The sequence below is a fragment of the Vicia villosa genome, linkage group LG7 (genome assembly GCF_029867415.1).
Source record: "Vicia villosa cultivar HV-30 ecotype Madison, WI linkage group LG7, Vvil1.0, whole genome shotgun sequence".
Classification (NCBI taxonomy): Eukaryota; Viridiplantae; Streptophyta; class Magnoliopsida; order Fabales; family Fabaceae; genus Vicia; species Vicia villosa.
This window is the reverse complement of record NC_081186.1, coordinates 9,481,962-9,554,050: the sequence shown is the minus strand read 5'-3', so window position 1 is coordinate 9,554,050 and position 72,089 is coordinate 9,481,962. Positions and strand designations below refer to the sequence as shown.

At 36.7% G+C, this 72,089-nt stretch overlaps 1 protein-coding gene across 1 annotated transcript; it reads left to right on the top strand.

Annotated features, from left to right (window-relative positions):
- Positions 1-56,489: 56,489 nt before the first annotated feature.
- LOC131620303 (probable glutathione S-transferase) lies at positions 56,490-70,889 on the top strand. Its single transcript, XM_058891336.1, has 4 exons — positions 56,490-56,928; positions 63,812-63,899; positions 69,966-70,305; positions 70,399-70,889. Exons 3-4 carry the CDS (start codon positions 69,991-69,993, stop codon positions 70,741-70,743), a joined length of 660 nt encoding a protein of 219 aa, XP_058747319.1. The 5' UTR covers positions 56,490-56,928; positions 63,812-63,899; positions 69,966-69,990; the 3' UTR covers positions 70,744-70,889.
- The last annotated feature ends 1,200 nt before the right edge of the window (positions 70,890-72,089 follow it).

Here is a 72,089-nt window from a genome sequence, read left to right as displayed (position 1 = left end):
AATTAACTTAAATTAAAGCGAAATGCAAACGAAACCTAAAGAACAACCAAACTTCAAAACACACGAAAACTTGATGAAAATAAATTCAAAGTGTTGCCGAATTGATTGATGTGAACCGGATTCATGACCAAAAGTATGTAAAAATGGTGATTGATCACAACCCAAACTTATCTCATTGCTTTCCCTCAAGTGATGTACTAGACCAAACAACGGGCACCCTAGAATTTCCTTTTATCCACAATGTCGCCGATGGTGTTACACTTTGCCTCCATCTTCCCGATAAAGTCTTTGGCTTACAGAACTGAGCTTTCCACCAAACTTTCACATTAGAGTACCTTTTTATCTGCAAGCTTCTCACATTTCTCACCAAATCTCTCGAGGTTAGAGTGTTTTGCGCTCACAAATCAAGGTATGCAATATCGATTCTTAATGTCAAATAAATTCTGCCTTCACTACACAAACAAGGTTCACACACTTTTTGAGGTCTTTTTGGGTTGTAACGGGGTTTTAGGTACGGTGGGATACACACACAAAAAATACACTACTGGTTTTTGGTTCGACAATCATGTTGTGTTTCTCATCTTCATTCTTGACTTGTAACATTGGGGGTTTAATCGACTTAGACTCTTTTGCTTCACTTAATTTTGTAAGAATACCAAATGTAACCGAGTCTTTCATTCGGATAAGTGTTTATCTTCTTCTTCTCTTTTTTTATGACATCCATTCGTATGTCTCAATGACTTTTTATTTGCATTTTTTTCTCTCTTTTTTTTCTTTTTACACTTTCCCTCTTTTTTGATAATTACTACCCCAAACTTAGATATTAGCACAACTTAAACAAAAAACACAACATTCATGCCCAATAGTGGCTGGAAGGTTTTGTTAGAACAAGATTTGTTCTGATCAATATTCTTAGTTTTGATGATAACAAGGATATGAATTTTGTATGAGATAATGTGGTACTCTAATACTATGCAATTTCCGTTTCAGGAATTATACAAAGAGTATGCACAAAATCAGCGCAAGAAGCACTGACTCAGAAGGTTCAGCATGCAACATCAAAACATGGTCTGGCAAGACATCAGAAGATGGTCAAGCAGAATCAGAACATGGGTCTATGGAAGCATCAGAAGAACTTGAGATCAGAAGCAGAAGCACTGAAGTTCTCATGGTATCACGCTCAGAAGCATTCAAGGTCAGAAGACAAGAAGATGCTCTGCACCAAGCTGTTTGACTCTGATGATATTCAAACGTTGTTTACAATAACATCAGATCAGAAGCAAGTATAAGATGGCAGGCTACGCTGACTGACAAAAGGAACGTTAGAAGCTATTAAAGGCAACATCAGTAGACACAGCGAAAACAAGGCTCGAGGTAGTTGACAAAAGAGTGAAACATTAAATGCAATGCTGTACGGATTACGCAAAACATTAAATGCTCCCAACGGTCATCTTCTCAAGTGCCTATATATATGAAGTTCTGATGAGAAGCAAGGTTACGAAGTTATGAACTCTGAACCAAACTTGCACAAACGTTGTTCAAATCAAAAGCTCTCAAACTTCATCATCAAGCTCACTACATTGCTGTTGTAATATCTTAGTGATATTTAAGCTTAAACTTAAGAGAAAATCACAGTTGTGATAATAGCTTTATAAGAAGCATTGTAACTCTTAAAAGAATTTTGTTTACATTAATTTATAAGTTCTAGAGTGATCAGGTTGTTGATCAGTATACTCTAGTAAGTCTTAGAAGTTGTCTAAGCAGTTTGTTCCTAGAGTGATCAGGTTGTGATCAGGATACTCTAGAAGACTTAGAGTGTTTCTAAGTGGAAAACCATTGTAATCAAGTGTGATTAGTGGATTAAATCCTCAGGTGAGGTAAATCACTCCAAAGGGGTGGACTGGAGTAGTTTATTTAACAATGAACCAGGATAAAAATCATTGTGCAAATTGTTTTTATCTTACAAGTTTTAAAGCTACACTTATTCAACCCCCCCCCCCCCTTTCTAAGTGGTTTTCTATCCTTCAATTGGCATCAGAGCGTCGGTTCTAAGGTGCAAGCACTTAACCGTGTTTAGGAAAGATTCAGGAAGAGAAAAACGCTTCAGTAAAAGATGGCTGGTGAAATTCCAATAAACACACCTACATCTACATCTGGCTCTGCTGAGCAATACAATGGTAACAATGGTTATACTAGACCACCAGTATTTGATGGTGAAAACTTTGAATACTGGAAAGATAAACTGGAAAGTTATTTCCTTGGTCTAGATGGTGAACTATGGGATCTTCTGATGGATGGTTACAAACATCCAGTAAAAGCTACAGGCGTAAGGCTTACCAGACAAGAAATGGATGGTGATCAAAAGAAACTTTTCAAGAATCATCATAAATGTAGGACTGTTTTGCTGAATGCTATCTCTCATGCTGAGTATGAAAAGATATCTAACAGGGAAACTGCCTATGATATATATGAGTCATTGAAAATGACCCATGAGGGAAATGCTCAAGTCAAGGAGACTAAAGCTCTTGCTCTAATCCATAAATATGAAGCCTTCAAGATGGAGGATGATGAAGATATTGAGAAGATGTTCTCAAGATTTCAAACGCTAACTGCTGGATTGAAAGTTCTGGATAAAGGCTACACCAAGGCTGATCATGTAAAGAAGATCATCAGAAGCTTTCCCAGGAGATGGGGTCCAATGGTGACTGCATTCAAGATTGCAAAGAATCTGAATGAGGTCTATTTGGAATAGCTAATCAGTGCCTTGAGAAGCCATGAGATAGAGCTGGATGCAAACGAGACTCAGAAGAAAGGTAAGTCTATTGCATTAAAATCTAATTTTAAAAAATGCACTAACGCTTTTCAGGCTGAAGAAGTAGATTCCGAGGAATCAGAATCAGAAGAAGAAGATGAACTGTCCATGATCTCCAAAAGGGTAAACCAACTCTGGAAGAGCAGGCAAAGGAAGTTCAAGAGCTTCAGAAGTTCAAAGAAATTTGAACGAGGAGAATCTTCTGGTGGCAGAAGATCTGACAAGAAGAAAGTTGTCTGCTATGAGTGTAATGAGCCTGGACACTTCAAGAGTGAATGTCCAAAACTTCAGAAGGAGAATCCCAAGAAGAAGTTTCATAAGAAGAAAGGTCTTATGGCAACATGGGATGATTCTGAATCAGAATCAGACTCTGAAGGAGAGCAAGCCAACTTTGCACTAATGGCCACAGTGGGTGATGGATCAGAATCTACATCAAAATCAGATTCTGAAGAGGTATTTCCTAAACTATCTAGAGATGAATTAGTTTCCAGCTTAACTGAACTTCTGGAACTCAAGGCTCACCTTAGTATCAAATACAAAAAGCTGAAAAAGCAATTTGAATTTGAAACTAAGAAATTGGAAGTGGAAAATTCTGAACTGAAGGAAAAAGTTTTAAAATTATCCAAAGATAGTGGATCTCTTTCTGAATCAGAAAAATCCATTCCTAGTCTAAATCATATTCTGAAAGAATATGACTCGAGTTTCAGAAAGTTCCTATCTAGAAGTATTGGCAGAAGTCATCCTGCTTCTATGATATATGGTGTTTCTGGAAACAGAAGGTTTGGCTTTGGCTATGAGGGTGATACCTCACATAAATTTGAACCTGTTGATGATCTGAAAATCACATACAAGCCATTGTATGATCAGTTCAAATATGGCCATGCACATTATATTAGGCTCACTTCACATGCACAGAGTTTTAACACTGTACACACCAAGAAGCATGTCACACAACCTAAGAAATATAATGCTGTCAAACCTAAAGAATATCATGCTATTCCTCCTGTTAACTATTATGCTAAATCCAAGTTCAATCAGAACTTGAGGAAAACTAACAAGAAAGGACCCAAGAAATTGTGGGTACCTAAGGAGAAGATAATTTCTGTTGCAGATATCCTTAGCTGCAAAGAGGACAAAGCACAAAATGTCATGGTACCTGGACTCTGGGTGCTCGCGACACATGACGGGAAGAAGGTCTACGTTCCAAGACCTGGTGCTTAAACCTGGTGGAGAAGTCAAGTTTGGAGGAGATCAGAAGGGCAAGATCATTGGCTCTGGAACCATAAGTTTTGGTAATTCTCATTCCATAACTAATGTACTTCTTGTAGAAGGATTAACGCATAACTTATTGTCCATAAGTCAATTAAGTGACAATGGTTATGATATAATCTTCAATCAAAAGTCTTGCAAGGCTGTAAGTCAGAAGGATGGCTCAATCCTATTTACAGGCAAGAGAAAGAGCAACATCTATAAGATTGATCTTTCAGATCTTGAGAAGCAGAAGGTGACTTGCCTTATGTCTGTTTCTGAAGAGCAATGGGTCTGGCACAGAAGATTAGGACATGCTAGTTTGAGAAAGATTTCTCAAATTAACAAACTAAATCTGGTCAGAGGACTCCCAAATCTGAAATATAAATCAGATGCTCTTTGTGAAGCATGTCAGAAGGGCAAGTTCTCCAAACCTACATTCAAATCTAAGAATGTTGTCTCTTCCTCAAGGCCGTTAGAACTTCTGCATATTGATATGTTTGGACCAGTCAAAACAGCATCTATCAGAGGGAAGAAATATGGATTAGTCATCGTAGATGATTATAGCCGCTAGACATGGGTAAAGTTCTTAAAACACAAGGATGAGTCTCATTCAGTGTTCTTTGAATTCTGCACTCATATCCAATCTGAGAAGGAGTGCAAAATCATAAAGGTCAGAAGTGATCATGGTGGCGAATTTGAGAACAGGTTCTTTGAGGAGTTCTTCAAAGAAAATGGTATTGCCCATGATTTCTCTTGCCCTAGAACTCCACAGCAAAATGGAGTTGTAGAGCGAAAGAAAAGGACTCTGCAAGAAATGGCCAGAACCATGATCAATGAGACCAATATGGCTAAGCACTTCTGGGCAGAAGCAATAAACACCGCATGTTATATTTTGAATAGAATCTCTATAAGACCTATTCTAAATAAGACTCCTTATGAATTGTAGAAGAACAGAAAGCCCAACATTTCATATTTTCATCCTTTTGGATGTGTGTGTTTTATTCTGAATACTAAAGATCATCTTGGTAAGTTTGATTCTAAGGCACAAAAATATTTTCTTCTTGGATATTCTAAACGCTCTAAAGGCTACAGAGTATACAATACTGAAACATTGGTTGTAGAAGAATCAATCAATATCAGGTTTGATGATAAGCTTAGTCTTGAAAAACCAAAGCAGTTTGAGAATTTTGCAGATATAGATATTGACATATCAGAAGCTGTAGAACCAAGAAGCAAAGCTCTAGAAGCTGAAAGTCTCAGAAGCAATGGATCAGAAGATCAAGTTGCTGCATCTTTAGAGAATCTCAGAATTTCTGAAGAGCCAACAGTCAGAAGATCTTCTAGACTTTCATCAGCTCATTCAGAAGATGTAATCCTTGGAAAGAAAGACGATCCCATCAGAACAAGAGCATTCCTTAAGAACAATGCAGACTGTCAATTAAGTCTTGTTTCTTTGATCGAGCCAACTTCTGTTGATCAAGCTCTAGAAGATCCAGACTAGATAATTGCCATGCAAGAAGAACTAAATCAGTTTACAAGGAATGATGTATGGGATTTGGTACCTAGACCAAAAGGATTCAACATCATTGGTACTAAGTGGGTGTTCAGAAACAAGCTTAGTGAGAAGGGAGAAGTGGTAAGAAACAAAGCCAGACTGGTGGCTCAGGGATATAGTCAGCAAGAAGGGATTGACTATACAGAAACCTTTGCACCAGTGGCCAGGTTAGAGTCTATTTGCTTATTAATCTCTTTTGCCACTCAACATAACATCACTCTGTATCAGATGGATGTTAAGAGTGCCTTCTTAAATGGTTATATAGATGAGGAAGTCTACGTCCACCAACCTCCTGGTTTTGAAGACTTTAAGTCTCCAGAACATGTTTTCAAACTTAATAAATCATTGTATGGATTGAAGCAAGCTCCCAGAGCTTGGTATGAAAGATTAAGTTCTTTCCTTCTGGACAATGGTTTCACTAGAGGACAAGTGGACACAACTCTCTTCTGTAAAACATCTAAGAAGGACATTTTAATTTGTCTAATTTATGTTGATGATATTATCTTTGGAACATCTAATGCTTCACTTGGAAAGGAGTTTGCTAAGTCTATGCAGGCTGAATTTGAAATGAGTATGATGGGTGAACTCAAGTATTTCCTTGGGATTCAAATCAACCAAACTTCTGATGGAACCTATGTTCATCAAACGAAGTATGTGAAAGAACTTCTGAAGAAGTTTAATCTTTCTGAAAGCAAAGAAGCCAAAACTCCTATGCCTCCAACATGTGTCCTAGGTAAGGATGAGGTAAGTAAGAAGGTAGATCAGAAGTTGTACAGAGGTATGATTGGATCTCTTCTATACTTAACTGCTTCTAGACCTGACATTCTATTCAGTGTTTGTTTGTGTGCTAGATTCTAATCAGATCCTAGAGAATCTCACTTAACTGCTGTTAAGAGAATTCTGAGGTATCTGAAAGGTACTACTAACGTTGGCTTAGTCTACAGAAGATCTAAAGAATACAACTTAGTAGGATTCTGTGATGCTGACTATGCTGGAGACAGAATTGAAAGGAAGAGTACTTCTGGAAGTTGTCAATTTCTTGGAAGTCATCTGATCTCCTGGTACATCAAGAAGCAAGCTACTATAGCTCTCTCAACAACAGAAGCAGAATATGTTGTTGCTGCTGGATGTAGCACACAAATGCTCTGGATGAAGAGTCAGCTAGAAGATTATCAGATATATGAGAGTAACATTCCTATTTTCTGTGATAATACTTCTGCTATATGTTTATCTAAGAATCCTATCTTACATTCCAAAGCTAAACATATTGAGATTAAACATCATTTTATGAGGGACTATGTTCAGAAGGGTGTTCTCTCTTTGAACTTTGTAGATACAGACCATCAATGGGCTGATATCTTTACAAAACCCCTTGCTGAAGATAGGTTTAAGTTCATTCTGAAGAATATCAGTATGGACTTATGCCCAGAATGAGAAGATGAGAAGATCTCTGTATGAATATCTTCTGAAATGTGTTAGGACTAGGCAGCTATAAGAAGTTCTGATACTAATCAATTAGAAGTTCTGATTCTGTTATTACTAATGTTTCATTATCTAAGTTGATTCAGAAGCTCTTTTAAAGCAAAACAGTTGTCACCAGTCTTTCCAGAAAATGAACACGTGTTCACTATTTTCTGACAAGCATGCGTGCAGTTGAGGAGACACCGCCCTAGGTAACTGTGCAAATCATTTCATTTTGTTACTTTATCTCTCCTAACGTCATTTCTCATTAAATGCATATTGATGTCATTTTTTTTGTAATCATTTCTTTTAAAACAGTTTTCTTTTTACTTTATTTTATTTTCTTTTTCAAACCGTTTAAATAACCCGCCTCATCTTTTTCACTCTCTCTCCATTTGTGTATCTCTCTCTTTGCATTCGTTTCCTTCAAACCCTAGTTTCTGATCTGAAATCAAGCATAATCATCATGTATTCATCTTCAAGTTCATCAAGCCCAGTAGAAAGACTCACTTCTACTCAAATTCTTCTACGCAAGTATGGGTATGCTCCTCTGAAAACATGCATGATTCCCACTGACGAACTGGAAGTTCTCTGTGAGTCCGCTGTGGACTTCAAAAACCTAAGAGCAAACGGTTTTCTGTGTGATGCTAGAATATTAGCACAAGGATGGTCAAACTATCTCGATAGATTGGTTGGACCAATTTATCCTGAACTGGTGAAGAATTTCTGGGTACATGCAACGGTTACCCCAACTGCCATCATTTCCTTCGTGCTAGGGCATGAAGTGGTTATTACTGAAAAGCTCATCAGAAAGCTATACAACCTGGATGATGAAGAAGGTTGCACCGGTCCTCAACCTGGAACGGTTAACTGGTATCAAGTTGAACAACAAATCTCTCTTGCTTTCGGAACTAAATCTCATAAAACCGGTACTTTAAGGCCGTTTTATCAAGTGTGGGCTGAGATTATTCTGGGTTCTCTTCACCACAGAAAGAAGCTATTCTCCTCCTCCGCCTCCATCAGTCCTGATCACAAGTATACTCTCTTCTGCATTGGCAGAAAGATAGAACTCAACATCTCTCACATTCTGTTTGAGAATCTGAAAACTTCTATTGTTGAGTCAAGAGAAGAAGAAAGGGCAAAGTATCCTCATATTCCAAGGAACACTATTCCTTTCGCCAGAATGATATCTGACATTCTGACTGAAAGCAATTTGCTGGATTCCATCAGGACCCTTGAAGCGTCCCAATTTCTTGGAGTTGTTCAAGGTCCCGTCTTCAACAGTGTGGATTTGTTCAGACTTGATCTCATCCAGACGGTATCTTCTGTTGGTACAAGCTTTCCAGATATTCTGTCTAGGAGAGTTCCTGTTGAAGGTTTTGCCACCTTGTTTCATCTAGAACTTCACAAGGCTGTCAAGCATCACTTGGAAGATTCTGTTAGGAAACAATCTGAAGTTGATCCTGCGTGGATCCGTGGTAGAGTACTTCTGTCACAAGCTGATCTTCAGAAGAAGGATCAGAAGAAACAACAGGCTAGGCTAAAAATAAAGGCTCAAGAAGATGAGGCCAAGCAAGCCAAGAAGTTGAGGGTCACCTATGATCCTGACAAGGTGAACACTCCAGAATATCGGCAGAAGAAGATCAGAGATTCTTTTCGTACTCCCAGATCTGCAAATGCTCCTTCTGCAATTGTCTCCAGGCATGTTTTTACTCCTCCTTCTGTACCTCAATCTTCTACCCAACCACCTCCTTATGAACCACAAAACACCTTCACTATACCAAATCCTCTTCCACCTTCTCTTTCTACTCCTGTCTTAAATCCTACACCACTAAATATCCATCCCCCAACTCCTTCTGATAAGCCATCCTCATCAACCCCCATTATAATAATTCCTTCTTCACCTACTCCAATCACAGATATCCCTTCATCCTCAATCATCCCCACTGATATCCCATCTTCCTCAAACACCGCACCTCCACCTTCTCTATCCCATCCCCTACCTACCAGAAAATCCAACCCTTACTGCCTTCTCTACCCTGACTACAAATTCACCTTCAACCCACCTGAACCTGAACCCCATATCTACCTGGAGCTGTTCAGACATGAGGTGATTAGCAGGCTGGACCTTCTGAAGGATGCTTTCTTCAATGGTCTTGATGATGTTTCTACGAGAAACCTCTGGAGAAGCTTTCGCCAGGATTTTCAAGTAGGAGCTATGGGAGTACAGAAGAGACTAGTGGCTGCTGCCCCTGGTTATGCTGGTTATCTTCTGGAGGGTGATAATGGTATCTACTATCATCCCCTCAGAAACAGGGTTGCTGTTGAGGAGAAGAGATTTGTGGATGAGCTGGAAGAAGCAAGAATTGCTGCTGCAATGGAAGCTAACCCTTGCAAGGAAATTATGGTCTGGAGACCTCAATATCCTGTTCTGCTCTGAGACTTCAGGACTCTCTTTGAATTTCTGAGGGAAAACCCTTCTGAGGAAGACCCAAGCTTGGTCATTCCAGAAGTTGTTGACCCACCAGAAGTTGAAGGTCCTTTTGCTCCTAGGAATCTTGCTGCCATTCTTCAGGCACTTGAGAATGGAGATTCTGAGGTTCCTGCTGCTGAGTATGGAGATGCTTCTATGCAAGAAGCAGGTGCTGAAGATCATGTTGCTAAAACAATTCCTGTTGAGGAAAATCCTGCAAATGATCTGACCATGGAAGCTGTGGATCAGAATGCCATCCCTCTGGAAAGAAGTTGTGAAGCTTCTTCTGATGAACCTTCCCGTCTTGCAAAGACTTTGGAAGTCATTCAGAAGAACCAGGATGAGCAGAGATCAATCAACGCTGAATTTCGTGCTTTCATGGAAAGGTAGAATGAGAGCAACAATGGGATTCATGATATGTTGGCCAAGATCATGTCAAAGCTAGGGTCATCTTAGATTGAGTCTTAGATTGTTTTCTTTTGCTTTGCTGCATCTGTCCTTCTTTGCATCTTCCCTTGCCCTTCCTCTTGTACTTCTATACCTTTTTCTCTGTGCTTAATGAAAATTATCCTTTTCTTCTATGTGTTTGTCTTGTTTTTCATCTGAATCTTTTATATTTTTGATGTTATGACAAAAAGGGGGGGAAATGTGATAAATGATCTGATTTACTTTATCAGTTGCTGGGAGAAAGGCTCCACATTTCTAACAGAACTTGCAAAGTTCTATGCTTTTGAGTGTTGTCTTGCAGGAATTGAAGATCCTCTTTAAAGCTCAACATGAAAAGCAAAAAGATGAGGAAAAGCAATTTTATAAAGAATCAAGCTCATGGAAATTGAAGCAAGCTGAGTGCTATAAAGCTTCAAGACCAGAAGCAAGAAGGAAGAATGTTCTGATATTCTGATGATAGAATATATTTTCATTCTTATTCTTTATATGTTCTGATGCATGTTTTTAGTTACAAAATATGCTCTGAAACATTTTGTGTGTGTGTTCTGATACATAGTATAAAATTCTGAAACACATTATATGATCTGATTCATTCATGCTGACTGTTACCGTTTAGTTTGTTCTGTAACATTTCAGGATGTAGAGATGCTCTGATGATGCTCTGGTACATTCAACAATGTTCTGATACAATCTAGCATGCAATGACTCAAGAAGAAATTCAAGCTATGAAGCTGTCTAATGGAAGCAAGAATCAGAAGCTGTGAATATTCTAAAGATCTAGGAAATTCAAGTTCTGAAGCTGTACTATGGAAGCAAGAATCAGAAAGTGTGAATGTTCTAAAGATTTAAGCATATGTGAACGTCTCAACTGAAATACTCAGGGAAGTCTTTTTATTGTAAAAATTCTTCTAGTATTTATTTCAGGGGGAGATTGTTAATCTCAGAGGGAGACATATTCACACATTGTCTATATGCTTATGCTATAGCTGTGTAATTGTCCTTAGCCGTCTGTCCTTTCTGATCGCAAATTCATATCATTTATGTATGCTTTTGTCATCATCAAAAAGGGGGAGATTGTTAGAATAAGATTTGTTCTGATCAATATTCTTAGTTTTGATGATAACAAGGATAAGAATTTTGTATGAGATAACGTGGTACTATAATACTATGCAATTTCCGTTTCAGGAATTATACAAAGAGTATGCACAAAATCAGCGCAAGAAGCACTGACTCTGAAGGTTCAGCATGCAACATCAGAACATGGTCTGGCAAGACATCAGAAGATGGTCAAGCAGAATCAGAACATGGGTCTACGGAAGCATCAGAAGAACTTGAGATCAGAAGTAGAAGCACTGAAGTTCTCATGGTATCACGCTCATAAGCACTTCAAGGTTAGAAGACAAGAAGATGCTCTGCACCAAGCTGTTTGACTCTGATGATATTCAAACGTTGTTTACACAAACATCAGATCAGAAGCAAGTATAAGATGGTAGGCTACGCTGACTGACAAAAGGAACGTTAGAAGCTATTAAAGGCAACGTCAGTAGACACAACGAAAACAAGGCTCGAGGTAGTTGACAAAAGAGTGAAACATTAAATGCAATGCTGTACGGATTACGCAAAACATTAAATGCTCCCAACGGTCATCTTCTCAAGTGCCTATATATATGAAGTTTTGATGAGAAGCAAGGTTACGAAGTTACGAACTCTGAACCAAACTTGCACAAACGCTGTTCAAATCAAAAGCTCTCAAACTTCATCATCAAGCTCACTACATTGCTGTTGTAATATCTTAGTGAGATTTAAGCTTAAACTTAAGAGAAAATCACAGTTATGATAATAGCTTTATAAGAAGCATTGTAACTCTTAAAAGAATTTTGTTTACATTAATTTGTAAGTTCTAGAGTGATCAGGTTGTTGATCAGTATACTCTAGTAAGTCTTAGAAGTTGTCTAAGCAGTTTGTTCCTAGAGTGATCAGGTTGTGATCAGGATACTCTAGAAGACTTAGAGTGTTTCTAAGTGGAAAACCATTGTAATCAAGTGTGATTAGTGGATTAAATCCTCAGATGAGGTAAATCACTCCAAGGGGGTGGACTGGAGTAGTTTATTTAACAATGAACCAGGATAAAAATCATTGTGCAAATTGTTTTTATCTTACAAGTTTTAAAGCTACACTTATTCAACCCCCCCCCCCCCTTTCTAAGTGTTTTTCTATCCTTCAGGTTTGACGACGGGTTAACGGACAAAGTTAAAACAATCAATAGGCTATGGCTCAACGGGGTTAACAAAGGATAATAAATCAAACAAGTGCCTCATTGTGTGTCCTCTTATCGTGCTATGTTAGTAGAACGTACGCAAAATCAGACTAATAAATTCATACCTCAATCAACTCTCATGATGATTATTTTTGTGTTTGGCTTTTTGTAATCTCACCATGTTGGATACGCTTACAAGTTCCAAAATACTCTGCGTGTCATCCAGTTTCATTTTCGGCTCGGGGCACCATACAACTCTCTCGGTCTAATATCATCAAAATGTGTCCACCAGTATATCTCTCTTCGGCTGCATCATCTTCTAGGGTACTATCACGAGAGTAAGTTTGAGTGTATTTTGCTTTTCATCCACTAACATACTTTCGTCATTTTATCCGGTATCCATCTGCCCATCTGTAACACCATGTCAACAAAACACACAAACAACTCAAATCAAACTTCAAAATAAACAAAAACACGAGAAAAATTTAAAATGAAAATTCACAGAAAATGAAAAGATAATAGAAAATGAAAAGAACCCCTCCAACGCCTAAACTCAACATTGACCTCAATGTTTTAGCTTAAAAGCAGAAAAGACTCACAGTGCCTATTAAGATGGAGGAGGTGGTGGCTGAGGGAAATGCAACATAAGCTGCTGCATCATGGTCTGCATGTCAGCTATGGCATCCCCTTGGTGGAGCTGCTCTGCCACCATCTTGTCAATTTCCGCACCTCGCCAAAACAGTTCTACTCCTTGGCGGGTTTGCTCGGTTCGGAACTGGTCCATCTCAGTGTTAATCTTCCCCCACCGATCTTGTCCAGCATAGGAGGATCACTCACCCTACTGGTGAGCAGACTGAGAGCGAGGGACACTCCGCGCCCTTGGTGGCGCGTGTTCCTCCCTGGTATCACCTGCAGTAATATCAGGATCTACCCCCTCTTCTAAGTCAATAGTAACCTAAAGCCAGTTTGCATTATTTTCAATATTAGTCCTGTCAGTGTTTGGAAGTAACAGTAATCTACGAGTTCTACTTTCCAATACATACCATTGACGACTGATTTCTAACATCCCCTGCATGCACAATGCATTGAGGTCAAGCTTTCTCAGTGGTGCTAATGGTGTTTCACTGTCTAGTACCGGCCGATAACCACACCATTCAGCAATTTGGGTGATTATGCCTCCCACCGAAATAGCATATATGCTCGCACGCCCCATGGTACCTAAATGGTCAGCCACAAATGGCGCCATATTAATTTTTTCTTCGCTTACCATGGCATGCAACATAAACAAATCTCTCTTAGTAGTAACCCCCGTACTATCATCTCTTTCGAATAACGTGAACGCCAAGCCCTTTTGCGCATACCGGAAGCATGGGTTTTGGATCCAAGTGGCTTTGGCGCATCGGGGGTCGTATGACGGTAACCCTGTAATTGAAGACCAAAAAGTACCTGCAGAAAATTCAGTAGGCACTACCTCGCGTTCCACTAATTGTAATCGGAGGCATTGCCCAAGTTGTACAACAAACATCGAATAGTCATCATTAAACATTTGGAAAGTCATTGTACCAAAATATTCAAATGCTCGACCGGTCCAATTTTTTTCCAATTTACACTGTATAGTGCTTAGGAATTCGAGAGTAATGCGCTCATAAGTGGGCGCATCTTGGTGCATAAATTCAAGGATTCCCAAATTGCTAAACATTTGGGAGACATCATCTAAAATTCCTAGAGCATTCATAGTGGTATCACACACATACCTTGTAGGTGTCACCTTATGCTTAAGTTGAGCTTTGTACTTTTTAACATGCTCCTCTTCTTCAAAATGATGTTGTGCGCATTTGGAGTTCGACGGGTTCTCTGTTTTGGCCGGGACGGTTCAACAACGGCCTTCCCTTTCTCTGTTCTTTTTGGACCCATTCTGGATACCTGAAAAATTAGGGGAAAAAAACTAGAGAGATAGAGAAAATAAATACCGTCAATGTGTAGAGGATGCAAAACGGCCCAACTTTCGTGAAGGAGTTTTGAAGGTTGGGGTTTGGATGATGGTGAAAGAAGAGGTTGAAGGTGGTGGTGGTGGTTATAGAGTTTATAAGGTTTTGAGAGAATAATAGGGTTGGAGAAGATAAAGATGGGAAAATATGAGTGGGGTAGGGTTATTTTTACTTAAAAAATGTGTGGGCCCCACTCATGGATGCAGAAAAATAAAATTCAAAAAAAATGGAAATATTCGTTCCCAGCAACACGCTCCGTTCTGGCCCACGCGGTCGGTCGTGTTGCTTCTCTGGTTTTTCTATGGGAGGAGTTTGCTCAGTAACACGGGCCATGTCAACCGCATGGTGGGCCGTGTTGTTTCTCTGGTTTTTCTATGGGCAAGGGTTCTCCCAGCAGCAGGGGCCGTGTCATGTTGCAGGGTTGGCCGTGTTTCCTTGAGTTTCTTTGAATTTTTCCGCTCACTCTTTTCATTCTCCAATCCGTTCCCTCCTATGAAAGATTCCTGCAACAAGAACACACATTCCAACAAACAAAAGAAACAATAACTAAAGACAAACACGTGGGTTTCCTCCCACGAAGCGCTTCGTTTAACGTCGCATGGCTCGATGGTTGTTCATCTATTCAAGCAAGACAAACATGATTCACAGTCCCTAGTTCTTGTCTAGTACAATAGGGTTTCAACCTTTGGCCATTGACTTTGAAAGTGTCTCCATTCGCCTCATTCCTCAACTCTATTGCCCCGTGAGGGAATACTTTGTTTATGACAAAAGGTCCAGACCATCTTGATTTCAATTTGCCGGGAAACAACTTCAACCTGGAATTAAAAAGTAGTACTAATTGCCCCTCCCAGAATTCCTTTTTTTGAATCTTTTGATCATGCCATTTCTTTGTTGTTTCTTTATAAATCTTGGCATTCTCATAAGCTTGATTCCTGAATTCTTCTAACTCATGGAGTTGAAGAACTCGGGACTCACCTCCTTTCATAAGATCATAGTTCAGGAATTTGGAGGCCCAAAATGCCTTGTGTTCGAGTTCGAGCGGCAAATGACATGCTTTCCCATAAACTAATTGATAGGGAGACATACCTATCAGAGTATTGAAAGTTGTTCAGTATGCCCAAAGTGCATCGTCTAGCTTCACTGACCAATCTTTCCTAGAAGCACTTACAATCTTTTCGAGAATCTGCTTTATTTGCCTGTTAGACACTTCCACTTGGCCGCTAGTCTGTGGATGATATGGTGTAGTAATTTTGTGCTTCACATTATACTTCTTTAATAAGTTCTCCATCAACTTGTTTAAGAAATGGGTCCCTTCATCGCTGATCAACGCCCTGGGAACCCCAAATCTTGAGAAGATATTATTTTTTTAGAAAATTAATAACTACTCTAGCATCATTTGTAGGGAGAGCTACTGCTTCAACCCACTTAGACACATAATCGACCCCCACAAGGATATAGTTTTTTCCGAATGATGAAGGGAATGGTCCCATGAAATCAATGCCCTAGACATTAAACAGTTCAACCTCAAGCATACCTTTCTAGGGCATTTGATTTCTCTTAGAGATATTGCCTATTCTCTGACAACTGTCACATTCTCTTACAATGCCTTGAGCATCTTTGAATAAGGTCGGCCAATATAACCCAGATTGGAGGACTTTTGCAGCAGTTCGATCTCCACTAAAATGTCCCCCATAATCGGAGTTATGGCATGCTATAAGTATGTCTCTCTGCTCTCCTTCTGGAACACATCTTCTTATCAATCCATCAATACCCTTCTTGTATAATCATGGATCATCCCATAGATAGAACCTGCAGTCATGCAAAAACCTTTTCTTTTTGTTATAATCATAATCATCAAGGATAATACTGAAGGATAGAAAAACACTTAGAAAGGGGGGGTTTGAATAAGTGTGACTTTAAAAACTCTTAAGATAAAAACAATTGCACAATGATTTTTATCCTAGTTCGTTGTTAACGAAACTACTCCAGTCCACCCCCTTAGAGTGATTTACCTCACCTGAGGATTTAATCCACTAATCAACCTTGATTACAATGGTTTTCCACTTAGATACCTTCTAAGTCTTCTAGAGTATTTTGATCACACCTTGATCACTCTAGGAACCTTTTACAAATTAATGTAAACAAATTCTTACAAGAGTATTACAATGCTTCTTAATAAACAAATTCTTAAGTTCTAAGCTTAAATCTCACTAAGATATTACAAAAGTAATGTGAGGTTGAAGATGAAGTTTTGATAGCTTTTGATTCAGCAGCATTTCAGCAAGATTGAAAGAGTTGTTCGTAAATTCGTAACCTTGCTTCTGATCAGAACTTCACTATTTATAGGCGTTTTGAGAAGATGACCGTTGGGAGCATTTAATGTGTTGCATGATCCGTACAGCATTGCATTTAATCTTTCACTCTTTTGTCAATTACCTCGAGCCTTGCTTTTCCTGCTTTAACTGACTTTGCCTTTAATAGCTTCTAACGTTCCTTTTGTCAGTCAGCGTAGCCTGCCATCTTGTACTTGCTTCTGATATGATCTTTGTAGATACAACTTTTGAATTAATCAGAATCAAATAGCTTGGTGCAGAGCATCTTCTCGTCTTCTGACTTTGAAGTGCTTCTAGCGTGATACCATAAGAACTCCAGTGCTTCTGCTTCTGAACTCAAGTTGTTCCGATGCTTCAATAGACCATGTTCTGATTCTGCTTTACCATCTTCTGATGTCTTGCGAGAGCATGTTCTTATGTTGCATACTTGAACCTTCTGAGTCAGTGCTTCTTGCGCTGAATTGTGCATACTCATCATATACTTCCTGAAATGGAAAATGCATAGGATTAGAGTACCACATTGTCTTATACAACATTTATATACATTGTTATCATCAAAACTAAGAATATTGATCAGAACAATTCTTGTTCTAACAACCTCCCCCTTTTTGATGATGACAAAAACATATATAATTGATATGAATTTGCAATCAGAATATCAGATGACTAAAGACAATTACACAGTTATAGCATAAGCATATAAACATATTGTGTGAATATGTCTCCCCCTGAGATTAACAATCTCCCCTGAAATAAATACTAGAAGAATTTATAAATAAAAGACTTCCCTGAGTATTTTCCATTTCAGTCGAGACGTTTACATTTGCCTAGAACTTCAGAACATTCAGAGCTTCTGCTTCTTGCTTCCATAGGACAGCTTCAGAGCTTTGAATTTCTTCTTGAATTATAGCATGCTTGATTGTATCAGAACATTCTTGAATGAACCAGAGCATCATCAGAGCATCTTTACATCCTGAAATGTTTCAGAATAAACTAGACGACAAAATTCAGAGCATGAATGAATCAGAACATTCTTTTAAGAAAGAACATGTATCAGAGCAATGCTAGAAAAACTATCAGAGCAAACTTTGATAAGTTCTTAAAAAAGAATATGTATCAGAACATATGAGGGATAGAATATGTTAGAGCATATTCTACCATGAGAATATCAGAACATTCTTCCTTCTTGCTTCTGATCTTGAAGCTTCACAGCACTAAGCTTGCTTCAAATTCCAAGAACATGTTTCTTTATAGAATTTCTTTTCCTCATGTATTTGCTTCTCATGTTGAGCTTTTTCAGGATATCTTCAATCCTGCAAAAAATCTCAAAGACATAGAACTTGCAAATATTGTTAGGAATGTTGAGACTTAATCCCAGCAACTGATATAGTAAACCAAATCAATTATCACGTTTCTCCCCCTTTTGTCATAACATCAAAAAGCATATAAAATATTCAGATGAAAAACAAACAATATGAGAGAAGAAGATAATATTTCATTGATTCAACAAAATATCAGAAGATACAAAGATAGAAGCAGATGCAAGAAACAAGAAAACAACTAAAACCAAAGGACTACGACTAGCCTAGCTTAGAAACTATTTTGGCCAGAAGGTTTTGAAATTCAGAAGTGCTTGCAAATTGCGTCTTCATGAATGAGCGAAACTCATTGTGAGTATCTTCATGCTTATCCAAACGAGAAGCAAGATCAGCTTGATTCTTTTGAAGAGCCTTCATGGTGTTCACTAGAACAGAAGGTTCATCAGAAGAAGCTTCACAGCTATCATCCAAAGGAATAACATGCTCAACAGCAGCATCAATCATGAGAACATCATCTTGATTTTCCTGAACAGGAAGTTTCTCAGCAGGATGATTCTCAGCACTTTGCTTCTCAGCACCAGCTTCTGATATAGAAGCATCTTCAGCATATTCTGGAGTAGGGATATCAGAATCTTCATTCTCAAGAGCTTGAAGAATCTCATCCAGATTCTTTGGAGGTGTAGGAGCAGCAACTTCTGAAGGATATTCAACAGCTGAATATACCATATCCGGTGCTTTCGCTGAGGGATTCTCCCTTAGCCAGTTGAATAAGGACTGAAAGTCTCCAGTCAGAATGCTATAGTGAGGCTTCCACACAACCATAGCAAGGCATGGTTCATTTTCCAGCTCATCTACAAACTTCTTCTCCTCAAGAGATCTCCAATTTCTGATTGGATGATAGTACTTACCATTATCAAGCTCCAAGCAGTAACCAGAAGAACCAGATGCCTCAGCTACGCATCTCTTCTGGATGTTCATAGCATCAAATTGAAAGTCCTTCTTAAATATTTTCCATAAGCTTCGAATAGCAACATGATCCAACTTGGAGTCATGAGCAGCTCTCAGAGTTTCCATCCTTGTTCTGAACTTGAGCTTGAAAAGGTCAAAGCAGAAATCAAGAGAGGGTTCAGGAGGATTAAAAGTGAATCGGTAATCAGGGTATAGAAGGCAATAGGGTTTGGAGTTTCTTGAAGGTAAAGAATGAGTTAAAGGAGATGGAGAATCTGTGGTGAAGGTGGATGAGGATGAATTTTCAAAAGGTGTTGGGGGAATGGCATTTAGTGGTTCAGGGTTCAGAATTTGTGTAGAAGGAGGTGGTTGGTAACTATTTGGGATAGAGAAGGAATTTTGGGGTTCAGAAGGAGGAGGCTTTTTCTGAGAGGAACAGGCAGCAGCATCTACACGAAAAGCTTTCTTGATGCGCTTATCAAGGTATTCATCAGATTGTACTTTGAGAGGATCAAAGGGTTGCTTCTGCTTCTTAGCTGGCTTAGCATTAGATCCTTCTTCTGAGGCCTTTCTTTTCAACTTCTTTTCTTTCTTCTTCTGCTCTTTCTTTCTCAACTCATCCAGAGATGGAAGAGTTTCTTTAAACAATTGAGAAAAGCTTTCAACAGGGATTCTTCTAGTCAGAATATCTAGAAATATTCTTGGAATAGAAGTTACCTTCTCAATCAGAAGCATCCTTTGTAAATCAAAAGAATTCAGAATGTGTCCTTGAATGACAGTTAAGAACTTGGGCAAACCAACAGGTCTCAGAAGATCCATCAAGTCACTTTCTATCAGAATATCTGAAATCATTCTGGCAAGAGGAATATAGTTCTTCTTGAAATTTGGATTCTTCTTACGTTCTTCATCCCTTGATTCTTCAATATTTGTCTTCAAATGTTGAAAGAGAATGTTAGAGAGATTAACTTGTATACCCTTTCCAATGCAGAAAAGTACATACTTCTGATCCTGATTTACATATGTTGCAGTAAGAGATCGCTTTTTATGATAGAGGAATCCCAGAATAATCTCAACCCAAACTCTATAGGAAGCCTTCAAAGAAGTAGTTTGAATGGATACAGATCTAGAAGAAGACAATTCTCTATCTAATTTCTCCCAATCAACTCTACCAGGAAGAGCACCTGTGATTCCGTCTGAGTCAGCAAGACCATACAGCTTCCTTATCATCTTCTCAGTCACAACAACTTCATGCCCTAATACGAAGGAGATGATAGCAGTTTGAGTAACTGTTGCATGAGTCTAGAAATCCATAACCAAAAGAGGATAAACTGGTCCAACCAATCTTTCAGAGTAGTTTGACCAACCTTGCACCAGCATTGCACCCTTGGTTTTGAAATCATGCTCCAACAGATTTTCAAAATCCACCATTGTTTCACATAGAACTTCCAGTTCTTCATGTGGAATAGAACAAGTCTTCAAGGGATGATATCCATATTTGTGTTGAACAAGATGCGCATAAGACATTTTGTTTTGAGTACTTGAGGATGAAAGCATGAATTCACTCTGAGATTCAGTTTAGAAACTAGAGTTTATGCAAGAACGAGAAGGAGAGAGATGAATGAAAGAGACAATGAATGAAGAGAGGGAATGTAAAGAGATGAATTGTTATGGAGATGAGTTTATATAGAGACGTATTTGAAAAGAAATGCAATATGCGTTTGAATGAACATGATTACAGAAAAACATAGAATCAAATTCATTTAATGAGAAATGACGTTAGGAGAGATAACGTAATATTTGAAATGGTTTGCACAGTTACCTAGGGCGGCGTTTCATCAACTGCACGCATGCTTGTCCCTTTAGAGTGAACACGTGTTCATCTTCTGGAATAGCTGGTGACAGCTATTTTGCTTTAAAAGAGATTCTGAATCAACTTAGACATATGAAACATTAGCAATAACAGAATCAGAATATCTAACTGATCAACAATCAGAACTTCTTATAAAAAGAATTAAAATGAGCATTTCAAATCTAATCCATATATCAGAACTTCTCATCCTTTCATTTTGGGCATAAATCCATACTGATATTCTTTAGAATGAAATTAGACCTATCTTCAGCAAGGGGTTTTGTAAAGATATCAGCCCATTGTTGGTCTGTATCAACAAATTTTAAAGATAGAACACCCTTCTGAACATAGTCCCTAATGAAATGATGTTTAATCTCAATATGTTTAGCTTTGGAATGCAAGATTGGATTCTTAGATAGACAAATAGCAGAAGTATTATCACAGAAGATAGGAATGTTACTCTCATATATCTGATAATCTTCTAGCTGACTCTTCATCCAGAGCATCTGTGTACTACATCCAGCACCAGCAACATATTCTGCTTATGTTGTAGAGAGGGCAATGGTATCTTGCTTCTTGCTGTACCAGAAGATCAGATGACTTCCAAGAAATTGACAACTTCCAGAAGCACTCTTTCTTTCAATTCTATCTCCAGCGTAATCAACATCACAGAATCCTAATAAGTTATATTCTTTAGATCTTCTGTAGACTAAACCAACATTAGTAGTACCTTTCAGATACCTCAAAATTCTCTTAACAGTTGTTAAGTGAGATTCTGTAGAATCTGATTGGAATCTTGCACACAGACAAACACTGAATAAAATATCAGGTCTAGAAGCAGTGAGATATAGAAAAGATCCAATCATACCTCTATACAACTTCTGATCTACCTTCTTACTTACCTCATCCTTACCTAAGACACATGTTGGATGCATAGGAGTCTTTTCTTCTTTGCTTTCAGAAAGATTAAACTTCTTCAGAAGTTCTTTCACATACTTGGTTTGATGAACATACGTTCCATCAAAAGTTTGGTTGATTTGAATCCCAAGAAAATACTTGAGTTCTCCCATCATGCTCATTTCAAACTCAGTCTGCATAGACTTAGCAAACTCCTTTCCAAGTGTAGCATTAGATGTTCCAAATATAATATCATCAACATAAATTTGGAAAATTAAAAGATCCTTTTTAAAGGTTTTACAAAAGAGAGTAGTATCCACTTTTCCTCTAGTGAAACCATTATCCAGAAGGAAAGAACTTAATCTTTCATACCAAGCTCTATGAGCTTGTTTCAATCCGTATAATGATTTCTTTAGTTTAAAAACATGATCTGGAGACTTAGAGTTTTCAAAACAAGGAGGTTGGTGGACATAAACTTCCTCATCTATATAACCATTTAAGAAGGCATTCTTAACATCCATCTGATATAGAGTGATGTTATGTTGAGTGGCAAAAGAAATCAATAAGCGAATAGATTCTAACCTGGCCACTGGTGCAAAGGTTTCTGTATAGTCAATACCTTCTTGCTGGATATATCCCTGAGCCACCAGTCTGGCTTTGTTTCTTACAACTTCTCCTTTTTCTCTTAGCTTGTTTCTGAAGACCCACTTTGTACCAATGATGTTAAATCCTTTTCGTCTAGGAACAAGATCCCACACATCATTCCTTGTAAACTGATTTAGTTCTTCTTGCATGGCAATTATCCTGTCTGCATCTTCTAGAGCTTGATCAACAGAAGTTGGCTCAATTAGAGAAACAAGACCTAATTGACATTCTGCATTGTTCTTAAGGAATGCTCTTGTTCTGATAGGATCATCCTTCTTTCCAAGAATGACATCTTCTGAGTGAGCAAAGATGAGTCTAAAATATCTTCTGACAGTTGGCTCTTCAGAAATTCTGAGATTCTCTAAAGAAGCAGCAACTTGATCTTCTGATCCTTTGCTTCTGGGTTCTTCAGCTTCTGATACTTTGCTTTTTGGTTCTTGAGCTTCTGAAATTAAGATATCTATATCTGCAAAATTCTCAAACTGCTTTGGCTTTTCAAGACCAAGCTTATCATTAAATCTGATATTGATTGATTCTTCAACAATCAATGTTTCAGTATTGTATATTCTGTAGCCTTTAGAGCGTTCAAAATATTCAAGAAGGAAACACTTATGTGCCTTAGAATCAAACTTACTTAGATGATCTTTAGTATTCCAAATAAAACAAACACATCCAAAAGGATGAAAATATGAAATGTTGGGCTTTCTGTTCTTCCACAATTCATAAGAAGTCTTATTAAGAATAGGTCTTATAGAGATTTTATTCTGAATATAACGTGTAGTGTTTATTGCTTCTGCCGAGAAATGCTTAGCCATATTGGTTTCGTTGATCATGGTTCTGGCCATTTCTTATAGAGTCCTATTCTTTCGCTCTATAACTCCATTTTGCTGTAGAGTTCTAGGGCAAGAGAAATTATGGGCAATACCATTTTCTTTGAAGTAAACCTCAAAGATTCTGTTCTCAAATTCGCTACCATGATCACTTCTGACCTTTATGATTTTACACTCTTTCTCATATTGGATCTGAGTGTAAAATTCAAAGAACAGTGAATGAGACTCATCCTTGTGTTTCAAGAACTTTACCCATGTCTAGCGACTATAATCATCTACGATGACTAATCTATATTTCTTCCCTCTGACAGATGATTTTTTGGCTGGGCCAAACAGATCAATGTGCAGAAGTTCTAGCGGCCTAGAGGAAGAAACAAAATTCTTAGACTTGAATGCAGGTTTGGAAAACTTCCCTTTCTGACATGCTTCGCAAAGAGCATCTGATTTGTATTTCAGATTAGGGAGTCCTATGACCAGATTTAGTTTGTTAATATGAGAAATCTTTCTCAAACTAGCATAACCTAATCTTCTATGGCAGACCCATTGCTCTTTGCTAACAGACATAAGACAAGTTACCTTTTGATTCTTAAGATCCTGAAGATCAATCTTGTAAATGTTGTTCTTTCTCTTGCCTGTAAATAGGATTGAGCCATCCTTCTAACTTACTGCCTTACAAGACTTTTGATCAAAGATTATGTCATAACCATTGTCACTTAATTGACTTATGGACAATAAATTATGAGCTAATCCATCTACCAGAAGAACATTAGTTATAGAAGGAGAGTTACCAGTACTTATGGTTCCTGAGCCAATTATCTTGCCCTTCTGATCTCCTCCAAACTCAACTTCTCCAGCAGATTTAAGCACCAGGTCTTGGAACATAGACCTTCTTCCCGTCATGTGTCGAGAGCACCCAGAGTCCATGTACCATGACGTGCTTTCCTTTGTCTTCTTTGCAGCCAAGGATATCTGCAACGGGAGTAATCTTTTCCTTAGGTACCCACATTTTCTTAGGTACTTTCTTTTTAGTTCTCCTCAAGTTCTGATTGAACTTGGTTTTAGCATTATAATTAACAGGAGGTACATCATGATATTCCTTAGGTTGAGCAACATGATATTTTCTAGGTTGTGTCACATGCTTCTTAGTGTGTGTAATGTGAAAGCTTTTAGCATGTGATGTGAGCCTAATATCATGGGAGTGGCCATACTTGAACTGATCATACAGTGGCTTGTATGTGATTTTCATATCATCTACAGGTTCAAGTTTGTATGGGGTATCACCCTCATAGCCTATGCCAACTCTCTTGTTTCCACTAACAGCATATATCATAGAGGCAAGTTGACTTCTTCCAATACCTCTAAATAAGAACTTCCTAAAGCTCAAGTCATATTCTTTAAGAATATTGTTCAGACTAGGAATAGATTTTTCAGAGTCAGAAGGAGATTCAACATTTTTGGATAATTTTAAAACTTTTTCCTTCAGTTCAGAATTTTCTACTTCCAGCTTCTTAGTTTCAGATTCAATTAGCTTTTTCAGCTTTTTGTATTTGATATTAAGATGAGCCTTGAGTTCTATAAGTTCTGTTAAACTGGAAACTAACTCTTCTCTAGATAGTTCGGGAAATACCTCTTCAGAATCTGATTCTAATGTAGGTTCTGATCCATCATCAACTGTGGCCATCAGCGTAATGTTTGTCTGCTCTCCTTCAGAGTCTGATTTTGATTCTGATGAATCTTAATCATCCCAAGTTGCCATCAGACCATTCTTCTTATGAAACTTCTTCTTGGGCTTCTCCTTCTGAAGCTTTGGACACTCACTCTTGTAATGTCCTGGCTCATTGCATTCAAAACATGTGACCTTCTTCTCCTTTTTCAAGCTTCTTAGAACTTTTGAAGTTCTTGAACTTCCTATGCCTGCTCTTCCAGAGTTGGTTTACCCTTTTGAAGATCATGGACAGTTCATTTTCTTCTTCTGATTCTGATTCTTCAGAATCATCTTTTTCAGCCTGAAAAGCGTTAGTGCATTTTTTATAATTAAATTTTAATGCAATAGTCTTACCTTTCTTCTGAGGTTCATTAGCATCCAGCTCTATTTCATGACTCCTCAGAGCACTGATCAACTTTCAAGAGAGACTTCATTCAGGTTCTTGGAAATTTTGAATGCAGTCACCATAGGACCCCATCTTCTTGGCAAGCTTCTGATGATCTTCTTGACGTGATCATCCTTTGTGTATCCCTTGTCAAGAACTCTTAATCCAGCAGTTAGAGTTTGAAATCTTGAGAACATTGTTTCAATGTTTTCATCATCCTCCATCTTGAAGGCTTCATATTTCTGGATTAAGGCAAGAGCTTTAGTCTCCTTGACTTGGGAATTTCCTTCATGAGTCATTTTCAATGATTCATATATGTCATGGGCAGTTTCCCTGTTAGGTATCTTCTCATATTCAGCGTGAGAGATAGCATTCAGCAAAACAGTCCTTGACTTGTGATGATTTTTGAATTGCTTCTTTTGATCATCACTCATTTCTTGTCTTGTCAGCTTTACTTCAGTAGCTTTCACTGGATGTTTGTAACCATCCACCAGAAGATCCCATAAGTCACCATCTAATCCAAGAAAGTAACTTTCGAGTTTATCTTTCCAATATTCAAAGTTTTCACCATCGAATACTGGTGGTCTAGTGTAGCCATTGTTACCATTTCCATTGTATTGCTCAGCAGAGCCAGATGTAGATGTAGGTGGTGGAGTTTCAACCATCTTGACTTAGTGTTTTTCTCTTCCTGAATCTTTTCTAAACACGGTTAAGTGCTTGCACCTTAGAATCAGGCTCTAATAACAATTGAAGGATAGAAAAACATTTAGAAAGGGGGGGTTTGAATAAGTGTGACTTTAAAAACTCTTAAGATAAAAACAATTGCACAATGATTTTTATCCTGGTTCGTTGTTAACGAAACTACTCTAGTCCACCCTCTTAGAGTGATTTACCTCACCTGAGGATTTAATCCACTAATCAACCTTGATTACAATGTTTTTCCACTTAGATACTGTTATACCCCAAAATTTGCCCGCATCTTTTTTCAAGAAAACTCCAATCTGAAAATTAAGAGTCTCATATAATCATGGATTTTTATTTCAACAAATATCCTGACATATGAAATACTTAGTTTTTAGAATTTTTCTTATACAGTAATTTGGCTTGCAGTTGAATTTATTCTTACGCAAACGCCAAATACTGTTTATTACTTCACACATGCTATTTATTTATTTACAGATAAATAGTACTGACACAATTGGTACAGAGTTAAATCTTTTTGCAGGCGCAGAATCAGGAAACTCAGACTGTACTGGTAGTAAGTATTATTATTATTATCTTTTGTTTCCCACTAATTTTTGTATTATATTCCATTATTTTCAAAAATCTTTTCAAATCTCTTTTCCAAAAAAATCAAATCCTAACTTTATTCTCTACATCTCTCTTTTTCCCAACACTATCATACAATTTCTTTCAAATCTTACTTCCACTCAAATTTTCCTTTTGTACGGAATCACATCATTCCCCAACGTCTCTATCCTTCTTTCCATTCTATAAATACCTCTCATTGTTTCATAAAAATCTCACATCAAATTCTAATTCATCTCTCAAATTTCTACTTCATAATCCATCCTTTCTTCTTCCCCGACAAAATGGCAAAGCGGTGGGAAACGTGTTTTCTTATGGTCATCACCATTGCTACGGTGATCATGTCTTTCTTCTGTCTGCATAGCCCGGAACACTGTGGACCTGGGATGCTTATGCTCCCAATCATCTACATGTTACTATTTGTAGCATGGGTTATCAATCGTCATTCTTAAAATTTGCCGTATTTCTTATTTCTTAAATGTACCGTTTATTCGTACTGTTCAATATAGTATGTAATATTTGTACTGTCAGTATTAAATGTTGTACTATTTGTCATAATATTGCTTAATTACTCAGATAATATTTTGTGTGTTTTCTGCCAGTCAAATATTCATTTTTCTGTGCATTAAATGATTTTCAGGGTTATTATCGGTAATTTTGCCCGCATACAGTAAATATTAGTTATTTATTATGTCTGTTTTTTTTACAAGTCATGTAAATAAACTTTCATTTTTCACATAAAACAAAAACAACAAAAGAAAATTAACTTTGACTGTTGATTTTTCATTCTAACTGCTACGTCAATACCTGAACAGTCAGTTGACAGCCAAACTGCTGGCAGTACAATTCTCAGTGTTTTGTACCATCAATCAAATCAATCTTTCACAATTCAAAATTCTAAGATTTTTGTTCCAGAAGTCTTCTGAATATCACGCGATTAGCAGAGACTCAACACTGCACAAAAATCAGGTACGCTTAACTGTCTCCTACACAAACAGTCCCTGACTAGGGTTTTCTTGTTTTTACAGGAGAAACAAGCTTTTGAGACCTCAAATGGATTTCATGCACATCCATATATCTCAAAGTACCATCATACAAATTTTCAAACTTCAATTCACTCAGACGCACCGTCAGCAGCTCAAACAGTCAACAGACGACCCGTTTGACCAAAAAAGTCAACAGACAGTCAAAAATGAAATTTTTTGTCAAAGTCCATATTTTGTCAAAGGATTCATCATTTGATCATTGGATGATCATAATTCATCAAGGGAAGATCAAAAATCAACAAAACCCTAAGATTCAAAATTAGGGTTTTTGCCTGAAAAGTCAACTCAACTTTGACTGGTCATAACTCTCTCATCCTTCATCCAAAAAATTCAAACCAAAGCTCATTTTGAAAGAAATTCAATTATCTTTCAAATGCAATTGATCCCATGGTCATTGCATTCACCATTTGAAAAATATGACCAAAGACATTACAGGTCATTTTCAAATTCAACAAAAAGACACTTTTTTCAAAAGGACACACAAGGAGCATCAAAAATCATTTTGACATGAGACCAAAGGAATTGGTTAGAGGACTCTTTGAGGTTTCCAAAAAGTGCAAGATCTCCTTCATATGACAAAAATTGAGGGATTTACACCTTGTTGAAGTTGGCTAAATTTTGGGAAAATGCATGAAATCAACATTGCTCAAAAATGTATTTTTTCCAAATGGGGCCAAGTTTTCATGGTTCAAACATCATTTCCATAATATTATGGGCCTCCCACGACCAAGACAAGGCCCACACCTTTTTTTATCCATTTTTTGCTTAATTTTATCTTATTTTAAGATTAAATTAAAAGGAAAATGAATGGATAATGGGTAGCTTACAATCCAAGCATGACTCACCCAAGGAATCTCTGATTTTCTGCAGAGAATTGAAGAGCAAGGCAAGAGCATTGAAGAGAAGAAGACTTGGTCAATAATTCAAAGGTTTTTAATATAAAAAAATCAAGAATTCCACAAAGGCAACTAGATGCTTCTTGGCTTCAATTCTAAGCACAACATAATCTATATAAAGGCTATAACACTTCACAATCAAGGAGACAGAAATCAGAACCTAAGCATAGTGTGTAACATACTTGTAATCACTTGTTTTCTTTCAAGGAAATTTAAAATTCGAATTTTAATTTCCAGCTTGTTTCGATTCAAACTAAACACTTAAACATCATCCTCAAGTATCATTGAACGTGTCTCAATCAATTGCAAGCTCTGAAACCTCACAAATCGAGCTACACAAGCCACGGTTTGTTCAAACTAAAATCAACTTGTATCTCATAACACACGCATATTTAGCAAGATGTAGACATATATTTGGATTTGGTTTGAGGTGTAGATCATTTCTGGAAACTTAATTGAAGTTTGGACACCTATACGAGGAACCACCATTTTAGGGTTCTTACTTTCAAATTTAGGGTTTTACGATCCATGCAAAATTATGAACTCTAAGTAGTACCTTCAAACTCGCATGAACGAGACGAATTAAACCATGGCATCGCGCCAAATTTATATTAATGTTTGCTTGCATTCGTTATTTTCAACAAGTGTAAAAGGTTGGAGTTTTTACACCACCTGCAATTGAAAGGTGTAAAAGACCCATCCTGAGGAAGAAGATGATGCGTGGCGTCCTCTGATTGGCTGGAGGGCGCGCGCGTGTTTTTTAAACTGATCTTGGATTCAGTGTTTTGCAGGTGTCCCACGTGCTATGGTCCCTCATGCTTTCCACCATCTGATCCATCCATCTCCTAATCCAACGCGCCAGATCATGCAGCTACATCATGTTCCCTCACATGCATACCACATCTGATTAGTATCCTTTTATTTTCTATTTTTATTTTAATTTCTTTGTTAAATTAATTAAAAATAGTTTCAAAAATCCAAAAAATACACAAAAAATATTTTTAGACTTCTAAAATAATATATTATTTTCTGAAATAAAAATATTTTATTTTTCTTCAAAATTTCAATATTTTGCATAATTAATTAGTATATATTTATATATTTGCTTTTTAATTATTCTAACCAATCAAAAATCACAAAAAAAATTGTTCTTTATATAAAATATTGTTTATATATTATAAACTAATTTTGTACATATTTTGAATAATTTTCTCTTTGAGTTTTAATTATTTGTATAATTATTTGTATAATTATGTATTAATTAGCTTAATCAATTTCAAATCAATTTCAAAAATTCCAAAAAAAATTAGTTTTGTTTTAAAATTAATTGACAAATATTTTAAACTTAATTTCTAGGTTTAAATATATTTTCATCTTTTTTTTCTTCATTTTAATTTAATTAATCATGCATTAATTATAATTAAAATCAATCATAAAAAATCCAAAAATATGCCTTTTATTTTTCCTGCAATTTAAAATTCCTAGATAAATGTATAGGATGTCAAATTCATGTAAATAGGCTAGTTTACATTTCCTGCACAATCGATGTAATAGCGTAGATTTACTTTCCGCACTTTACATTTCCGCATTTTAATTTCCAGCAAATATAAATTGCGTGTATGTCAAAGATAAAATTGAACCGTTAGATCACTAACTTCAAAGATAAAATATCTGAATACAAACACAATCACACTTGCACCTCTTAAGGTAATCCCTTCTCATTCTTTTCAAAATCAAAGTCAAAATTCTACTGTTTCGAGTACAAAAATCGAACCTTTTGTTTGTATCCGGTGAAAGGATAGATTTTTAAAGGAAATAAGGATAAAGACCTTACAACTCAGGGTAGACCTCCTAGTTTGCTTGCTCAAATCAAAACAAACAAAATTCTCATACACTGTTGTTTTTTCAAAACAAAACTTTCCAAAAAGACAATATTTTGTATACATCCAAACACGGATCATTACAAAGTTAACGTTCTTTTCAAAACATCTTTCGAAAGATAAACAAGCATTTTGTATACATCCGCACAAGGATCATTACAAAATTCAATTTACAAAGGTATTTGAAACCACATATGAGCATTCTAAAGCAATTGAAAAGTAATCGAAAAACAAGTGAGCTAAGCAAACTTAAGAGCCCATGGATAACCATGGATACAAAGGGTGCTAACACCTTCCCTTTGTATAACCTACCCCCTTACCCAGAATTTCTTAAAGGTCTTTTTTCTGTTTCTTTTATAAACCTTTCCTTAATTGGATAAAATAAAAGGTCGGTGGCGACTCTGTGAATTTTCAAAAAAAAAATGCGAAAGCATAAGCGATAAAAAAGAGTCAGTTCACGTATCTCTCACGCTCAGAGGTATGGCCCGAAAAAAACGGAGGTCCACAGATACCTTCTAAGTCTTCTAGAGTATTCTGATCACACCTTGATCACTCTAGGAACCTTTTCCAAATTAATATAAACAAATTCTTACAAGAGTATTACAATGCTTCTTAATAAGCTATAATCACAACTGTGATATTTCTCTTAATTCCTAAGCTTAAATCTCACTAAGATATTACAAAAGTGATGTGAGGTTGAAGATGAAGTTTTGATAGCTTTTGATTCAGCAGCATTTCAGCAAGATTGAAAGAGTTGTTCGTAAATTCGTAACCTTGCTTCTGATCAGAACTTCACTATTTATAGGCGTTTTGAGAAGATGACCGTTGGGAGCATTTAATGCCTTGCATGATCCGTACAACATTGCATTTAATGTTTCACTCTTTTGTCAACTACCTCGAGCCTTGCTTTTCCTTCTTTAACTGACTTTGCCTTTAATAGCTTCTAACGTTCCTTTTGTCAGTCAGCGTAGCCTGCCATCTTGTACTTGCTTCTGATTTGATCTTTGTAGATACAACGTTTGAATTAATCAGAGTCAAACAGCTTGGTGCAGAGCATCTTCTCGTCTTCTGACTTTGAAGTGCTTCTAGCGTGATACCATAAGAACTTCAGTGCTTCTGCTTCTGAACTGAAGTTCTTCTGATGCTTCAATAGACCATGTTCTGATTCTGCTTGACCATCTTCTGATGTCTTGCGAGAGCATATTCTGATGTTGCATACTTGAACCTTCTGAGTCAGTGCTTCTTGCGCTAAATTGTGCATACTCATCATATATTTCCTGAAATGGAAAATACATAGGATTAGAGTACCACATTGTCTTATACAAAATTCATATACATTGTTATCATCAAAACTAAGAATATTGATCAGAACAATTCTTGTTCTAACAAATACCACCTACCACATAATTTGCATAATCTGCAAACCACATAATATCTACCACAGCAAGGTTCGTTCATCAGCAAATTCATCTTTGATTGGGTGTATGTCCTCTGTTTCTTCAATTGGAGACATCCGGGATAAGTGATCTACCACGGTGTTCTCACACCCCTTTTTGTCCCGAATCTCCAAATCAAATTCTTGCAAGAGTAAGATCCATCTGTGTAGCCTTGGTTTTGATTCCTGTTTAGAGAAAAGATATTTTAAATCAGCATGGTCTATGTAAACAATTACCTTAGTCCCCAGTAGATAAGACCTGAATTTGTCGAATGCATACACAACCGCCAACAGCTCCTTTTTAGTGGTGGCGTAGTTCAACTGCGCCAGATTCAACACATGACTTGCATAGTAGATTATATGCAAGAGCGTTTCCTTTCTTTTACCAAGCACTACTCCTATTGCTATATCATTGGCATCACACATGATCTCAAATGGTAGAGACCAATCAGGGGAGATAACTATAGGAGCAGATACTAATCTGTTCTTCAGAGTTGTGAATGCTTCCCCGCACTTTTTGTCAAACATAAGCGGGGTATCCTTCACAAGTAAATTGGTAAGGGGTTTAGCAATCTTGGAAAAATATTTGATGAATGTTATACCCCCAAAATTTGCCCATAATATTTCCAGATATTTTGACTCACCTAACTTTCAACTGCTCAAGAATATGCAAGAATTGGGCACACCTATTTCTCTCCTAAGCAATCAATCCACAACTAGGGTTTTGCTCCTCTCAAAGTAAAATCAGGTTCTGATACCTCAAGTGGATTTCATGGCCTCTCATATGCTTCATAGAAGCCTCATGCCAAAAGTAACATTCATCATTTGATCAAGGGTTATTCATGATTCATTAAGGAAAGCTCAGAAATCATCAAAACTTGAAGTTGCTAAATTAGGATTTCTAGGAGAAAGTCAACCCAACATTGATTGGTCATATCTCTCTCATACTTTATCAGAAATTTCCCATAAAAGCTCATTCTCAAGGAAATTCAATTCTCTACAACTTTGATGTTGGACCCAACGTCAAGAAATGCTTCCGCCTAAGAGATATGAGTCAAAACATTACAGGGCCTTCTAGAAGTTCACAAAAAGCAGTTTTTTGTCAGGAGCCATATCATCAAGATAAAATCTCCAAATGCAAAATATGTTCCAAAGTGTCTTGTAGAGGACATCTTGGGCTTTCCAAAAAGTCCTAGAACACCTTCATATGGAAAACATTGAGAGAGTTATGATTGGTAGAAGTTGGCTTAAAATCAAGAAATGTATGAAGCTCTAATTGGACAATTTTGTATTTTTGAGCTAATGGGCCTAAGACTTTGACAACAAACATGCTTATGACCTAAAATATGACCTCTAAGTCCATCCTTATATTTTTATTAATTTTATTTATATTTATTTGAATTTTATTCAATTAAAAGGGCAAATAAATTAAGTAAAATATAAAAATAATTGGATCAACCCATATGGGTTCACTTTTAATCATCCAAGGGCCCAAGTTACAACACATAAGAGTCCAAATTCGTGAATGCTTGATTATGAAGGAATATTTGCAAACTTGGAAAGATTTCATAGAAATATTTTTCAATCTTTTCTCTCACCAATCACTTGGAGTCCAAGCCTACCTTTTAACCTAATTTGATCCTTTATAAATAGGAAACAACTTCAGACAATAAGTGGACGAAAATTGAGAGCAAGTGGCTAGGGTTTAAGGTTGCAAAAGTTTCATAAAACTAGGGCATGAGTCATAATTTTATCCATCAAGTTTCAGCAACTTATAAGCGTTCAATCTTGTCTCAGAGGCTTCCAGGAACATAATCCAACCATTGCTAAAGCTTGAGACATTCCAGATCACCCTAACTCAGCTTCACCGATTTGCATACTCTTTTCCTTATGTCAAACTATTCATACATGCCATATGAATGAATTCCACACACACACACACACACACATATATTTATGGTGTTTTGTAGGTTCCAAGATTGCAGGATCGACCATGGAGAATTGCAACAAAATCCCTCGAATTGCAACAAAATCCGACTTTTGACTTAGACGATTAGGGTTTAGTTAAATTAACTGAATTAGGATTAAATGATAGTTTGCCCACTAGCTTTTCTCCCTTAGGTAAATGTTGTCTGTTTTCATTTTTATGCTAATAATTATTTCTAGGCTAATTAATTAAATTTTAGGTTTATTAATTTTTAATTTCATTTTTACTTTTAGGTTATAATAATTTATTTAGCCTTGATCTAATTTTAGGTTATTCATTAAGATTTAGGGTTTATCACCTTGATTACCTCTTTATATTCGTGAATTTCTCTTCTCATTCCATACTCTATGAATGTCGCATGTGTGTTTATTTTCTGCCATTTCAATTCTAGAAATTATGTATAGGTCGCAATAAGTTTTTTTGTAATAGTAATTAGGGTTTTATCTTTCCGTCTTTATTTTTCTGCATTTACAGGTGTTTATTGTAATAGCGTAGGATCTTTAATTTCTGCCTTATATTTTTGGGTGGTTAGTAATCCTAGGGAGTGCAAGCCTTGTTAAAATTAACCTAGTATCACTCTAATTATAAGATTAAATATCTGAACTTAACCACCTGGTTGTGCCACACACACACCTTTAGGGTAACCTCTTTTGTTGCCTGTCTCCTGTTGCCTTTCAATATTAAAATAGTCAAGTCCCTCGAATTCGGGGATACCTAAAGTAAATGTTACTCTCAATCCATCATCGTAAGATCATATTTCCTTCGAAGTTGCCTACGATAAAAAATGATCTTGTCCCTAGATGTTGCCTTGGTAAATGATTATTGTCCCAATTGCTAAGGTATCCTCGCTGGTTACCTAAAGAATAATGACTATTATATCCTTCCCTATAGACTACCTACCTCTATATGATAGGGACAGTTTTATGGTGAACGATATTTCCTCGATGACCCTTAACATCCAATGAAAGGACTTCCTACCCTCTTTATGGTATGGATAGCCCTTTCAAACTGAAAAGCTTAAAGAACATAAATCTTAAAATTATGGTAGTTGCTACTAATTGCTTGCTCAAATTCAAATTCAAATCTTTTTTCACAATCTCTTTTACAAAATACTTTCAAAACAAGGCTACGCTTATTTACAAGCTAAAGTCCTTAATAAAGTTTCTTTACTATTTACATACTATACTTCAAACAAACAAACAAAGTGAGCTAAGCAATTAAGAGCCCATGGATAACCATGGATACAAAGGGTGCTTAAACCTTCCCTTTTATAACTTACCCCCCGAACTCAATCTCTTCTAAAAGGTCTTTTTCTATTCTTTTAGCCCTTCCAAAATTGGATAAAATAAAAGTCGGTGGCGACTCTTGCTATCCACAACATTTCAAAAAAAGTCAGTTCTCCCACCGTATTACAGAACTGGCGACTCTGTTGGGGATATACTTAAAAAAGAGGGGTTACCTTAAAGTTTAGGACTCACTTAAATGTTTTCACTTGTTTGATTTGATTGCTTTATTTTTAAAGGCTGTTTTGGGTATATTGCTTGTGTGAAAGATTCTAACCCGAATCTCGAGATACCTTAGGTATATGGCATGAGACCAAGGAGACTGTACGGCGTATACTGCTACGGTTGATATGGTAGCCATCATTAGTGTGACACTTTGGTTTGTCCTGATGTTCCTTGGTATCTGAATTGAGGAAACATTTGGCTGCCGCATGGTGTCATTAAGCACTAATTTTCCCTTAGAACCCTAGTTGAGCTTGACTTTAGCCAATAGGATGTACCGAGATGGCTGGATTTGGTTCCGACTGAAGTTGGTTGATACTCGATGCTACACTCATATGGACTGGACTTTCAGGACGTTTTCGATCAGTGATTCGATTGCTAAACTGAAATAGTGCCTTCGAGAAAGGTCAATGATATGAGCTCCCTAGAACCCGATCTTTATCTAGGACAGGTTGAACCAACTAAACTCAGTGGGGAGGGTATGTACCTTTGAACTTCACGCAAGCCTTTAAACCCAAGGACACTTGTGTGACTTGCTTGTGCTACTAACCTTTTGATTTCTTTGCAAGTTTTGTTGTAGGACTTGTTTTGTCCTTACTATCTTACGCTTTGCCTGATGCATTGCATTCGCATAACATCATGACATCATGACATCATAACATAGCATGTTAACTAACCCTTTCAAGGATCTTAGGGATTTAGGGCGCACAATATCAGGTGTTCTTATCAAGGAATGAATCCCTATCAAGGGGCAAGAGGATGTATTTTCCTCTGTCCATTTGTCTTCCAATTCAGAGACTCAGTACCTATCAAGGGGAAAGAGGATTTATTTTCCTCTAGCCATATGCTTTCAAACTCAGAAACAAGTATCCCGAATCAGAGGCGATGACCCACTTGATATGGTGAGCTTGATTCCCAAAGAAGAACATCCAAGAATCAGAGTTCTTCAAGAAAAGACGCGACTAGATCATTTTCTAACGTTGCTAACTGATCAGTGCATTTTGATGCACATTCCTCTACGGTTGTACTTATACATTTTCATGGTTTGCTTGTATTATTTTTGTATTTTATAATGTTTTTATATTTTAAATTATTTTTATTGTTATTTGATTTCCGTATTTATTTTTCAGCTTTAGTAGTCTGCACGGAAACGATCATAACTGGAGTTCCGGGAGTCCGATTGAGGCGTTCTAATAATCGCCGGAAAGCTAAGAAAAAGAGCTACAACTTTTATGTTGGAGTCAAAGTCAGAATCGGAACCTATATTTCCCAGAATTGTGTTTAAAGCTGCAGCACTATTTAATTTTCAGTTTTTGGGTCGTTTAGTAGTGGGCCTGGTTTTGTCATTCGACCCAGTTGGGTCATAAACGTTTTTTGGATGATTCCTAATAGGTCTAGCAGCCGTGTTACTGTTTATCACGTTTTACTATTCACAATTTTGTTTCCACTCTTTTGCTCTGTACGGTAATGGAGAACTAAACCTCGAGGATCAATTCACTGTAATCAGATGCCGCTTTGAGGTTCTTTTATAATTTTCCATTAATCTGTTCCTTTGAATTCAATCTATAATTACAATTGCTTGCTTAATTTAATTGTTTTTATATGATAGAATTCTTTAATTTGATTGTTGTCTGTTCTTGAATCAATTTCGTGATTAGTGTAGCTTTTGCATTGTCGCGTTCGATCATATTGTGTTTGCTTAATTCACAAAAGCTTATAATCCGTTTGCTTTATCCGGAATTCAGGGACAGACTTCGTATAATTGTTATTGCGCTTGTCAGTAGTTTTTGTAGTCGAATAGGATCAGACCCGTTTAGGGAATTGGAATTTTATAGGGATCAATGATAAGTCGGAAGTTGATACAGTGGGTTGATTCGTTTCAGCTTATTCAGATAATCACTTTTTTATAATAACTTATTTTCTGCATTTTTATAATTGAACACGAAACAACCCCCCCCCCCCCCTTAATTCGAATTCCATTCGGTTAGTAACAACTAAGAATCCTTGTGAGACGATATTCGAGTCACTTGTCGCTATCTACAGTTTTATTCAAAATAACTCGAATTTGATCCGCGTGCGACAGCGGAACAAATTGGCGCCGTTGCCGGGGATTCTTGTTATTATTAACTGATTTTAGAGTCTTAGATTTAGTGTTCATGCGTTTAGGCAGTAGTTTTCTCACGGTTTTGGCCAATCCGCGTTTAGAGTCGAAAAATTCAGTTTTTGCAAAAATTGTATTCGTTTGTAAAACGTTTTTGCCTACTGGAAGTAGAAAAATCGTGCGATCAATACTCCCTTACTCTACAAGAGTAAGGGAATTCGACCCAAAATCGCCAAATTCATCGTTTTTCTATTTTTAATGAATTTTTTACTGTTTTCATAGAGTCAAAAAAATCCAAAAAAAATCCCAAAATTCTTATTTGTCTTAATTAGATTAAATTTTGTGTTTTTTATATTTTTCTGAATTTAGTTTAATCGTTTTTCTTCTTTCCATTTGTTTCTGCCTGTTTGGGACATAGTTAGTATTTCTGTGTTTGTTGATAACATGGCTGAACAAAGAACCTTAAGGCAGTTGGCTGCCCCTGATGCGAACTTATGCATTGAGTATCCTGATGTTGATGTACCTTTTGAATTGGAATATGGTTTAACACATTTGTTGCCTAGGTTTAATGGTTTTGCAGGTGAGGATCCGCATATGCATCTGAATGAATTTCAGGCTGTGTGCTCTGCACCTTCCGAACCTTCACTAGAGGATATTGTCAAACAAATGGCTGCAAATAATCTTCAGTATCAACAACACATAGATTCTACTCTTCAGACTTTGCAAACACAGATTGGACAACTTGCCACTTTGATGAATGCCATGCAGCAAGCTCAAGGATCAAACCAACAACCCTTGGATGAGCAATCCATTTTTCAAATAGAGTTGCTTTCTGAAAATGTTGATGATATTTGTATTGATTCGTTTGCAGATGATTTTCCATCATTGTCTGGTTTTGATGATGTTTACTCTTGTGATGTTTGTACTGACACTAATATTTGCTCTGTTTGTGCTGAAATTGAGCTTGCCTTGCAAAATGATATTCTTACTGCAGATGAGGTTGCAAATGAAGTTGTTCATGTAGATGAAGCTCTCGACACCCCGGCTGCCCGGAACAAACCATCCATTGAACAACCACCTTCCCAAGAGCTGAAACCAATTCCTGAAAGTCTTAAATATGCTTATTTAGAGATGAATGAAAAACTTCCGGTTATAATTTCTTCTAAACTTTATTTTGATCAAGAAAGTAAGTTTTTGCAGGTTTTGAAGAAGCATAAGAAAGGAATTGGATGGACCTTGGATGACATTTATGATATTAGTTCGTCCATGTGTGTGCATAGGATCTCACTTGAAGATGTAGCAAAAGTAGTGAGGCAGCCCCATAACCTTTGGTTCCTTGATGTCGTGAAAGATGAGAGCACCTTCACGTGTCCATTTGACACTTTTACTTTTAGAAGAACATTCTTTGATCCTGGAATAAAAGGCGAAGGAGCTAAACCACTTTTTAAAGACGATGAGCATTACCCAAAGCTACTCCATGAGAGCCCCACTTTGGAAGAAGAAAATGTAGAAGATATCTCTTTGGGAAAGGCAGCTTATGTGATCACTTATCCCCCTTGACTACTCGGGTGTGTTCTTTCCTTTCTCTCACTCTTATTTTATATTAATGTTCATTCATTGAGGACAATGTATGTCTTAAGTGTGGGGGAGAGAATCATTTATTTGTTTTGTTTTCTTTCAATTTTTTTTTGTTTTTGTTTTAATTTCAACCAATAAAAAATGCATCTTCTTGAAAGTTTTAGGCTATAGACTGATTTGAACCGAGTTTGCGGAGACGTGGGAAAAATTCACAAGATCGGTATCATTCTAACACCGTAAGTCTCCTGCATATGGAAATCGATTTGAATTTTTTATTATGTTTTAGCCTTAAATTCTCATTCTCTGACAGCTCTTGAGTAGTTTATTTCAGCAGTCGACACCATCTCTCACACACTTTACGCAGAAAGCCGATGAATATAAGTGAATGTTCCGAAAAGAAAAGAAAAAAAGAGAAAAGAAAAAGGTAATACACCTTCTAAGTTTGGTGATCCTCACCCGGTCACTTAACCCAACGGTTGTGTAATCTTCAAAAAAAAAAGTTTTCAAAACTCTTTGTTAGTTGGTTCAGCGGTTTCTGGTGCTGAACTTGGTAGGGAGGATTACGGTCCGATCCCCCGCAACTACATCTGAGTAAGCAAAGGGTTATGCCACGCAAGTACCGGAACCCCGTGCAAAAGGATCAGAGTCACTAACCGGTCGTCCTGCTATAAGTGTGTGGAGATAACGAGCTTAATGTGATTGCGCTTGAATGAAAAAGAGCAAAAAGGATGAGTAAGTTAGGCTATGGTATAATAATATGATTTGAATTGGTTTGTGTATTTAGGAGGCTTATGTCTGCATATCTGTGGTTAGTGTTCTTACGATGTCCTTAGTGTGCAAGATTAGTACCTGTCGATGCAAACTTACCGGAAGAAGATTGGTAGCCTAGGATGAGTAACTGTTGATGTATTTCTGCTTTCTTTGTTTTGTTTTTCATTTTGCTCGGAGTGCAAAAGTTCAAGTGTGGGGGAATTTGATCAGTGCATTTTGATGCACATTCCTCTACGGTTGTACTTATACATTTCCATGGTTTGCTTGTCTTATTTTTGTATTTTATAATGTTTTTATATTTTAAATTATTTTTATTGTTATTTGATTTTCGTATTTATTTTTCAGCTTTAGTAGTCTGCACGGAAACGATCATAACTGGAGTTCCGGGAGTCCGATTGAGGCGTTCTAATAATCGCCGGAAAGCTAAGAAAAAGAGCTACAACTTTTATGTTGGAGTCAAAGTCAGAATCGGAACCTATATTTCCCAGAATTGTGTTTAAAGCTGCAGCACTATTTAATTTTCAGTTTTTGGGTCGTTTAGTAGTGGGCCTGGTTTTGTCATTCGACCCAGTTGGGTCATAAACGTTTTTTGGATGATTCCTAATAGGTCTAGCAGCCGTGTTACTGTTTATCACGTTTTACTATTCACAATTTTGTTTCCACTCTTTTGCTCTGTACGGTAATGGAGAACTAAACCTCGAGGATCAATTCACTGTAATCAGATGCCGCTTTGAGGTTCTTTTATAATTTTCCATTAATCTGTTCCTTTGAATTCAATCTATAATTACAATTGCTTGCTTAATTTAATTGTTTTTATATGATAGAATTCTTTAATTTGATTGTTGTCTGGTCTTGAATCAATTTCGTGATTAGTGTAGCTTTTGCATTGTCGCGTTCGATCATATTGTGTTTGCTTAATTCACAATAGCTTATAATCCGTTTGCTTTATCCGGAATTCAGGGACAGACTTCGTATAATTGTTATTGCGCTTGTCAGTAGTTTTTGTAGTCGAATAGGATCAGACCCGTTTAGGGAATTGGAATTTTATAGGGATCAATGATAAGTCGGAAGTTGATACAGTGGGTTGATTCGTTTCAGCTTATTCAGATAATCACTTTTTTATAATAACTTATTTTCTGCATTTTTATAATTGAACACGAAACAACCCCCCCCCCCCCCTTAATTCGAATTCCATTCGGTTAGTAACAACTAAGAATCCTTGTGAGACGATATTCGAGTCACTTGTCGCTATCTACAGTTTTATTCAAAATAACTCGTTTTTGATCCGCGTGCGACAGCGGAACACTAACTAAATTCCTAAAGACCCTTAAAAACATTGCATATGCATTCATAACATTGCATCATAGGTTTCTATAACAGGTCTCTCATCCTCTCTCGCTGTTTATTTCAGCATAAATGGATCTCGAACAATCAGTCAAAGACCTTAAAGCTCAGAATACCCAGTTCCAAGCTTTGATTCTGAACTTGTCCAAGGGGCAAGACGAGCTGAAAACCCTCTTGACCAAGAAGGAGAAGAAGCCCAGAAGATCTGTGGGTATCCTTAACATGGGGAGAAGATTCAGAGGCCCTGTTAAGAAAGAGAAAGAGGTGGAGATCCCTGAAGACGATGATAATGAAGAAGACGATGGTGCTAGTGTCAAAACTGATGCAAAGAGTAACCATGATTCTGTCAAGCCCTCTGAAGAAGAAGAGGACTACTGCTATGAGGAGGAGAATCCTGATGACAAATACAAGCTGTTGGAAGAACGCATGAAAGCCATGGAGATCCAGAAGGTACCTGGGCTGGATTTTGAGGAACTAGGACTCATCTCTGGAGTTGTTATCCCTCCGAAGTTCAAGATTCCAACCTTTGCTAAATACGATGGAGTCTCTTATCCTAAACTACACTTGAGGTCTTATGTGAGGAAGATTCAACCTCATACTGCTGATAAGAAAGCTATGGATCCACTTTTTCCAAGAGAGCTTATTTGGAACCCAACTCGAGTGTTACTAACAACTAGAGGGTGCCAACATTCATACTTGGGAAGACTTGGCTGTTGCTTTCTACAAGCAATACCAATACAATGGTGACCTCACGCCAACCTGCATGCAACTACAAAGTATGACTATGGGGCCGAAAGAAAGTTTCAAGGAATATGCTCAGAAATGGAGAGACTTGGCTGGCAGAGTTCAACCCCCATTGGTTGACAGAGAGTTGGTTGATATGTTTATGAGCACACTGAATGGTCCTTTATATAGTCATTTGCTAGGAAGTTCATCGTCTGGCTTCACTGACTTGATACTAACTGGAGAACATGTTGAAAGTGGTATTCGAAGTGGTGAAATTCAAGTGGTTACATCCTCAGGTGTTACAAAGAAGCACTTCAATGGTAAGTGAGAGTCCAATGTTGTGTATGGTCAGAAAAGGAGTAACCATGACCAATCTGTTGGGGCAGTTCTGATTTCCACACAGGCGCCTCAACAAGGTCGTCAAAAGAAGCAAGACACGCCTAGGCGTCAATTCACAAAGATCAATATGTCGCTGGCTCAAGCCTTACAACATCTGCTGAAGGCAAATTTGATTACCCTGTGGGATCCTCCTAAGAATCCTAACACCTCTGCTCCTAGCTATAAGCCCAATGCGATATACGCATATCATTCCAATAGTCTGGGGCATGACACAGATAATTGTTGGCCATTGAAGAATAAGATCCAAGATATGATTGACGCAGGTGAAATTGAGTTCGACCCTCTTACAACCCCTAACGTAATCACTGCTCTCATGCCTAATCACAACAAGACTGCTGATGCTGTGGATGGCTAGAGGGATGGAATTTCAGATCATTAGTTTTACTTCTCATTTGCAATTTCTTTTTCTGTTTGTTTAAACATTCGACTTATGATATACATTATCTGTTTCAATAATCATCATTAGTGCATTGCATATGTTTGTCTTGAATAAATTACTTCGCTATCACTCATTTAAATTGTGTCTTTACTTTATTCATGTTTTGTGATGTTCAACTCTTGCTAAGCTGTAAGCCTTTTGAGGGAGGATGACGAAAACGATATTGTGACCTCATATAGTATGCTTTTGAATGGACTATGCTGACGATGTATAGGCATTGTTTCAATTCCTAAACAGTGGATATATAAGGATGTTAATCCCTCGTCAAGCCCTTTGAGCCTAAGAAGTAGAAGTTTACTTTCTCATACAGATTAAAACCCTTAATCATAACCTAGGGCAGGGTAGTTAGTCAGATAACTCAATTAAACTAGTCGTTGTGATGGGTTCCCGCAACCATTAAGTCAGGCAGTTAATATCTATCAAAAGAAAAAAATAAAACTGTTAAGTCAAAACCTATGAAGGAGACTTATCAAAAATTGAAACATCCCGCTGACTGTAATCTCAAAATAAACAGTTCAGAAAAAAGTTAGGGATAACAAAGTCAAAAAAGAGGTCACTGCAAAACCTCGACAAAAGAAAAAGAATTACAAAAAAGGATGACTGCCTGTCCAAATAAACTGCCGATGATTTAACCATCATCAATTGTCAATGCTACTACTTCAAGCTTTGCCAGGACTTAAACACAAAGTTAACTGAGCACAGGATCGAAGAACATCACGAAGATTGGGATGGGTACAAATAAACCTTGAGCCATTATCTTTTGTTTCTTAAACTGTGAACCAAGCCACGTTACAACCCTTGAAAGTCCTAACTGAAGCATGGTTAGTTCGAAAGCATACTGTCACCAAAAAGGGTATCCTGACTCCTTAAGGTTTGCCATAAACGCTGAGTTGATATCACGTTTTTACAAATATCACGCTTTTACACCTTTGTTTTAATGTTTTTCAAAAACTCAAGACAGACATATGCATTTAATCTCATGAATTCATTATTAAATATATTCTGCTACATAATTTTAAATGTTAGCATCAGGAAGAACCTGTACAGGGTACAACGAATGGCTAAAAGTCCTCCCGACAGACAAAACCACTTCAGCAACAACATCTCTTACAACTGACTTATTTGATCAAAAAGTCAATGAATACAAAGGGCATGACATGTTTTGTCCAATCAATCTGGTGCAATCAAGTCAAGATTCCAACAATCTTTCAAGAATGCCAAACAATCATGGGCATGCGCCCAAGTGGGTCTGAAGCTACTTCTCGATCAGTCAGGGGCATCACCTTAAGTTTATAGGGGCATCACCCATATTATATATCTTAGAAAGCCCTCACAAGGGAAATCTCTCCAAGGTCCCTACTAACTGGGGCAAAGCTATGCAAGGCATGTTCAACACTTCGATCAATACTCGTTGATGTGTCCCAATCAATACAAGTCAAGGAATGATAGTTACTATAATTACTGGGGGCAATGTTCAAGTCATCCATGCTTTCCCACGGAGTCGATTTCACAAGATCGTATCCCCACAGGGTATTCCTCAAGTAGCTATCTTCAACCCCTCCTCCAACAGGGTTTATTCATCTCTCTTATCCCCAGTCAGGGGGCATCAAAGATCAATCATTCAAATCGCTTTCATCCTCAAGCAGAAATCATAAATCTCCAGCTGTATATATTCAAGACAAGATCAGAAATCAAAATCACAATGACACAGAGATTTATTTTCTCAATCAAGAAAAAATCACTAAATCATGTTCATACATCATATATCATAAACATATTCATACATAGCATACAGTACCTCATACATAACATGCAAGTTTCTCATTTATTTTGAGAGACTCATCACATAATACATGCATCATGACATTGCATAAAAATTGACTTTTCCTTTCAGGTTGACCAACCGGTCAGACAAATACATCAACAAATCAATCTCTATCAGATATATACTCTGGAAAGCATATCCCTCCAAACATTTTGAAGACACCTTATTAGATATACATTCCGGAAGCTCGAACCCCGGACATTCTGAAACATTCCTATCAGGTGCATAATTTAAAAGCATGACCCTCTAGACTTCTGACAAATATCTCTTTCAGACGGCATCCGCAAGCCTGTTTCCGACAAAGTCTTATGAAACTCACTGAATGGCACCTTCTAGACCATTCATACCCGATCATCTTTCTAAGATCTAATTCAGTTACTACGAACGATGCTGACACAATCAACATCCGAAGATCTAATTCTATCATCACGAACGGTGTAGACACGATCATCTTTCTAAGATTTAATTCAGTTACTACGAACGATGGTGACACGATCAAAGAAAGAGACAGACTTAATCATGACACTCAATTCAGAAAAGACCATGACAATGGAGTCACGACAATGGAGTCACGACGATGGAGTCACGACAATGGAGTCACGACAATGGAGTCACGATTGAGTCACGACGTTGGAGTCACCACAAATGATCACAAAAATGGAGTCACGACAATGAAGTCACGACAATGGAGTCACGACAATGGAGTCACGACGATGGAGTCACACCAATGGTCACGACAAAGAAGTCATGACAATGGAGTCACTATATTGAAGTCACGACAATGAAGTCACGACAATGGAGTCACGACAATGAAGTCACGACAATGGAGTCACGACAATGAAGTCACGATAATAGAGTCACGACAATGAAGTCACGACAATTTATTAGACGATAGGGATGGTCTAGAGGGGGTGAATAGACCACCTTTTTCTAACTTAAGAAAAAATTTATCTTTTGAAACGTGATTCCCCATAATCAAACTTATCGTCTTGAACGATCAAGTTATCGGGGACCAAATATGTGCAATAACCGAAACAGATGAAAACGATGAATTTTAATTACTCGCTTTAACGAAATTATCAATTTTCTAGCATACACACTTAAGAAAGTCTTACTCGCAATGAATTTTTTAACTCAAATTGAACAAAAATTGAGTGTGTACTTTTATCAATCACTTGGTGAGCAATTTTCACCAAGCATCAATTTTTTCTCAATTATGAGGTCTTGACAATGAAGTCACGACAATGGAGTCACGACAATGAAGTCACGACAATGGAGTCACGACAATGAAGTCACGACAATGAAGTCACGACAATTGAGTCACGACGATGGAGTCACATATCTAATCCCGGTATTCAGTTAAGAAATGATCATGACAAAAGAGTCACGACGATGGAGTCACGAAAATTGAGTCACGACAATGGACTTACGACAATGGAGTCACGACGATGGAGTTATGACAATAGAGTCACTACAATCAATTCACTTATATGATTCTGACGCTCAGGGCAATCAAGCCAACAATTTAATCCTAACACCACAAATATAGTCTAATGCACGACTTATTCTGACTTTCATATTATCAAGATCAGATGGCATCTTTAAGCCCATCTCAGACAACTTTCTGTCAACGTCCAGATGGCATCTTTAAGCCCATCCCTAGAAAGGTCCCTGCATCATCAAGGGCAAATTTCTTGGTATTCTAGTGTTCAATCCTCTTCCACTTTCAGATTCCGATGGAACACAAGCCAATCTACATCCTCAGGTTTAAGAAGATTGAACACGGGCAACTGTCATACCCAAAAATTTGCCCATAATATTTCCAGATATTTTGACTCACTTGACTTTCAACTACGCAAGAATATGCAAGAATTGGGCACACCTACTTCTCTCCTATGCAATCAACCCACGACTAGGGATTTTCTCCTCTCAAAGTAAAATCAGGTTCTGATACCTCAAGTGGATTTCATGTCCTCTCATATGCTTCATAGAATCCTCATGCCAAGTTTCAATCTCTGATTCTCAAGATTGCTTAGTCAACAGTTCAAACAGTCAACAGTCGACTAATTTGACCTAAAGGTCAACTATGGTCAAATCACAGTCAAAACTCCTCAACATCAATATTTTGAAGTAACATTTATCATTTGATCAAGGCTTGATCATGATTCATCAAGGAAAGCTCAAAAATCATCAAAACTTGAAGTTGCTAAATTAGGGTTTCTAGGAGAAAGTCAACCCAACTTTGACTGATCATATCTCTCTCATACTTTATCAGAAATTTCCCAATCAAAGCTCATTCTCAAGGAAATTCAATTCTCTACAACTTTGATGTTGGGCCCAAGGTCAAGAAATGCTTCCGCCTAAGAGATATAAGTCAAAACATTACAGGTCCTTCTAGAAGTTCACAATAAGCTGTTTTTTGTCAAGAGCCATATTATCAAGATAAAATCTCCAAATGCAAAATCTGTTCCAAAGTGGATTGTATAGGACATATTGGGCTTTCCAAAAAGTCCTAGAATACCTTCATATGATAAAACTTGAGAGAGTTATGATTGGTAGAAGTTGGCTTAAAATCAAGAAATGTATGAAGCTCTAATTGGACAATTTTGTATTTTTGAGCTAATGGGTCTAAGACTTTGACTCCAAACATGCTTATGACCTAAAATATGACCTCTAAGTCCATCCTCATATTTTTATTATTTTTATTTATATTTATTTGAATTTTATTCAATTAAAAGGGCAAATAAATTAAGTAAAATATAAAAATAATTGGATCAACCCATATGGGTTCACTTTTAATCATCCAAGGGCCCAAGTTACATCACATAAGAGTCCAAATTCGTGAATGCTTGATTATGAAGAAATATTTGCAAATTTGGAAAGATTTCATAGAAATATTTTTCAATCTTTTCTCTCACCAATCACTTGGAGTCCAAGCCTACCTTTTAACCTAATTTGATCCTTTATAAATAGGCAACAACTTCAGACAATAAGAGGACGAAAGTTGAGAGCATGTGGCTAGGGTTTAAGGTTGCAAAAGTTTCATAAAACTAGGGCACGAGTCATAATTTTATCTAGCAAGTTTAAACAACTTATAAGCGTTCAATCTTGTCTTAGAGGCTTCCAGGAACATAATCCAACCATTGCTAAAGCTTGAGACATTCTAGATCACCCTAACTCAGCTTCACCGGTTTTCATAATCTTTTCTTTATGTCAAACTATTTATACATGCCATATGAATGAATTCCACGCATATATGTATGTTCAGTGCCATGTTTAAAGATGTTTGGGCCATCGTTTGGAAGGTTTTTACGCAGGGATGATTAACCACCATGTTTAGGGTTTCGAGGTCTGTTTTTTTCGTATCAAGGCTTGCAGGCGTTTTTAGAGGAAACTAACCTCATCAATGGACTCGGGAGGTCTAATTTAGGGGAATAGGGTTATTCTTTGCTGTTTATTTATGGTGTTTTGTAGGTTCCAAGATTGCAGGATCGACCATGGAGAATTGCAACGAAATCCGCAGGTAAATCCATGGCAATTTTCGCAAAAAAAAAAAAAAACCGCAGGTGCCAAGGTTAAATAAGGTGAATAGTGACGTTAGAATTGCTGGCTCACACGTGGAACGGTCACGGTCTCTCATTTGTCAAACAACGAGTCCAAGTTCTCTCCCCTTCTCTGATTGGATCGTCATGCCATCCTTGGGCCCACTTTGACTATTTGCATTGAATTTTAGGTTTGGTCATTTGTTTATATTTATTTAATTTAATTGATGATATATATTGAATGATTATGCAGCTAGAGTGGCTAAAAGGAAAAGAGTGCAACATTCAAGTCTTGGGTTCGAGACTGTCCAAGACCATTATTTTTTTACAATTGTTTGATCTCAGATCTAGTACACGCAGCTGCAATTATCCATCATGCGCTCTCATCGTACAAGCGTTTGATCATCCCAGATGCAGATCCAACGTGCCTGGAAGCGTGGCCTCATCATAGACCCTCAGAAGCTAAGAGCACCAGATCCAGGCACCTGTTTGTTTCCCTTTTTATATCTTTTATACACTTTTTTAATTAACTTATTAATTTAGTTTTAATTAGTAGTTTAATTAGTTAGTTAAATTGATTGATTTAGAATAATTAGACTAATGACTTAGGAGTTAGGATAATTATTTTAATTAATTATTTTCTTACAAATTTTAGGTTCACTTAATTTTAAATTAATCAGATTTGACAATTAGGGTTTAGTTAGTTTAATTTAGGCTAAATTAATTTCATTCGTAAAAAATCAATTAGTTAATTAGGTTTACCGATTCGCCCGACTTTTGACTTAAACGATTAGGGTTAGTTAAATTAACTGAATTTGGATTAAATGATAGTTTGCCCACTAGGTTTTCTCCCTTAGGTAAAATTTGTCTGTTTCCATTTTTAGGCTAATAATTATTTCTAGGCTAATTAATTAAATTTCAGGTTTATTTATTTTTAACTTCATTTTTATTTTTAGGTTATAATAATTTATTTAGCCTTGATCTAATTTTAGGTTATTCATTAAGATTTAGGGTTTATCACCTTGATTACCTCTTAATATTCGTGAATTTCTCTTCTCATCCCATACTCTATGAATGTCGCATGTGTGTTTATTTTCTGCCACTTCAATTCTAGAAATTATGTGTAGGTCGCAATAAGTTTTCTTGTAATAGTAATTAGGGTTTTATCTTTCCGTCTTTATTTTTCTGCATTTACAGGTGTTTATTGTAATAGCGTAGGATCTTTAATTTTTGTCTTATATTTCTGCGTGGTTAGTAATTCTAGGGAGTGCAAGCCTTGTTAAAATTAACCTAGTATCACTCTAATTACAAGATAAAATATCTGAACTTAACCACCTGGTTGTGCCACACACACACCTTTAGGGTAACCTCTTTTATTTCCTGTTGCCTGTTGCCTTTCAATATTAAAATAGTCAAGTCCCTCGAATTCGAGGATACCTAAAGTAAATGTTACACTCAGTTCATCATCGTAAGATCATAGTCCCTTCGAAGTTGCCTACGATAAAAAATGATCTTGTCCCTCATGTTGCCTCGGTAAATGATGATTGTCCCAATTGCTAAGGTAACCTCGCTGGTTGCCTAAAGAATAATGACTATTATATCCTTCCCTATAGACTACCTACCTCTATATGGTAGGGACAATTTTATGGTGAACGATATTTCCTCGATGACCCTTAACATCCAATGAAAGGACTTTCTACCCTCTTTATGGTATGGATAGCCCTTTCAAACTGAAAAGCTTAAAGAACATAAATCTTAAAATTAGGGTAGTTGCTACTAATTGCTTGTTCAAATTCAAATTCAAATCTTTTTTCACACTCTCTTTTACAAAATACTTTCAAAACAAGGCTACACTTATTTACAAGCTAAAGTCCTTAACAAAGTGTTTTTTACTATTCACACACTACACTTCAAACAAACAAACAAAGTGAGGTAAGCAATTAAGAGCCCATGGATAACCATGGATAGAAAGGGTGTTTACACCTTCCCTTTGTATAACTTACCCCCCATTCGTTTGCTGGCATCTTTCTAGCACAAGAGACAGATTAGTTAAGCAATCATCAAATGATGGACCGAAAACAGAAGAATCATCCATAAATACTTCCATATGCTTCTCAAGCATATCGGCAAATATGGATGTCATACACCTTTGAAAAGTTGTTGGGGCGTTGCACAACCCAAATGGCATCCTTCTGTATGCGAAAATACCATAAGGACAAGTGAAAGTTGTTTTCTCTTGATCTTCTGGGGTTACCACACTTTGATTGTAGCCTGAATACCTATCCAAGAAACAGTAGTAATCATGGCCAGCCAATCTCTCCAGTATTTGGTCAACGAAAGGTAAGGGAAAATGGTCCTTCCTAGTAGATGTGTTCATTCTTCTATAGTCAATGCATACTCTCCATCCTGTGACAGTTCTAGTTGGAATTAACTCATTCTTCTCATTCATAACAATTGTTGTTCCTCCTTTTTTAGGTACCACATAAACAGGACTCACCCACGAGCTGTCAGATATGGGATAGATAAGACCCGCATCTAAAAGTTTGACCACCTCTTTTCGTACAACCTCCTTCATGGCTGGATTAAGTCTCCTCTGAGATTGAACTACCGACTTCTGGTTATCTTCCATTAGAATCTTGTGCATGCACATTGTAGGACTTATACCTTTCAAGTCTTCTATTGACCACCCAATGCCCCCCCTTGTATCTCTTGAGTGCCTTTATGAGCTTTTCTTCTTGAATTTATTTTAAACCCGAGTTGATAAATGCTGGATATTTCTCCTCAGAATCGAGAAAAATGTACTTGAGATTTTCGGATAATTGTTTCAACTCTGTCCCTTTCTTTGTTTCTTGTTTTATTCAATGGGTTGACTAGGTCTCAACTCTTCCCATCGGTATGGTTTAGATCTTTGTCACTGTGGTTGAGCTTCTAACATTCCCAGGACTTTTGATTCCTCTTCATCTATTTCTGACCCATTTTCAAAAACTGACAAGCTTAAAACTCTTTCCAATGGTAGTTCAGGCATCTTGTGCTCAACAAATTGAATAAAGATTGTATCCAACACTTCAACACTTTTACTTGCCCCGTCTTCATCTCTAAATTTCATAGCATCCCTCACATTAATTTTCAACTCCTCGTCATAGACTTTTAGGGTCATGGTGCCTTCCTCAATATATATCATATACCTTCTTGTCTCTAGAAACGGTCTTCCTAGAATCAAAGGGATTTCTTCGCCTTCTGGCATTTCAAGGACCACAAAATCCATTGGAAAAACAAATTTATCAATCTTCACAAGGACATCAGTTGCAATACCATATGGTTTTCATTGAATGATCTGCAAATTGAAGTGTCATGCGAGTACCTTGTACCCCACCCAACTCAAGCTTTTTGTAAATAGAAAGAGGCATCAAACTCACACTAGCACCTAAATTAATAAGCGCCTTTTTGAATGATCTATCTGCAATGGTGCAAGAAATAGTCACAACACCTCTATCTTTCTTCTTTATCGGAATCTTGAGACCCTGCAAAATAGCACTACATGTTTATGTTAGCAATATCGGTTTCGTGCTAATGGAACACTTCTTAGAGATGATGTCCTTCATGAATTTGGCATATATAGACATCTTCTCCAAAGCCTCAGCAAACGGAATGTTAATTTCAAGCTTCTTGAATAATTCCAAGAATTTCTCAAAAATTTTCTCAGTAAGGTCTTTCTTCTTTGCTCTTTGAGGATATGGGAGAATAATCTTTCGCTAAGGTTCACTTTTTTTCTTTTTTTCATCCACAAGGGGAACGACAACAACTGGTTCAGTTTGTTTCTGATCATCTCTAATTTCTAGATCTACTTCTAGTAATCCTTCATCTTCAATTTCCTCATCTTTAACATTCCCCACAGTTTTACCACTTCTTGTTACTATAGCTTTCACAATGTGGTTGTCTCTTGGGTTTGCTATGGTTGCACTTGGTAGGCCACCTGGTGCATGAGCATTCGCCAATTGTTGAGCTATTTGACCTATCTGCACTTCTGAATTTTTAATAGAAGCTGAGGTATTCTTTTGATTATTTCTAGTTTCCTCTTGAAATTGAATTTGATGAGTCGCCATTTTTTCAATAGCCAACTCCCAATCTGTCTTCTTTTGTACCTGTTATTGTGGTTGCTGCTGGTATTGATTCTGATATTGACTCTGCCTCTGTTGCTGACTGTTCCCTTTCTGATCTCTCCATGCAAAGTTTGGATGGTTTTTCCATCCGGGATTATAAGTGTTAGAGTAGGGATTATTCTGCTTCAAGAATTTAATCTCCTCCATCTGCTGTGGAGTTGAAAGGCATTGAACAGTGATGTGTGGTCAATTGCAAATCTCACATGCCTCACTTGGTGTTTGTTGGACCTGAGCCACTTTTTGAACACCTATGTTCAGAGCCTTCAATCTCTTTTCCACCTCTGCAACAACGGTTTCTTCAATCTTCACCTATTTGTTTGTTTCCAGCTTTAAATCAATCTCTCCCTCTGGCTTATTCGTGACCATGTCATATAGCTCCAAATGTTCATTAGCAGCTACAACTTCAATTATTTTTTTCATATTGGAGGCTGTTGCAAAATTTTATGAGCCACCGGCAGCTGAGTCAAGAGTTTGTCTTGTCTTGAGTCTTAAACTATTTACAAACATTTGCATCTGTGCAGTTGCGTCCATATTGTGAGTATAGGACATCCCACTAGGAGTCTTTTGAATCTTTTATATGCTTCCCCCAGTGCTTCTCCTTCTTTCTGCTTGAAATTCAGAATGTCGTATTTTTTTCTCAATGACACTGAAGCAGGAAAGTATTCCTTCAAAAAAGTTGTTTCCATCTCTTCCCAAGTTGTAATGCTACCAGCTGGTATGGAATATAACCATTCTTCCGCCTCATCCGTTAAAGTAAACGGAAACATTCGTAACCTTTTTGCTTCCTCTGTATGTCCATCTATCTTTAGAGTAGTACTCATGGTGAGAAACCTTTGAAGATGTTTATTTGCATCTCCGTTCACCCTTCCAGAAAAAGAACGCCTCTCAAGTTGATTTATGGTGCTGGGATGCAGCTGAAATTGTGCTGCATTCACCGGTTGGTTCACAATTGTCATTCGACCAGCTGGTAAATTATTTCCTCCATAGTCACCAAGAAGTCTTTCGACCGATGGTGGTGGATCAGCCGCCATCGTCTCGGGAATTGTTTATGTATCTGAATCAAACTCCTCATATTGAACCGAAACTCTTTCTTCTTCTTCCTTATCTCTTGTACTCTGTTCTCCTTCTGATGCTGCCAGTCTTTCTCTTTTTGCTTGTTTTAGTCTCGCGTGCAAGGTTCTTTCTGGTTCTGCGTCAAAAGGAAAATCAGCTGAGGCCTTACCTCGCATAAACAAATTAGATAAGTATTAGTGAAAAATAAAACAAAAATAACAAATAAAAATTAATTCATACAAAATAACAGTTTTAGTTGATGAGCAACAAAATTTCAATTGAACTAAGATAAAAATCTTTATTTTGGCAGTCCCCGACAATGGCGCCAAAAACGTGATCGGAAAAATAGCAAGTGTACTATTTTTATTGATGCAGTAATAGTGGGTTTTCACCCAAATATCGATCTTGAGGACTACGTAGGAAATACTGATTTTTAGAATATGACTCAACTGAACAAAAACTCAAGTTATAATTTTGTTGCACAAAACCTTGCAATAAAATAACGGAAAATAAATTTACTTTTGTTATCAAATCTATTAAATGCTAAGGGAGGTGGTGCTTTGGTTTGTAACACTAATAATTGAGATTCTTCAACAAGTTCATAACATTCAGTTACTAAATCTTAAGAATGTTTTCTCCCCAAAGCCTTAGGGAGGAAACCTTTGATGTTTACTCTAAATTCTAAGTCCTTAGAAACGTCAAGCAAAACCATGCCTTATTATATCAAGATTAACTGGTAATCCTAGGGTAACCCTAGTCCTAGGTGATATCTATTAAGATCAAATTATACCCTAACTCTAACAATAACAATCCTGTATTGTTAGCCGTAAATCAATCTTTATTTGTCCGACAAAGAAAGAAATAAAAACATAGTATATTTAACTGAATGATAAGAACCATTGCATTAAGAAATTCCAAATTCTCAGTTGTTACAAAACCAAATTAGGACCACCCCCTAGCAATGGGGGTTTAGTCGCTCATAATATTCAAGAAACACACAATCAAAAGTTTAGACATATTACTCAAAACTAATTGTGACTTTGATCTTCAATGGTGGAATCCCTTGAATCCCTCCGTCTCCAAAACCCTTGAAGAAGCAATCTTCTCTCCCTTGTAATCTTCTATAGTATGATAAAAAAAGTCCCAATCAACTACCCAGAACTCCCAATATATAATCTAGGTATAAGTCTAAATTGAGTGCAATGTCCAAAGTGCCCTCCAAGTGAAATTCCAATAAAAACATAAAATAGGAAGAATTCCCGCTCACAGCAACACGGGTCGTGCAAAGCAGCACGGGCCGTGTTGCCCTCCAGTTCATTTTCGGGCCGTGCAAGGCAGCACGGGGGGCCGTGTCAGCTCTCTGCTTTTTGTATGGAGAACATTTTCCTTCTGACACGGGCCGTGTCTGGAGACACGGGCTGTGTTGGACTTCAGATTTTTCTTCTTTTTCTCCCGCTTTTCGTTAGATGCGATATCTCCTTCGACCAATCCACTTGACCTGAAACATGCATATAAACTACCAAGACGCATCACAAGAACCTAATTAACTTAAATTAAAACAAAATGAAAACGAAACCTAAAGAACAACCAAACTTCAAAACGCACGAAAACATGATGAAAATAAACTCAAAGTGTTACCGAATTACTGATGTGAACCAGATTCATGACCAAAAGTATGTAAAAATGGTGACTGATCACGAGTCTAGTCGTTACTAGTCTTGTTGTGGTTATTTTCCCATGTGATATGCACTGTAAAAGTGAGAATGAGGATGGGCGTTCAACCCCATCTCATTTTTCAATCGTTTGGATAATCATACTTGGTGTGTGGCAATTCGAATGATTGCCACTCTTGTAGAGTTACACCTCGCCTTTTGACCTGAGGGATCCATATAATTCTTATGCTTCTTAAGTAACAATATCTTCTTCAAAGTCCAATGTTTACAGGCATCCCCTAATAGAGTCCGATCGTTACCAATTCTCCCATTCTACTTACCTTTTGTAAGTCCCCTTACTGCCTTTTGTATAAGGGATATCTCTTGCCTTTCGCAAGTTGCCTTGGTTACTTTCCCATTTGCTGAGTGCAATTAGAGTGAGAATAAGAGTGGGCGTACGACCTATCTCATGTCTCAATTATTTGGATAACTAACTTGGTGTGTGGAAATTTGAATGATTGTCACTCTTGAAGAGTTAAACCCCGCCTTTTGGCCTGGGGGATTCATGTAGTTCTTGTGCTTCGCGAGCATCAATATCTTGTGAACGTCTAGTGTTTATTGGCGTCCCCTAATTGAGTCTAGTCGTTATTAGTCTTTTTAATCAAGCCCAATGATTATTGGCATCACCTTTAAAACCCATTGTTTAATAACATCCCTAGTAAAGTCTAATCATTATTAGTCTTCTTCAGTCAAGTCTAATAATTATTGGCATTCCTTTTAAGTCTCGTGATTATGGGCATTTTCTGGTAAAGTCTAGTGATTACTGTCGTATCCTTTCAAGTCCCGTAATTATGAGCATCTCTTGGTCAAGTCTAGTGACTATTAGTCATCCTTGATAAAGTTTAGTGATTATTGGCATACCCTTTCAGATCCAAGAGTCACCCTTCGAATAAGATTCTCTGAGGTTAGCAATTAGGATAAGATTCCCCTTCGGCTGGTTTCTTCCTTCGTTGAGTCACCCTTCGACTGTGTCTCTTTTTGAAGTCTAACTTGTAAGACTCGTAAAAGTACATTAGCATTAATTAGAATTTGAGAATATTAACTAGTATTATGCTACTTTCATTTACCAATTTTCTATTTAATTGTCGATTTTGACCAATTTTATTGAAATTGTGCTAGGTCTTAATTAGACTTTTGAAATTGGTACAATGAATATATTAGCTTTAAATGTTTCTTTTTTGTTAAAATTTCAAAACTAAATTTCTTTTGATTCTTAAGAAAATGAGTAAAATTTACCCGTCGTTTAAAATTTTCACCGACTCTGACCCAGGGTGTTGTAAAAAATTAAATAGGAATTTTATATGTTGCCAAGAATGAGAGGTTAATCTCAATATTTTTTTAAGCTATGGAGCAAAAATTTATTGAGAATAAAATTTTATTCAAAAATTAAATTTTGTTTTAATTTAAAAGAAGAATATTTTTGTTTCCGTAAAAATTATTTATGAGCAAATTACGACTTGTTTAAAGGCAAATTATTTACGAGCAAATTATAGAATACCAAAAAAATATCTAGATATTTTCAAAATATTTTATTATTTTATTATATTATCATATATTAATAAATAATAATAATAATAATAATTATTTTTATATATACACACATGTGGGAGCAGGTAAAATCACAAACTCAGTTTCCTATCTTCTTTTTAAGTTTCACGTCTCTCTTCTTCTCTCTGCAAAATAGAAACCGCTCCTCCTCTCTTTCTCTAAACATAACTCCGCAGCCCTCCTTTCCTTGCACCGTTTCTGACCACCACAATCCTAAACAGAAAAACTATTACCACCACTATTTTCCTCACTTTTTCCTCTTTCTTGATCTATAAATTAATTTTAGATCAGAACAGTTCAAAATTTCACATCTCCACCTTCTCTTTTATTTTCCGGCCGCCGTGGATTTCAGATGAGAAAAATAAACTAATAAATCTTTTCCTCTTGATAACATCTACAAAACCCACAAATAAAATTCATGATCGGACAACCTTCTACCGAAAAACCACTGTACCGAAATTTGCATCACCGTGCCGGATATTATAACGTGTTCTGCCGCCGCCGTTCTGTGTTTGAGGGTGGGTTTCTCAACCTTGACATTTTGTTATTTCCTTTAAAACCTCAGAATTATTATAGATAAATTGAGATTATATGTCTAACTATGCTTTAGTTACTTATTAAAAAAATTAAATTACAAACTATTTCTAATCACCTTAGAATAAGACAGAATAAGGGATATTCTTATATATTACTAAATTTTGGATTCTATTTATTATTTGTGATTTTGAAAATTTAAAATTAATATATGATTTTAAAGAGAATAATGAATAAGAATCTGTTTATATGAGAATTTAATTTTGGTATCACAATTTAATAAAAACGATTTGCAGATTTGTTTTGTTTAAGGTTTTTTTTTTTTTGATGGAAAAAGCATTTCATTAAACTGCCAAGGAAACAGCAGAATTTAAGGTGGGATAAGAACCCAACCACATACAATCTCCTTGCCTATGCCCAATACTAACAAGGTTATGGGCAGCAGAGTTTTGATTCCTGGGAATGTAAATAACAGAGACTGATTTAAAACTACTACACAAAAACCTACAGTCAGCAGCAACCGGCTCGAGCACCGCATGATTTAGAACCCGATTAATACAATCAACAGCTACCAAACTATCCGATTGAACCAGAATTTCCTCAATGTTATTTTGGCGGGCGATATTGAGGCTCCATCGAATTGCCATGATTTCAGCCAAGGCCACTTCCGCGTTAGACGATTCCGCCTTGCTTGCAGACAGAATTATCCTTCCTCCCTCGCTGATCACACAACCAAAAGCTATATTTCCATCTTCAAAAACCCCGGCATCAGTTTGAATAACACACTTACCATCTCCATTCTCCGTTGCGCTATATAGAATTTTGTTCTTGATTACAATCTCCGGATTCCACTTGTTGAAATCCAACACAAAATCCTGAGCCATTCGAGCAACCTCTATCGGGGAAAGAGTTCTGGATTGAAAAACTAGGAGATTGCGAGCACGCCATAAATTATAAAGCAACGAACACAATTGTTGGACCGCCCCTCTATCCTTTTTAGACAACATAGCTTCCAGCCAAGTGGTGAGATCAGTGTCTGCTTGCAAACGCAGCCCCAGGATGGATGAGAAAAAAACTTGCTTCGCAAAATCACAATGCATCAGGATATGCTCCACATGTTCCAGACTAATATTACAAAATGGACACGAGGGATCAATTTCCATACCTTTTTTCCTCAGATTGCCACGAGTAGGTAGAATGTTTTTGACAGCCCTCCATAAAAAGTTACGCACCTTATTGTTGATCGGAGAATTCCAAATTAGTTTCCAAATCTTCTGAGTTTGTACATTGGAAGGGCCAGGATTTTTGTCAGCTTTCTCCTCCATACAAAGGTGGTACGCAGATCGGACCGAGTATTCACCATTTTTCTCAAAGTGCCAAATCAATTCATCCTCTATATGCTGTCTTGAAATGGAAATACTGAGAATGGAAGAAGCTTCAAGGGGGCTGAAGTATGATTCCACCAGATTCCTTTTCCAACCTCCTAACTCTTTATCAATCAAAACACACACTTTTGTTTCCGGTTCTAGAGATCCCAGTTGAGAAAAGGCTTTAAAACCTGCATTATCCGGAATCCACCTATCTCCTTTAATCGAGACCTTTTCTCCGTTTCCAATACGCCACCGTGAACCATTCTGAACCACTTTCTTTGCACTTAGAATGCTCCTCCAAGCATAGCTTGGGGAGTAACCAATAGAACTCAATTCAACATTGGAGCGAGGGTAATACTTGCCTTTGAACACTTTCTGCATAAGCGAATTTTTGTTGTTTAGCAAGCGCCAGAATTGTTTTCCTAGCAGGCTAGTATTAAAAGCACTTATTCCACGAAATCCGAGACCTCCATCCTGTTTTGATCTAGCCATTCTGTCCCAGCTTAGCCAATGAAGTTTTCCTTCGCCGTTCTTCGTACCCCACCAGAACTTTGCTATCAGCTTCTCAATCTCAGCACAAGTTGTTTCCGGCAGTTTATAACAGCTCATGATATAGCTTGGGATTGCTTGGGCGACCGCTTTAATAAGGACCTCCTTCCCGGCACGCGAAAGAAATCTCTCCTTCCAACCTTTGATCTTCTTCCATATCCTCTCCACAACCAATGCAAAAACTTCTTTCTTTGATCTCCCGAATATGACTGGCAGCCCCAGGTACTTGGCATGGCATTCCACTGTCTTTACTCCCATCCTGTTCCGGATAAAATCTTTGCCTTCTTCACTCACATTTCGACTAAAGGATGCCTCCGATTTGTCTAAATTCACCAACTGTCCAGAGCTATCTTGGTATTTCTTCAGGATTTCCATAATGTTTGAAGCTTCGCTTAGAGTTGCTCGTGCAAATAGAAGAGAGTCATCTGCAAAGAATAGATGTGAGATACTCGGGGCTTTGTGAGCAATCCTCAATCCATGAACGCTACCTTCCGCCACCGCCTTCTTGATAAGACCCGATAGTACATCTGCACAAAGAACAAACAAATAGGGTGAGAGAGGGTCCCCTTGACGGAGACCCCTGGTTGGTATAAAGCTTCGGCCTGGCTGCCCGTTTAGGAGAACGCGATAGGAGACCGTGGAGATACATCTTCCAATGAGCTCAGTGAAACTTTCAGGGAATCCCATAGAGGATAACACACATGTGATGAATTTCCATTCCAATCTATCATATGCCTTTGACATATCCAGCTTAAGAGCCATGTGACCTCTTTTGCCCTTCACTTTCTTTTTCAGCCAGTGAAAACATTCGAGCGCAATCAAAGCGTTATCTGTTATGAGACGACCCTGGATGAAGGCGCTTTGCTCCTCGTCTACAACTTCTGGCAGGATTCTCTTCAGTCTGTTAGATATCGTCTTTGTCACCATTTTCATCACGACATTACACAGGCTAATTGGACGGAAATCCTTCGGGGTGGATGGATTCTTCCCTTTTGGGATTAACGCAATGTTGGTGGTATTGATGCTGCTAGGGTTCTTGCCGTTGTTTAGAACATCCAGAACAAGCCTACTTACTTCCTCTCCAACAATATGCCAATATTTATGGTAGAACAAAGCCGGCAATCCATCAGGACCAGGGGCTTTTAGAGGATGCATTTGAGCCAGAGCTTCTTTAACTTCTTGCATTGTAAAAGGGGCTTCACACCATGACACATGTTCTTGCGATAGTTTGTCTCTCACAATACTGCACACCTCTTCCACCGCGCTAGGATTTGAGGACGTAAAAAGATTCACAAAATAATCCGATAGAATTCTCTCACAGTTTTCCTCCCCTTTCCACCATTGACCATTGTCGCCTCGCAATTTTGTAATTTTGTTAGTCTGTTTCCTCTGGTCAGCTTTCTTATGGAAGAACTTATTGTTCTTGTCACCATATTTCAGCCATAAAGCCCTGCTTCTCTGTCTCCACGCGACTTCGTCAATCCTCGAAAGGTTATCTCTTTGCTCTTCCAAGTTCCTGTATCTTCTAATGGATTCCTCACTAGCATCCCAATTACACTCCTCTTTGAGCAGGTTCTCTATACGGTTCAACTCTTTTCTAACAGCGCCAGTTTTGTACTCTTTGAAATGATCACTCAACTCGTTCATCGCTGCTAACTTACCCACTGTGTGCCTCGATCTATTTTGCCATATTGCCTTTATTACCCGTTCACACTTCGGGTCTTTGCTCCAATTCTCCTCAAATTTGAACTGGTACCTTTTTTTCCTCTCTTGCACCGCAGATTCTGCCTCAAGATCGATTCTAATAGCTGAATGGTCAGAACCATACCTGTGTAAGTGTGTCACTCTCAGCGGATTGAATCTGTTGATGAAGCTGTTTGAAGCAAAAGCCCTGTCAAGCCGACACTGAATATTATCCTCTCCACTTCTTCCATTGGACCATGTGAACGGGTATCCGACGTATCCAATATCTGAAAGCTCACATGCTGCTAATGCTTGTCTGCCCCAAGACATTTGGGTGGATGATCTGATGTTTCCTCCTTTCTTCTCCCCTTCACAGAGAATATCGTTAAAGTCACCAAAGCTAATTGTTCTGTTACCTCCACTTCTAGTGAGATTTTGAAGGAGGGTCCATGTGTGTCTCTTGTTCTGCTCACTTGGGTATCCGTAGATTCCGTTAAATGCCCACCCCTGAGTATCCAAATTGTCAGCTACATTACCACTGATGTGGTTTGGAGAATAAGAGGTAATTTCCACGTCTAGATTCTCATTCCACCAAAGCAAAAGACCACCTGCTCGATCCTTTCCAGTCCCTGTGCAATCCACGCTAACACCACCATAGAAAATAGTTCTCATTTTCAGATTTTGGGCCTCATGTTGTTTCAAACGGGTTTCCATTAAGAAAACCAGGTCGGGATTTTCGTTTCTAAGGAGCCTCAACAAGGCTCGAACTGCCCGGGGACTCCCTAAACCCCGGCAGTTCCAACTTACCACTTTCATTGTTGTAGGCGGTGTTGGTTTTCCAACACCACCTCTGGTTCATTCTTTGTAAGTTCCTCTTCCTCTTGGCCTTTCAACTTCTTCTCTCCTTTTCCACATGATTCTGTCGTCCCATCTATGATCATAACATCCACTAGATTTCGCTTACCGCATTCAATCTCTTTTGCAACAGTCTTAGCAGTGGTCGTTTTCCTAGTGTTTTGACGCCGCACCCACTTACGTTTCTTACTTTTGCCTTCCTTCGATAACTCCTTACTATCTTTCCCAACATTAGAAATGTCTACTGCTCCCAACGACTCCGCCATTGCTTCAATCTCTAAAGTTGCTTTCCCCGTCTCCTTTCCTTTCTGCTCTATGCTGCTTCCCGGCAGATGCACCACTTGGTTGTTCTTGCTTCTAGGAATAGCTTTGGCTTCAATCTGAATTCTAACTTGCTCCTGCTCCACCTCTTCTTCATCAACTACTTTGTTCTTACCAGCGGTCTCGCATCTACTTTGGCTAGACGATATATTAAATAGATTCTTGCTACACGAGCTAGACGATGTATCCCTCTTTTTTGGCTCATCCTGGACTCTCGGCAATGGGGATGCTCGCAACCAGGCCCCAAAAGCAAGGTCTTGCTCTTCAATATCTTCAAACCCCTCTTCACTTAGATCTCCCACTTCCTCACAGTCTTTAATCTGGTGCCCAAGCTTTCCACAAATAAAACAGAAAGTTGGCAAACGTTCGTATTTAAAGTGTACTCTTAGGTTCTTTTCCTTGAATCTCACTACAGTTCCCCTTTTGAGTGGCTTCCTTAGATCAATGTTTACCTTAATCCTCAGAAAACGACCATTCCTATGAGCTTCCTTAGTGTCGAGTTCCTCGAATTCTCCAAGTATGCCTCCTAGTTTCCTTGCCATTGCCTCAGATCTGAGCAATAAAGGTAATTCATACACACGAACCCAGAATGTACCGTAGTGCATGTTCAATTCCGATGGTTGTTCTTCGCCTGTGATTCTGCTGAGTACTAGTAAGTTTCTGTCAAAGCTCCAAGGCCCGGTCTTCAATATATTCTCCATTTCTCTCCTTGTTGAGAACCGAAATAGGAATAGATTCTTATTTAGTTCTTGTGCTTCAACTGGATTTTTAAGCTTCCAGGCTCCTAGCATGGTACTGATAAAGGCTTTTGAGTTGAAATTGTTATCCGTCCATAACCTTCCTGCTAGTGTTCGCTGGAAAATTTCCCCTTCACATACTTCTTCGATTTCCGCTGTAATCCCTTCCTCTTCCTCCTTCGAGAAATCAACAGATCTCCATTTATCCATGTTGAGAAGGTTCAGGTCCTCACAGACTGAACTCGCTGTTGGGTAAGTCACACGAGAGATTCTTGAAAGATCAAGAATCAAGCAAACCACAAGAGTGGTGAAAAAACCAGAAATCAAACTGGGAAGGAAACACAAGAGTGTTGAAGATAACTCTCAAACCCTAGGGTAAGAGAGGGGTGGACACGATAAGTTCTAGAGAGAAGTAGGAGACTCTCTCTCTAAAGCACGTGAGTATCTGTTGAGCTATTTGTTTTGTTTAAGGTTTCAAAAGTGGATATGGCGTTTCTAATTAAATCCATTAGTAAAATCGTATTTCTTAATTTTTATTCACAGTTTTAGAATTTTGTTAATGTTTATTATTACTAATGGCCATTCAAATTTTAATTTATTTGTTAATATTAATGGTTGGTTTTTTAAAATAATTCAATAGTTATTCTAACAATTTAAAACAATTTAAGAAGTGTGTATTCTCTTTTTAAACATTAACATTCCATTATATATTCTAAAAGTTTTAATTACCACGAATCCCATTATGTTTTGGGTGAAAATTATCTTAGAAAAATTTATACCTTAACTAATTTGGACATCAAATTATTATATCAATTGTATTTGGAAATAAAAATATCAAAACCTATTTTGGTTAGCAGTATCAAATTACGTTATGAGATTGAGATTGAAATTTCAAAACAAAGAATTATATTTGTTTTTATATCAACTATTATCCAATTTCTTCCAATTTCTATCCAATAAAAAGAATATATTTATAGTTTTATTCAATTCTAAATAAAGGTTAATTTTATTTTGGGATATGTTTTAAAAAGAAAGTTCTGATGCCGAAAAAATTTTAAGAACGAAATAGTTTATTATTTTAAATAAATACTATTCTTATGAAATAGTTTATTATTTTAAATAAGAAATATTATTCTTATTTTATTATTTTTTATGATATTGAATTCATAATTTGGACTAAATGTTTGAAGATTAATAAAAATTATTGATTTTAACTTCAATCTCAAACGTATGTTTAAATTATTATAAATAAACATAATTCATAAATATCAATCAATACTATTCTCTTGTATATTTAATGATGTAGTTGTGGATGTAGTTGAATTGTATTGACGGTTGTGTATATTAAAAAGGTTGAAAGTGTGAACCAGACACGAGACTTTGTTAAGAGACAGATTGTGCTCGCATAACGTAAGTTGAACGTGTGGAAAGCTTGTTAAGGTTAGGGCGCTCTCTAACTATCTCATGTAGACTGGAAATGCCGGATACTTGAATGCATGTGTAATTGCTTTTTGATGTGAAATTGTGAGTTGTTTGCTTGATTGTGTGATGCTGCTTGTTTGCCCAATTGGGGATGTGTGCTTGTATTATGATGCTAAATTTGTGACTGTGCTTTCATATAATTTTGGATAAATATATGAATTGATTATTGAGAAATAATGACGTTGCATATATATATATATATATATATATATATATATATATATATATATATATATATATATATATATATATATATATATATATATATATATATATATATATATATGCTCATGCATTTCATAGTTACGTGGCTATCGGAGAGGAGTCACGAGGTGCACACCGGAGAGGTGGCACGGGGTATTGTCCGAGGTTGAAAGGGTCACCGTTTTGGTGATTGTTGTTGTTGATGACCGAAAATTGGTTTCGTAGTTTCTTTGATCTTTGTTCGAAAAGACGGGGAAGCAAAGGGTTCCCACAGACGGTGCCACTAATCTTACCTGATCAGAAGGATCGTCAAGGTCGGGACCGTGGTGGATTTCTATGAACTGGGGGGTGTACCTGCAAGGTACTCCGATGCCAAAGTAAGTTTGAGAGCAAGGAGAGCAAGTACATAAGAGATATATTAGAGTGAAAAATGAATACCTGACCCTTTAATGAAAGAGGTTATTTATAGCCCCGACAATGGGCTAATATTTTCTAATTGGGTCAAGTTCCTTGGAGGCCCACGTGCTAGGAAACTGCCAAAATCTTACGTGGTAGGGCTGAGTCAGTAAATGACTCACATTTTGGATAAATGGAGCATAGGGTTCGGAGAAAGCTGTCAGAATTCCTCGCTAATATGTTTGACCACGTGCTTTTCCATGAGCACGTGGGATTGATGCTTACAACGGCTAGTACACGCGTGTATTGGGCCTGGAACGGAGTTGGGCCTGTTCGGCCAAGGCTAAGGGGTTGGGCCTATTCGGCCACATTCTAAGTGTTGGGCCTACTCGGCCCAGACCAGAGCATTAAATATTTAACATAATAGAAAAACTAATAATATAATCAAAGAATGTTGATTATATTAATGTATAATATTTAAAAGAGAAATATTCAATAGAATAGAGATAAAATTTAGTGAGTTGAGAAAAATCAATGTTATTTTTTAAAGTAAGACAATATAAATATTAATATGTATTTTTTAAAATTTATAATTATGCGAATCTAATAGGCTACCTACAACCCATATATCTAATAGGCTTTTTAGGATAGGGTTAAAAAAGTCCTAAAAAGTATAGACTCCAATTTTAAAGTCCAAACCCTATGAATTTTCCAGTCTGAAGAACCGACCCATATAGACTGGCCATTTTGAAAAATCCAATCAAAGATATCTTATGATGAAGCGACTATAATTAACAAACATAAACATAAGTTTAAAAATAATTATGATAAAAGTCAAAGATATCTATTATCTAAAGATTATAATATAATTGACAGACACCGTAAAAACTCTACATAAACAATATATAAATTAAGTTTTATAAAATGATTATTTTTGTAAACAATCATATAAATACACAAAAATCATTTGCAGATATATTAATAAATAAATAAAAATAAGAGAAAAAACAAGTTGTTTATGCCATTGAATTCTCCAATAAATTTAATTATTCATTGGGTGGGTGTATATATATATATATATATATATATATATATATATATATATATATATATATATATATGTGGTGGATTTCTGTGAACTGGGGGGTGTACCTGCAAGGTACTCCGATGCCAAAGTAAGTTTGAGAGCAAGGAGAGCAAGTACAGAAGAGATATATTAGAGTGAAAAATGAATACCTGACCCTTTAATGAAAGAGGTTATTTATAGCCCCGACAATGGGCTAATATTTCCTAATTGGGTCAAGTTCCTTGGAGGCCCACGTGCTAGGAAACTGCCAAAATCTTACGTGGTAGGGCTGAGTCAGTAAATGACTCACATTTTGGATAAATGGAGCATAGGGTTCGGAGAAAGCTGTCAGAATTCCTCGCTAATATGTTTGACCACGTGCTCTTCCATGAGCACGTGGGATTGATGCTTACAACGGCTAGTACACGCGTGTATTGGGCCTGGAACAGAGTTGGGCCTGTTCGGCCAAGGCTAAGGGGTTGGGCCTATTCGGCCACATTCTAAGTGTTGGGCTTACTCGGCCCAGACCAGAGCATTAAATATTTAACATAATAGAAAAACTAATAATATAATCAAAGAATGTTGATTATATTAATGTATAATATTTTAAAGAGAAATATTCAATAGAATAGAGATAAATTTTAGTGAGTTGAGAAAAATCAATATTCTTTTTTAAAGTAAGACAATATAAATATTAATATGTATTTTTTAAAATTTATAATTATGCGAATCTAATAGGCTACCTACAACCCATATATCTAATAGGCTTTTTAGGATAGGGTTAAAAAAGTCCTAAAAAGTATAGACTCCAATTTTAAAGTTCAAACCCTATGAATTTTCCAGTCTGAAGAACCGACCCATATAGACTGGCCATTTTGAAAAATCCAATCAAAGATATCTTATGATGAAGCGACTATAATTAACAAACATAAACATAAGTTTAAAAATAATTATGATAAAAGTCAAAGATATCTATTATCTAAAGATTATAATATAATTGACAGACACCGTAAAAACTCTACATAAACAATATATAAATTAAGTTTTATAAAATGATTATTTTTGTAAACAATCATATAAATACACAAAAATCATTTGCAGATATATTAATAAATAAATAAAAATAAGAGAAAAAACAAGTTGTTTATGCCATTGAATTCTCCAATAAATTTAATTATTCATTGGGTGGGTGTATATATATATATATATATATATATATATATATATATATATATATATATATATATATATATATATATATATATATATATATATATATATATATATATATATATATATATATATATATATATATATATATATATATATATATATATGTGTGTGGTGGATTTCTGTGAACTGGGGGGTGTACCTGCAAGGTACTCCGATGCCAAAGTAAGTTTGAGAGCAAGGAGAGCAAGTACAGAAGAGATATATTAGAGTGAAAAATGAATACCTGACCCTTTAATGAAAGAGGTTATTTATAGCCCCGACAATGGGCTAATATTTCCTAATTGGGTCAAGTTCCTTGGAGGCCCACGTGCTAGGAAACTGCCAAAATCTTACGTGGTAGGGCTGAGTCAGTAAATGACTCACATTTTGGATAAATGGAGCATAGGGTTCGGAGAAAGCTGTCAGAATTCCTCGCTAATATGTTTGACCACGTGCTTTTCCATGAGCACGTGGGATTGATGCTTACAACGGCTAGTACACGCGTGTATTGGGCCTGGAACGGAGTTGGGCCTGTTCGGCCAAGGCTAGGGGGTTGGGCCTATTCGGCCACATTCTAAGTGTTGGGCCTACTCGGCCCAGACCAGAGCATTAAATATTTAACATAATAGAAAAACTAATAATATAATCAAAGAATGTTGATTATATTAATGTATAATATTTAAAAGAGAAATATTCAATAGAATAGAGATAAAATTTAGTGAGTTGAGAAAAATCAATGTTCTTTTTTAAAGTAAGACAATATAAATATTAATATGTATTTTTTAAAATTTATAATTATGCGAATCTAATAGGCTACCTACAACCCATATATCTAATAGGCTTTTTAGGATAGGGTTAAAAAAGTCCTAAAAAGTATAGACTCCAATTTTAAAGTCCAAACCCTATGAATTTTCGAGTCTGAAGAACCGACCCATATAGACTGGCCATTTTGAAAAATCCAATCAAAGATATCTTATGATGAAGCGACTATAATTGACAAACATAAACATAAGTTTAAAAATAATTATGATAAAAGTCAAAGATATCTATTATCTAAAGATTATAATATAATTGACAGACACCGTAAAAACTCTACATAAACAATATATAAATTAAGTTTTATAAAATGATTATTTTTGTAAACAATCATATAAATACACAAAAATCATTTGCAGATATATTAATAAATAAATAAAAATAAGAGAAAAAACAAGTTGTTTATGCCATTGAATTCTCCAATAAATTTAATTATTCATTGGGTGGGTGTATATATATATATATATATATATATATATATATATATATATATATATATATATATATATATATATATATATATATATATATATATATATATATATATATATATATATATATATATATATATATATATATATATATATATATATATATATATATATATATATATATATATATATATATATATGTGGTGGATTTCTGTGAACTGGGGGGTGTACCTGCAAGGTACTCCGATGCCAAAGTAAGTTTGAGAGCAAGGAGAGCAAGTACAGAAGAGATATATTAGAGTGAAAAATGAATACCTGACCCTTTAATGAAAGAGGTTATTTATAGCCCCGACAATGGGCTAATATTTCCTAATTGGGTCAAGTTCCTTGGAGGCCCACGTGCTAGGAAACTGCCAAAATCTTACGTGGTAGGGCTGAGTCAGTAAATGACTCACATTTTGGATAAATGGAGCATAGGGTTCGGAGAAAGCTGTCAGAATTCCTCGCTAATATGTTTGACCACGTGCTTTTCCATGAGCACGTGGGATTGATGCTTACAACGGCTAGTACACGCGTGTATTGGGCCTGGAACGGAGTTGGGCCTGTTCGGCCAAGGCTAAGGGGTTGGGCCTATTCGGCCACATTCTAAGTGTTGGGCCTACTCGGCCCAGACCAGAGCATTAAATATTTAACATAATAGAAAAACTAATAATATAATCAAAGAATGTTGATTATATTAATGTATAATATTTAAAAGAGAAATATTCAATAGAATAGAGATAAAATTTAGTGAGTTGAGAAAAATCAATGTTCTTTTTTAAAGTAAGACAATATAAATATTAATATGTATTTTTTAAAATTTATAATTATGCGAATCTAATAGGCTACCTACAACCCATATATCTAATAGGCTTTTTAGGATAGGGTTAAAAAAGTCCTAAAAAGTATAGACTCCAATTTTAAAGTCCAAACCCTATGAATTTTCGAGTCTGAAGAACCGACCCATATAGACTGGCCATTTTGAAAAATCCAATCAAAGATATCTTATGATGAAGCGACTATAATTGACAAACATAAACATAAGTTTAAAAATAATTATGATAAAAGTCAAAGATATCTATTATCTAAAGATTATAATATAATTGACAGACACCGTAAAAACTCTACATAAACAATATATAAATTAAGTTTTATAAAATGATTATTTTTGTAAACAATCATATAAATACACAAAAATCATTTGCAGATATATTAATAAATAAATAAAAATAAGAGAAAAAACAAGTTGTTTATGCCATTGAATTCTCCAATAAATTTAATTATTCATTGGGTGGGTGTATATATATATATATATATATATATATATATATATATATATATATATATATATATATATATATATATATATATAAGTCCTAATTCAATCGACTAATATCAATATTATTAAGTTAGGGATCATGATTGATTTGAACTCAAAATTGTCGGAATGACTTGATGATACATTAGAGACCCTAAAAACATTTTATTGTTAAGATTTAGGTATAAAAATAGCAATGATGAGGTAGATAAGTTTGATGAAGTAGATATGTACACTATAAATGTAATATCTTTAATGTGTCACATACATGATGGTAGCCATATCCAAGTAAATTAGAAGAACAACTAAGAATTTACATTTATAGATTGAGTAACAAAATTATTCAAATTTGTAATTTAAGAGACCAAATTAAGAATATAATAGACAATGTTATGTGTTGAATTATTGGAATGTCCATGTCAACTTTTCATCACTTTCTTATCTTATTACTTGCTAACAGTCTTATCACGCACATGTGATTTTCTAGTGCCAAAAAGATTCAGAATCTCTAAAAAATTTGCTCTGGTTGATTATTTGTGCAGGGCTTTGGTTGTCTCTTTTACAAAAATGGCAGAGGAGTTAATATTGCTAGATGAATGGCTCAGTATGTTTGGTATGAGAGCAAGGATAGCATTGGCTGAAAAAGGGATAGAGTATGTGTACAAGGAAGAAGATCTGGACAACAAGAGCCAAATGCTTTTGCAAATGAATCCAATTCACAAGAAGATTCCAGTTCTTATCCATAAGGGAAAACCCGTTTGTGAGTCTATAAACATTGTTGAGTATATTGATCAAGTTTGGAATGATAGTGTTCCATTTCTACCCTCAGATCCTTATCAGAAATCTCAAGCCAGATTTTGGGCTGATTTTATCAACAAGAAGGTAAGTTTATATAGCCAATTCAATGACTTAACGTATAAGTAAGTTATAGTTGCATACTAGACAATAAAAATGTTTATCTTGTCCCTTTTGCAGGTTGGTGATGTTGGGGGGAGAATATGGCCTGGAAAGAGAGATGAGATTGAAGTGGCAAAAAAGGAGTTGATTGAAGGGTTAAAGGAGTTGGAGAATATGCTTGGAAACAAACCTTATTTTGGTGGTCACACATTTGGGTTTGTTGACATTGCTTTGATCCCTTTTTACAGTTGGTTTCATACTTATGAGGAGTTATGCAACTTTAAAGTTGAGGCAGAGTGTGATAAGCTGATTGCTTGGGCAAAGAGATGCAAACAAAGGGAGAGTGTTTCCAAATCTATTGCTGATGAAAAAGATGTGTATTATTACGTTGCTAACTATAGGAAGAGGTTTGACTTGGATTGAGAAGACACTCTGGAATCTGTGAGAAATTTAACATGTTATTAGTCTTGTCTTTTTGAATTGGATTCTAAGATATTTGGTTTTTCCTGTTAGTGTTTGGTCTTGTCTTCTTGATTTCCTTTAAAATATATTTTGCTACTTTGTTGCTATATGGTTCTAATACCCCTCAATTTCACTACATGATATAACTCTAAAATGCAGTTTTTTCTTATGTCCAACAATTAATGTAAATTTATGAACTGTGAATACAAGATTACACTCAAAGATGTTTTTGATTTATGGCAAACTCAAATAAGCATTCAAATAACAAGGAGAAATTTGATCACTCATGAAAGCAAGCACAAGGTGATCCACTTGGCATATAAGTCGACTCAACACAAGCTGGACATGAAAAATGCAGAAAATCAGCAGTTAGGTCGACCTACTATCAACCTAGGTCGACCTAAAATGAAGGAAAATCCATATACCTCTGCTAGGTCGACTCACAGACCATTTAGGTCGACTCAAAATGAAGAAATCTTCACATCAGTCTGTTAGGTCGACCTACATGGCAACTAGGTCGACCTGATCTGTGAAAAAGTCTCCAGAATGCATCAGAAAAGGATTCTGGTCGACCTACTCCTTCAACAGGTCGACCTAACTGGGAGAAAAATTCTGCAAGCTCTGTTAGGTCGACCTAAGCACTACAAGTGGTCGACCTAACTGATCAAGAAAGTTCAAAAATCAGTTTTTCTTGGTTCTAACTGTTATGCAATCATATATATTGTGCAAGGGTAATTATTCAATCAACACCAACGACTGAAAGATACACAAACGCTTCTCATCTTCGTTCTTCATCATCTCCAACACAATTACACATAATCATTCTTGCGTTGCGGGTTAGTGATGAGTTCGATAACGTCCATGGAACGGAATTGAAGATTCCTAGTGGGTGAAGGTTCGTGGGGTTTGTTGGTGAATAAAATCTGCGGGTTTTGTCCTCCTCGACGGGTGGTTCTTGGGGGTTTTTATCAAGAGGCGTTCATTGAGGATTCGACTGAGTGTAACGATTGAGGAACGGGGAGTTCAAGGAATCAAGACACTGCAGAAGGGAATCAAAGTGAAGCTCTTGGATAACCTTGATCTGGCTCAAGATTAAGGGGGAAGAAGATTCAAAGGATCGACATAATTGGTTTATCGTTTATCGCTTTGTTATCTTCTTTGTATATACTACTTTCAACATTAATGAAAGATTACCCAATTTCAATTTGGAATTGGGGGCAGACGTAGTCGTAGCGAGGACGATCGACGAACTGCCTAAACAAATATCGTGTTCTTGTCGCTTTTACTTTCTCTTTTACTTTCTGTTC

Excerpts from the sequence above, each read along its gene's own strand:
- LOC131620303 (XM_058891336.1), top strand. The coding sequence starts at position 69,991 with ATGGCAGAGGAGTTAATATTGCTAGATGAATGGCTCAGTATGTTTGGT. Across the intron at positions 70,306-70,398 it reads CTGATTTTATCAACAAGAAG|GTTGGTGATGTTGGGGGGAG; the intron begins GTAAGTTTATAT and ends TCCCTTTTGCAG.